General features: G+C 34.7%; 1 protein-coding gene and 2 long non-coding RNA genes across 8 annotated transcripts; all 3 read right to left on the bottom strand.

Annotated features, from left to right (window-relative positions):
* Positions 1-25,096: 25,096 nt before the first annotated feature.
* On the bottom strand, positions 25,097-38,998 carry LOC147394320 (putative glutamine amidotransferase GAT1_2.1). Of its 2 annotated transcripts, none has more exons than XM_086453704.1 (4): positions 38,589-38,998; positions 25,968-26,698; positions 25,541-25,747; positions 25,097-25,425 (listed from the first exon to the last, which is right to left on the bottom strand). In XM_086453704.1, the coding sequence occupies exons 2-4, from the start codon at positions 26,622-26,624 to the stop codon at positions 25,180-25,182; spliced, it is 1,110 nt and encodes a 369-aa protein (XP_086309830.1). In that variant the 5' UTR covers positions 26,625-26,698; positions 38,589-38,998; the 3' UTR covers positions 25,097-25,179. The 2 variants fall into 2 exon arrangements, with proteins under 2 accessions (XP_086309830.1, XP_086309829.1); XM_086453703.1 differs by lacking the exon at positions 38,589-38,998 and adding an exon at positions 29,759-31,022.
* A 9,721-nt stretch (positions 38,999-48,719) lies between these two features.
* LOC147394319 (uncharacterized) lies at positions 48,720-52,072 on the bottom strand. 5 transcript variants are annotated; one of them, XR_015181723.1, is made up of 4 exons: positions 51,576-52,072; positions 49,841-50,112; positions 49,223-49,735; positions 48,720-49,108 (listed from the first exon to the last, which is right to left on the bottom strand). It is a non-coding gene; the product is annotated as an uncharacterized LOC147394319 (long non-coding RNA). The 5 variants fall into 5 exon arrangements; XR_015181724.1 differs by having other exon boundaries at positions 51,614-52,072; XR_015181725.1 differs by having other exon boundaries at positions 49,841-50,089; positions 51,576-52,071.
* Positions 52,073-53,815: 1,743 nt separating this feature from the next.
* On the bottom strand, positions 53,816-56,293 carry LOC147394318 (uncharacterized). Its single transcript, XR_015181546.1, has 3 exons — positions 56,018-56,293; positions 55,127-55,237; positions 53,816-54,797 (listed from the first exon to the last, which is right to left on the bottom strand). It is a non-coding gene; the product is annotated as an uncharacterized LOC147394318 (long non-coding RNA).
* Positions 56,294-72,089: the final 15,796 nt, after the last annotated feature.

The raw sequence follows: 72,089 nt of genomic DNA, 5'->3' as shown, positions 1-72,089 counted from the left end.
TGTATTGTTTCATCTCACTAAGTGGAAACGGAGGTGCTAGAAGATGCTACTGATAATAAGTCCAAAGAATATTCTATTACTTCTAGTAATGGATATTAGAGATTTGAGAAAGACAATATCACATTGAAAATGAAAGATTCGCAAGTCGACTTGGATTTCTCCAATAAACTCCAAAAGGTTCAGCATGTTTCAAAGCAAAGCTTAACTGAATCAAAACAGGAAGTTCAACCCGACATATATCCACAACAAGATGGTATGTGCATGGCCACGATCACCTTTACTAATGAAGATATCTAATTGGGTTCTCGACTTCATAATAGGCCTCTTTACATTACAGGTTATGTGAGGAAAAATAAAATTTAAAGAATCCTCCTAGATTGTGGTTCTGCAATCAACATTGCCAATCAATACCATAAAACAAGTTGGCATCTCATCAGATCAACTTTCTTGTAGTAAGTTGATGATTCAAGGCTTCAACTTGGGTGGTTAGAGAGTTATCGGCATGATAAGAGTCAAGCTTTCTATCATAGATTTGGAGTCAATGACGCTTTTTCACGTGATTGATTGTAAAACTTCATATCACTTGCTTCTCGGTCGACCGTGGTTGCATGAAACTGGAATAGTATCATTCACGTTATACCAATGCTCTAAGTATTATCAAAACGGTGTGCAAAAACATGTAATAGCCAAAGAACAACCATTTGATAAGGTAAAAATGTATTTTGTCAATGCAAAATTTTATTTTGGAGGCGACGTCATTCAGGAAGCACTTCCAATTTTGGGACCTTCTTTTAGTAAGCAAAAACTTGAAAAAGGAAAGCATATTATGAATAATGCCGAGAAGATTTCTTCTAGTCCTAAGCTTCATAAATAACGAGTAAAGGAGCATGAACTAAAAACTCAACAGATCAAAGTAAATCAATCAAAGGTGGATGCATCATCCACAGTTATGTCGCTAACCCCAATGCTTCGTTACGTACTGCAATCGCGACAGAAGGTAGGACAATCACCTTTCAAAGAGATTTCTTCAAGGACCAAGCCTTTTGTCTCTAAAATCTAATTAGAGACGTTGAAAAAAGAGTTAACCCTTTCAGTTACACCTCTCCAAAAATCTTGCATCATAAGGACACTCATGAAAAGTGTTACCCCAGTTACATTAATCACGAAGGACCATAAAGAAAACATCATGAAGGTTGAGTCCAAAAATCGGTTCAAACCTAAAGTTTCAAAGTTATTCGAAATTGTCAGTTACAGGAAATGTGAACTTGTATAATTGGGTGAACTACCACAAACTGATCAAATTCATGGCTTAACCACAATGCAAGTTAAACTTGTTCGAGCTAGAAAAAGAGTTTCATTCACACGAGCAGGACTGGGATATACGCTAGAGGCTCTGATCAAAATCTCTAAGATGAAGATGGCTTCTTCATAACATACTATAGTAGAAGTCATCGATGAGTTTATAAAAGAAACACCAGTTCCACGGACATCAGTCTTTGATCAAATTGGTGGTCATATCTCGACCACATCGATATTTGATCGATTGGGGGTTTTAGATGATCATCATGATTTAGAAACTCATAAACCTCATGCATCTGCATTATCTAGACTTGGTCAGAATATTGGAGTGAAAATACAAAGAGAATCACAACGTCTACGTAAGCAAAGAAATAAACATGTTGAGCATAAAGATAGTAGTGGTTTGCATAACACTATTCCATCTAGCATGAAACAACAATCAACTTTAGAGGTCTCGATATCAGATGTATTAGTTATGAAACGACATACCATAATCCTTACAAATCAAATGAGCGACAGTCAAGTTTCAACTATGGGGATAGACAATTCTTAAGATATTATTTCTGTAAATCACATTATCATTGAGGAATTTCCTAAAGAAGATTCTGCGTCGTTACATGAAGAACTCGAAAATACTCTACCGATCTTTGAAGAAGGAGGACAAGCCATTGTCGACGACTTAAAAGAAATAAATCTTGGAAAATTGAATAGTCGGGATGCACATTCGTCAACACTCTTCTAAACCAGCATGAAGAATCTGAGTACTTCAAATTGTTACAAGAATACAAAGATGTCTTTGCTTGGACTTACAAAGAAACGCCAAGACTTGATTCAAAGATCATTGTTCATCAATTCGCAGTCAAACACGGAGTTCGCCCAATAAAACAGGCCCAACGTCGTTCTCGGTCAGAGTTGGTTCCACAGATTGAATCAAAGGTCAACAAGTTGATTGAAGCTAATTTCATCCGAAAAGTAAATTATCTAACCTGGATTTCCAACATAGTTCCAGTAAAAAAGAAGAATGGACAGATTCAAGTGTGTGTGAATTTTCGCGACTTGAATAATGCAAGTCCAAAAGATGATTTTTCGCTTCCAATCATAGAACTTATGGATGATGTGAATACAAAATATGAAACTGTCTTTCATGGATGAATCTTCTCCAAAAGATGAAGAGCTCGCGGCCTTCCGTACCCCAAAAGGTATTTATTGTTACAAAACTATGCCTTTTGGACTTAAGAATGATGGTGCTACTTACTAACGAGTTATGCAAAAAGATCTTTGATGACATGCTACATGATACGATTGAATATTACGTTAATGACCTACTAGTAAAATCTAAGAAAAGAGAAGATCACTTACAGCATCTACGTGATACCTTTGACAAATTACGACGGTACCAACTCAAGTTGAATCCATTAAAATGTATTTTTGGAGTTACCTCAGATAAACTTTTGGGATCGTAGTTCGGTATCACGGTATTGAAATCGATCAAAACAAGATTAAAGCCATCCAAAAGATGTCAGCATCAAAGAACATTCATAAACTCAAAAGTCTACAAGACCGACTTACTTATATTTATAGATTCACTTTAAACTTAGTTGGGTGTCATCATCCCTTCAGTTGATTGATGAAGAAAGATACATCATTTAAATGGGATGAAGCTTGTGAGAATGCTTTGAAAAGTATCAAAGAGTATCTTCTCAAGCCTCTTTTACTTTCTGCACCAATTCCTGAAAAGTCACTGATTTTCTATATTAGTGCGTAAGAAATGTCATTGAGAGCATTGCTGGCTTAAGAAAAGGATAAAGGAAAAGAATGTGCACTTTACTACTTGAATCGAACTCTTGTTGGAACAGAAGTAAATTACTTACCCATCGAGAAGACATGTTTAGCACTCATCTTTGCCACAAAAAAACTTTGGCATTATATGTTATCACACACAATTTAACTCACTGCGCGAACTGATCCATTCAAGTACATCATGACAAGGCTAGTCATGTCGGGAAGGCTAGCTAAATGGGACATTCTCTTATCAGAATTTAAGATTATTTACATCCCTCAAAAGGCTATAAAAAGGCAAGTATTAGTCGACTTTCTTGATGATCACACTATTTCAACTAAATAGGAATTGTCTCATAACTTTCCTGACAAAGAAGTCTTCTCAATTGATGTGCTTCTAGCTTGGAGAATGTTCTTTGATGACACAGCTAGAAGAGATGGAACGGAGGCAGGTGTAATTTTTATCACCCCACAAAATGAGGTATTGTCGTTTTCGTTTGCCTTGGCGAAACTATGTTCAAACAATATTGCAGAATACCAATCTCAAATCATTGGTTTAAAACTTAGGTTCAAAATGAAGTTACACCAACTCTATGTGTATGGGGATTCACAACTTTTCATTAACACACTCTCAACAGAGTATGACGTTCGAATGCATGAGTTGCTGCCTTATTACCACTATGTTGTACAACTTATAAGTCAGTTTGAAGATGTCATCATCAGACATATACCAAGAGCTAAAAACAAGTAGGCTGACACTTTAACTAATTTTACTGCAAGTTTGATTATGCCAAAAGGAGAGATAATAAGTATCTCAATTTGCCATAGGTCGATACTACTTCCTTTGATAGATGAAAATTGTGAATCGCACGAAGCAAACACCGTCGAAATAGCCAAAGTCAAAGATTGGAAACAATCACTTATTGACTATCTACGGTATGGGAAGCTGTCAGATGACCTAAAACACAAAATCGAAATACATCGTAGGACACCTCGATTTTTATATTTCAACTATAAGTTATATCATCGTTCTTTTGATGACATCTGAATGAAATGTCTCAGAGATGATGAAGTCCGAGATGCTTTAGAAGACGCACACTCTAGGGTATGTGGTTTGCATCAGTTAGGGCCAAAACTCCATCATAGTTTGAAGAGGATGGGATTCTACTGGCCTACAATGGTAAAAGATTCCTTAGATTATGCAAAAACAGGTAAAGCTTGTCAATTTCATGGGGATTACATTCGTCAACCACTAGAGTCATTATTGAAATTATCGGCTTTGATTGTGTCTAGTCCTAGAGGGAGGGTGAATGGGACAATTTAAAATTTCTTCTAAATGTGGACACTAGATGATGCTGGAGCTTATGTGTTCCTTCTAATTGTCAATTCACTAATACCCATTTTAAGTACTAAGTCCAATGTGCAAGATAAAGGATTATGCAAAGTCAGTTTAGAACATACACAACATGACATTCATGGAATAAGGATTTAAGCATACAAGGCTTATTCATGACATACATTCAGTTTTGCATAAATTTGCGAAAGTCACGTAGATGCACAAGACAAGCGATTTATAGTGGTTCGGTAATTGTGCCTATGTCTACTCCCAAGAAAATCAAATCGTTGGTTCTTTGGTGTTCAATAAAATAGAGGTTTATGGTTCACTTTAAACCATATATAGAATTTTCTCTAGGCTAATTCTAAAACCTTAAGATCGAGTGAAATGCATCCACTCGAAATGTTTGAGTTTTATGCTTCGAAAACTCAGCAATCTTTTACACTAAATTTGAGTTCACCACTCAACCAAGCACTTGATTTTTGAAGATAAAAAATCAAGGAAAATCTTATACACTATTTTTGAATTTAAAACAAAATAAGGACAAACTCACAACTATGGATTTGGCTATTGCATATGCAGTGTTTGTCGGTCCTTGGTTCTTCATTTCTTCCTTCGTCTTTCGCTCCTTGCTTAGTTGGATATGCATGTATGGTTGCAAGGAAGATGAAGGTAGAGAAACTTGATCAACTCGGATGAATCGGCATGATGTATGTGGTCTCGACTTCACCTAATGAGTCTCTTTCTTTTGTTGAACCTCTTGAAGTTTACTTTTGAGCTTGAGCTTTGTTAAGAAGTTGTTGATCAAGAGCAATGAAACCAAGTGCTTCTAATTTATAGAATTTTTCATTGCAACGACTTTCTATCGGTGGCACCCTCAAGTTGTCAGTGGCATTGACCAAACTCAATGGTAAAAAATATGATCGTTAAGCACTATTGATGGAACCTCTAAATGTCATCAATGGCACCGATGACCATTCTGTCGGTGGAACAAATAGAAACAAGCTTCTGCCACCGACAGACTGAATTTCAATCTGTTCTATCGGTGGCTGGCGGTGGAACCTCTACTCCTATCGACTGACTCAATTTTACTGGAAATTGAGCCATTTTGGGTTGAGCTTTGAATAACCAAATGATGTGCCAACTCTGACATGTTCTGAAGCTCCAAGTGTATGTAAAGGTGGATTCGATGATAGTCAATGTCTCTAATTGGGTTTGGCACACAAATGATTAGTCGTTGGTGTGCTTGCATGGCGATGTGCCTTCACGTGTCTTGGACGGCTACAACTCAACATTCAACAAACTCAGGATTGACAAGACAAGGTACTAACAGTCTCCCCTTTTATCAATTACGAGACAAAATCAATCTTGGACCACTAACTGAGAAACATTCCCAAACATAACCAAAGACATACACAACCCAAAATATAGAGTTTTTACAAGGGATATGTAAATACTAAAATTGTAAAACTCTTAAATGATTGCAAATACATCCCAAGACACTAAACGTGCATGAAACAAATATTTCCCCCTTACTTCTTGCATTAAACCATTGTTTCACAGGAGGGATTCTGTCTTCCCATTTTTGTCAGTATTTCACAAAGGGTGCAATCACCCCAATGCCAACATACAGATTTACCAATAAGAATGGGGGAATTAAAGACATGCAATGTGCTATTTTTACTAAATGAAGCAACTTAAGCATGGCAAAAAAAACAAACATGATGTTCAAAAATAGATATGCCAAGATAGTGTCATGTATGCAACCATAAATGTAAGAATATGAGAAAGACTAAGCTTAAAGAAAACACATATTCATTACACACATCAAGTGTCATTAAATATATACAAGTGCAAAATTAAGTCGATCAAGGCACTAGTCACCTGATTCAACTGTTAGTACAGACTCAAGATGAATACACCTATCAAAAAAAATAAAAACAACTAACAATGATTCGAATAGATAATCGATAGTGCCTAGGAGCTGCCAGAGTGACCCGATGACATGGGGTTATTTTTCAAAGTAGCACACCCTGGAATGCATGCGCGAACCAGATTCTTCAAATAACAATTCATATTCTGAATTTCAGACTCCATTCAAGTCTGTCACTATACTAGGTCGAGTTGAACTACATCCAGAGTAGTCAACCGAGACTCAAGGTCAAAAGGAGGAACAGGCTCAACAGGAGGTGGTGAAGCTGGACCTGGACGGGTTAGACATGGAGGAGCGGGGCCATCAGGGATCTCGATGTGCATTTTTGAGAGAGTGGATGCAGCAAAGGTCTCTTCATGAATGACCAGATGAGAGCCAGTCGGAAGTCCATAGAAGACGACCAACTGAGATATGAGATGCCCGTAGGGAAAATTCCTGGATGTGCAATCAGAGAGTGCAAAACCAACAATGGTGTGGAGAAGATATGTGGCAAGACACATAGCATGTCTAGTTGCAACACAATACATCGTATCGGCCATGTGCATTGCTACATCGATTTTATTGCCCATAGGAGGATATAGGTTAGAGGTAAATATTTTGTGAAGAATCCTATAACTCGAAGAAGATCTGTGCCTCTAATCGCATTGTCCTTAACATACTGGATGTCCCAACGACCGCAGAGGGTATCCATATAAGCGTTGTGGTGAGCCCCTAGGTCTATGATAGGAGCAAGATGATCGATGTGTGTAAAAGTGATCCTGAGGAGAGATGCTATGCTGGCGGCAGTGACATAAGTACTCACTTGATCAGCTGTAAAGAAAGCCACCACATCGAGGGACAGGGGACAATCACGAAAGTCAATGATGTTGGCATAGAACCAACGAACCAGATATGGAAATACTTCTTCGTCAAAATCCAGGAAAGCTTCCCAACCCATTTGATGAAGCAAATCCGAAATTCCAAAAAGGTGGACGATTGTGGATTTGACTCGACGTTCACAGACTATTTATTGATTGTAAAGGGGTAGCAGGCGTGCGATGTACATCCGTTGATCTTCATCGATTTGATATACAAGGCAGGAGGTAGAGGTTGACGAGTACCCCTGGGAAGAGAAAGATCAACATTTTCGTTGTCATCATCGTTGTCGGAGGAGGAGGAAGAAGATGAGGGGGGACGAGATGTAGATGCATTCTTGAGGCGAACATTTTGTCGAACGATGGGAGATCAAGCTTGTTTTCGGTGAGTAATCAAACCAACCATCGAAAGGACCGAAAGAATGGCAAGAACCTAAAGAAGAAGTGCGAAAATCATCATGATGGAGAGGGAAGAGGATGCAAGGCACACACTAAAGAGGAAGCAAAGGAGGAGAGGAATGGCCAAGGAGAAGAGAAATGGAACAGTGGAAGATGAAATGAGCATGGGAAAAAAAGAATGAAAAAACCCTTAAAATAGGTGAGTGTTATCAATGGGGCCGCTGGATTCTGTTGGTTCCATCGATAGAATGATCATTTTAGCAACGACAGATTTCGCAAAAAAAAAAAAATTGTTATTATTATTATTTTGTATAAGGAGGCTAGAATTCCTCAAGATTACCAATAATTTCATAGAATGATCCCTGCCAAAAGTTTTTCCAATGAAGGACCGAAATGGGAAGTAACCTTGTTCCCCGAGTACACGCAGGCACTCTGCCAATATCTTAGAATAGAGCTGCTCATAGAGAGTAGACGCCAATGGACTTCCTAAGGTGATCGAACTTACGGAATCCAATGGTTTGGTGAGAATATCAGCGATTTGACTCTCAATTGGAACATATTCTAGCCGAATAGTGTGTTCCTCAATGTCAATATGTTTCGTTTGAGAGTGTTAGACTGGATTTTTTGAGATATTGATGGCACTTGTATTATTACATAATAGGCACATTGTATCTTGCATTATCCCATTGACTGAAAGCATCTGCTTCATCCATAGAAGTTGTGCACAACAACTTCCAGTCGTAATGTATTCGACCTCAGCAGTGGAGAGAGAAATGAAACTTTGCTTCTTGTTATGCCAAACGACTAAGCAGTTCCCGATGTAAAAACATCCGCCATTAGTGGATTTTTTATCATCCATATTTCATGTCCAATTGACGTCTGAGTATCTGGCGACGATTAATGAGGAATCAAACGGATATCAGAGCCATACTCAGTAGTATCAACTATGTACCTTATGATTCTCTTAACAGCTATGAGATGCGATTCCTTAGGATCGACTTGAAAGTACAGGCTCCTATACTGTAGGAGATGTCTGGTCTTCTAACTGTGAGATAGAGAAGGCTCCCAATCATACTCCTTAGAGATGCTGATCCACACTCTTCCCAGATAGATCTTTAAAGATTTTGAAAGTGATGCTTATAGGTTTATGGTGTGTTCAGCCAGACTTTAAACCAAAACGATCTACCAATTCGTGTGCGCATTTAGTCTGGAAAATGAAAATGCTACTCTCTAGTTATTTAACTTGCAACCCCAAAAAGAAGTTGAGTTCGCCAACCATGCTTATTTCAAATTTGAATTTCATGATGAGAGAAAATTTGTTAGCCAACCCTTCATTAATGAACCTGAACACAATGTCGTCCACATAGATTTGAGCAATGAGAGTATGACCCTTAACCTGTTGAATAAACAATGTTTTATCAACACTCCCCCTAACAAATTTATGAGTGATCAGGAATAGAGTCAAGCGTTCATACCAAGCACGGGGGGCTTGTTTAAGGCCATCGAGGGCTTTTTTCAATCTAAAGACTTGGTGAGGATGTTTCGGGTCAACAAACCCTTTTGGTTGTTCAACATACACTTCCTCGTCCAATAGGCTATTTAGAAAAGCACTCTTAACGTCCATTTGAAAAAGTTTGAATTTCATGAAACAGGCAATGGACATCAAAATCCAAATTGACTCAAATCTTGCAACTGGGGCGAAGGTCTCATCAAAATCAATACCCTTAATCTGAGAATAACCTTGAGCAACTTGATGAGTTTTATTTCAGAAAATATTCTCGAATTCTTCAGATTTGTTCTTGTAAATCCATTTTGTTCTGATGAAATTTTTATCAGATGATTTTGGCACAAGATACGACACCTGACTCCGAGTAAATTGTAGATGTTCATTTTATATGGAATGAACCCAGTATTCATCCTTGAGGGCTTTATCAATATTTTTAGGCTCTATTTTGGATGTGAAGCAGAGATAACTGTTCAACGTCTCAAGTTGTCATCAGGTTTTCATACTGGTATGAGGATCTCCAAGGATTTAACTGGCGGGATGATCCTTGATAACAAGTAGTGTTTCCGAAACCTGAGAATTGGAAAGAGATACTCCATCGTCCTCAACCTTGGGGTCAGAGGGACCATTATCTTTAATGGGTTGATCATCGATCACCATATTTATGGATTCTTGGATGGATGAGGTACTCTGATTAAAGACTCGAAAAGCATGACTATTTGAAGAATATCCCAGAAAGATTGCTTGGTCTCTCTTTGAATCAAACTTTCCCAAGTATTCACGGTCTTTTAGGATATAACACTTACTACCAAAAACCCTGAAGTGTTTGACACTGGGAATTTTGCCATTTCACAATTCGTAAGTTGTTTTGTTTAAACTTGCTCGAAGATATACTTGATTGATGATGTGGCAGGTAGTACTTACAGCTTGTGCCCACAAACTTTTGGAAAGATTTTTACTATAAGGCATGACTGTGGCAATTTCCTAAAGAACGTGATTTTTTCTCTCAGCAACTCTATTTTGCTGAAGGGTCGTAGGAGCTGAGAATTCATGTCGGATTCTATTTTCATCACAGAATTGTGTAAACCAACTATCCTCAAATTCTCCACCGTGATCACTTTTTATTCTACCTACGACATATTCTTTTTCTACTTGGATCCACTTAATAATCCTTTTGAATTCATCAAAAGTATCAGATTTTTCTCTTAGGAAGGTGACCCAGGTGAATCTCGAGTAATCATCAACTATCACCAAGAAATGTCTCTTACCACCTAGACTTCATACCTTAGTGGGACCTACAAGGTCCATGTGTAAAATAGCTAGGGGTTTTGAGATTGTAAGAGTAGTCGTCTTTTTTGTGGGTAGTTCGAATTTGTTTGCCAATTTGACACATCCTACAGACGTCTCTTGCTTGTTTACCCAATTTGGGTAATCCTTTGACTAAGCCTTTTAAGATAAGTCGAAACAAGTTCTTGTAGTGAACATAACCGAGTCGTTGATGCCATAACTGGACTTTATCAACTTGCGCCACGTTGCTCACACAGGAGACGGTGCTTTCTCCTGTGTTTTCAATAACATAATAGTTATTAAAAGTGTGAAGACCTCGCATAATAATTTTACCATTGGGGGTAGAGATATCGCAGACTTCACGATTGAAGATCACCTGGTGATTTTTGCCACATATTTGGGATATGCTAAAAAGGTTATGTTTCAAACCATCAACGCACAACACATTTTTCACTGTGGGCAATCCAGGACCAATGACAGTTCCTCATCTAATAATCCTAGCGATGCTGCTACCACCAAAGGTGATTGACCCTCTGTCAAAATAGACCATGTGGCTGAATTAACTTCGATTACCCGTCATGTATCGAGAACAACCACTATCAAGATACCATCGCGAAAAGTTTCCAGCTTTGAGAGCTGTGTGAATTACTAGCCACTTGTTGTTCCCATTTTTTTATTTTCCATTGTAGAGTAGTCTAGGGGGGTTGAGGATTACATTTAAGAAGGGAATAAATTTTTCTTTTCGACTTAGTGTTCTTCTAGACCGATGAGTTCTTCTTAGGGGACCTAATTTTCTTGGGTGATCTTGAAGGTGATTTTTTCTTTGGATACCTTCTTGCACTTTGATTGTCTCCACTTAATTCAGCAAGTTCCTTCGCTTTAAGGTTCAGGCGAGCAATTTGTTTGAAAATTTCCCCAATATTATTGTTCTGTTTGGGAGGTGATGAATTCTTTACTCATTTCCCTTTAGAAGACTCCAACTTTATTATGAAGAGGAAACTTCCCAGTATCATGTTGTTTCTTTTCAATCGATAAGGATTTGCCAATAGGGGCTTGCGAGGTTGTGTGGTAAATGGTCTTGAATTCGATGCATCCAAATATCATGTGACCCGTTCCACCACAGAAGTTGCATGTGATGACTTTCTTGAAGTTTTTCTTAATGTTCGATAATTCTCCATGAACAAACACAGTGGGAGAAGAAGGTGATGTAGAAGTATATCTATCATAGCCCAAATCTCATTTATCCCCATAAGGTTTTTGAACTCCTAGAAGTTTTTGTAGCTCCAAACTTTCGTGAGTGTAATTGCGTTCAAGTCTAATCCTTTATTTTCGCAATTAATTGATGTCAAACTTAAGAACTTTGTTTTCATCGTGAAGGTTTACTAGTTCTAGGTTTTGACGGGCCATTATGGAGTCAGCCATCGAAAAAAAGATCTTGAATTGTTGAAGATTTTTGAGCTCATCCTTTTTGGTCGAGGATGTTTCAAAAACAGAAAGCATACTAGACTGTCTTTCTAAGGCTATTGAGAGTTGAATCTTAATGTCTTCTAATTGAAGTCCTAGGGAGCGTTTTTCCTGATAGACTTAATCATATTCAGCATGCCACTATTCCTTTTGGAGTTTCTTGGTCAGTTTTATATGACTGATGAACAGTTGGTCGAATGTTGATTGAAGCTTGACTTCATCGTCATCCTCATCTTCTCTTTCCTCATTAGAGGAAGAGGCATTTTGAGGGTGATTCTGATTTTCAGAATCCAGTCCCTCTTCAATTTCATCCCCATCAGGGATGCAGACTGTGGTGGATGCCATAAGGATTTGAATAGTGTTTTGGTCTTCAATATCTAAATATGTATCTAGTTCTTCCTCGCCCTCTGACTCATCTGAGTCATCCCACGCGGCCTTTGCAATCATTGTTGTGCCCTTAGTCTTGGGTTTTGTGGGACCTTTGGACTTCTGTTTAGTAGGACACACATTCGAGTAGTGACCTCGGCTACCATAGGTATAACACTCAATATCTTCCCTTGGTTTAGACAAGGATCTACCTATAGGCGCATGTCTATCTTCCGGATGATTTTGTTTACTAGTTTTACCAGGTCCTATACGTTTGAAGAATTTTTGAAACTTTGATGCTAATAAAGCCAAGTCTTCCTTATCCGATTCAATCTCCTTATTTTCCTCATTAGTGATTTTCCTATTGTCATGGGAAGAGAATTGAGACCCGAGGCGAGATGTTCTCTTCAGCGCAGACTTTGAAAAAGACGTCTTTAAGACCTGAGTCTTCCCTTTTATGGAAGGACCTTCGAGATGGAGTTCAAAGGTAGTGAGTGAACCCATAAATTCCTCAATAGTCATAGTCTTCACATCTCGGTATTCTTCAATTGAGGTAACCTTAGAGGCGAACCTCTTAGGCAGAGATCATAGGATTTTTGCACAAATCTTACCCTGAGGAACTGTCTTTCCCACTTAAAACATGGAGTTACAGATATCACTTAGGTGTGCATAGAACTCTTTGACAGTTTCACTTTCCTCCATTTTAATATTTTCAAATTGTGTGCAGAGGAGTTGAAGTTTAGACTTTTTGACTATACTTGTGCCTTCGTGTGCGGCCTCTAGAATTTTTCACGCTTACCTGGCAAACTGACACGTGTATATCCATTGATACTCATCATCAGAAATGACACTCGTAATGCCGTTAAGAGCTTTAAAGGTATTACTATTATCTGTTTTATCTTGTTCCGTCCATTTTCTTGATGGTCTAGAAACTGAGGTGGAGTCAGCCAATGGGAGGTTCCCAACCTTCTTCAATCATGTTTCACACATCCCTACTAAGGGAGTTGATGTATATCACCATTTTATTTTTTCAGAAGGCATACTTGATACCATTGAACATAGGAGGATGAGTCGAGGACCATTTATCGGCTCCAGACATGACTCAAAGTTAAGGATCAACTAAAGGTTGTTAGACCTTTCTAGAGTAACCGACTTTGATACCAATTGAAATTATCGACTTTGACTGTGTCTAGCCCTATAAGGAATTGAATGGGACAATTTAAATTTTTTTATAAATGTAGACCCTAGATAATACTGGAGCTTATGTGTTCATTTTAAGTGTCAATTCACCAATACCCATTTTAAGTGCTAAGTCCAATGTGCAAGATAGAGGATTATGCAAAGTCAGTTTACAACATACACAACATGACATTCATGGAATAAGGGTTTAAGCATACAAGGCTTATTGATGGCATACATTCAGTTTTGCATAAATTTGTGGAAGCCATGTAAATGTACGAGACAAGCGATTTATAGTGGTTCAATAATTGTGCCTACATCCACTTCTAAGAAAACTAAATCGTTGGTTCTTTGGTGTTCAATAAAACAGAGATTTATGGTTCACCTTAAATCATACATAGAATTTTCTCTAGGTTAATTATAAAACCTTACGATCGAGTGAAACACATCTACTAGAAATGTTTGAGTTTTATATTTCAGAAACTCAGCAACCTTTTACACTAAATTTGAGTCTGCGACTCAACCAAGCGCTTGATTTTTGAAGATAAAATAAAACAAAGACAAACTCACAATTATAGATTTGGCTATTAGATATGCAGAGTTTGTTGGTCCTTGGTTCTTTACTTCTTCCTTCATCTTTCACTCCTTGCTTAGTTGGATATGCATGTACAGTTGCAAAGAAGATGAAGGTTGTGAAGCTTGATCAACTCGGATGAATCGGCATGATATACATGGTCTCGACTTCACCTAATGAGTCTCCTTCCTTTGTTAAGCCTCTTGAAGTTTACTTATGAGCTTGAGCTTTGTTAAGGAGTTGTTGATCAAGAGCAATGAAGCCAAGTACTTCTAATTTATAGAATTTTTCATTGCAATGACTTTCTGTCGGTGGCACCGACCAAACTCAATGGTAAAAAATATGATCGTTGAGTACTGTCAGTGGAACCTCGAAATGTCATCGGTGACACTAATGACCATTCTGTTAGTAGAACCCACAGAAACAAGCTTCTGCCATCGAAATACTGAATTTCAATCTGTTCGTCGCATGGTTCTTCTGCATGTACAAATCTTGCGTCCCGTGATTCTTCTAGCTAGCTGACATTGTCCACTTCTAAGCACTATTGATAAACAGTTGCTTTAGAGATTGGCCAACTGGCTGGACAAATTTTTTATCGCATGGTTCTTCTACGGGTATATCTCTCATCACGCAACTTTTCTGACAAGTCAACAATGTTCATCCCAAATATGATTGACAAATATAGTCATTTAGTGGACAAGCATGGCTTCCTAATGTCTTGATTAATGCACCCTATTGTAAATCATTGTATATAAGGATAAAAGGTACTAAAAAAATTGTAAGTTTGGGAGATTATCTTTTTTGGCAATAACAAAAACTTAAGCTTTAAGTTGTCTAGAAACTCTAAGTGGCTGAGAAGCAATAATAAGGACTAAAGCTTTTAGTTGCCTCCCACGTTCTAAAATCAAAAGAGAACTTGAATCAAGCATAAAAAAAAATCGATGAGGAATCCTAAGTAAAAAAAAAATGTGTGATTTGTTACAAGTAAAAAATGGTGTGCAAACAACCACCCCTTTTGGTGTGTTACAAATAAAGGTTGGTGCGTTAATAAAAAAATGCCTTCTGTTGAAGGGTTTCCAGATTTCACTAAAAATGGATGAAAATCGTGGATAATCATAATCGACAGAAGATTATGTTGCTTGAGTTGTTGAAGCTCTTTAAAAAAAAAAAATTTCTTAAATTCTTAATCAGGTCGAGTTCTTCTTTCTCTGTCCTTGAAGAACAAAGAAGATGAGTCTTATGAGGCATGGAAGCAAAATCTGAAGAACTTGAAAAGTGAAACCAAGAGTTTGGTTCTAATTAAATGTCTGATATGATAGACACTTGAGCTACATAAATCTGAACTCCAACCAATGCATGGATACGTTGATAGCTCTACAGCCCAGGATAAAATCATCCTGGGAAGATCTAAGACACTGGTTACTTCCAATTTTTTCAGTAAACAAAAAATAGAGAAAGTAAGATCCTTTTGTATATCCTTTAAATGACAAGATTCTTTGCTTGAAATATTTATGAAAATTAAATTTCCTTGAATCCTTAGACACAGTGATTATATCTATAGTCCAAAATGTGCAGACTACTCACTTTTAATGATAAAACGATTTTTTTTGCTTAAAAAATAAGAGAGAGAGAATCTGTTAGAATGTGCAGCATATACATATACATCTGCATATCATTGGGTGTGACGTAGGTTATGTGTACATGTGTGTGTGTTATGTTGTGAATACAAGGTGCAGACTCTGTTTTGGTAAATAAATAAAAAATTAGAAAAGAAGAAGGAGGAGGAGAAGAGGTACCTCCCAGCATATGTCACTCCAAGATATTTGTTGAAAGGTTGGAGAAGTTCCCAACGATGGTTGCTAAGAATGACTCTATTCAAAGATCGAACAAAGAAAAAGATTTGAGAAAGGAGATAAGCCTTCACCATGTCGACAAACCCATCCAGTCTCTGTGGTTTATTTATAGAATATTAGAGTCCAACTCCTCTTTGAATTTGTTGTGGAGTTCGTATGCAACTAAAACTCTAGTTTGAGGAGAAGAAGTATTCAATAAGTTCGATTGAAAAACAAAAAGAAGATACCGAAGGTGAACCTGCTGCAGCCATCTTGCATCGATTATAAAGGAAAGATACGTGGAGTTCTGCAACTCTACGTTGGTATTTGAGAAGAATTGAAAGAGTTCCATAAAAAATAAAAGAGTTTCATTGTTTCAATCAGACTGACCATCTACAACAGTTGCGTGCTCTGTTTGTAGAAAAAGAATCATTCTTAAAGTTGTTTGTTGGTGTTTGAAATGATGTGGAAAAGCTTCATCGAATATAGAAAAACAAATTAATTAATAAAATTTTCTTATTTCAATCAAAATACAACAGCCGCGTGTAGAAGAAGAGTCATTCTTTAACCGTCTGTTGGTGTTTGAGTATAATCAAAAGAAGAGAGACACATACATGTACTTGTCTACGTTGCGAGTAGTTGTTGATGAAAGAGTGGAGAAAAGAAAATAAATAGATAAAAAAATAGAGAAGTAGAGTTGGAAGAGGAGTGGGAGTCTAAGTGGCTAAGCGTAGAAGAGACGTGAGGAAGAAGAAGAATAGTAACGAAAAAAAATTGGGTAAATAAAAGCAATTACCAATGAAAAAGTAGAGAAAAGAAAATAAATAGATTAAAAAAAATAGCGAAGTAGAGTTGGAAGAGGAATGGGAGTTTAAGTGGCGAAGCGCAACAGAGACGTGGGGAAGAAGAAGAATAGAAACGAAAAAAAATTGGGTAAATAAAAGCAATTGCCAATGAAAGAGTGGAGAAAAGAAAATAAATAGATAAAAAAATAGAGAAGTAGAGTTGGAAGAGGAGTGGGAGTCTAAGTGGCTAAGCGCAGCAGAGACGTGAAGAAGAAGAATAATAGAAGTGAAAAAAAAAATTGGGTAAATGAAAGCAAAACTAAACTTAATAACTTAATAAGATTCCAATCTTATTAAGGGACATTTGTTTAATTTTGAAGGTTGAGCCCAAGCCCAAACAAAAACATAAACTCCATAATAGATGAGAGAGATGAGATCTTGAAAACATTAAAGATTCCAAAATTCCATCATAGGTCTTGCTCAACTTCAGCTGCTACATCTTGAAAAGAGTAAACTATTTCTTCACCCAAATTCCATCATCTTTAAACACATGGTTGACTTCGGCTAGAATTGCTTTAAAGAAAAATAAAGAGAGGACTTGAACTCTTTATCCACAAATCCATTTTTTCTTTTAAAAGCTCTACAACCATGTTAACTTTCAATCCACTCTTCAACTTGGGATAAAATATCTAAGAGAAGATCCTCTCCTACCAAATAGTCCATGGTCTTCTTTTACCCCCAAGAATCTGTCAAGTTTGCAAAATATCAAAAGAGATGAATCTCAAGGTTGAAAATGACAAGTTATTCAGCAAAATTTGAGTACACAATTAGATTCATATTGAAAAATTATCCAGAATGGACTATAAGTTTAAATTAGAGTCTCGAGCTTTAAGTTATTAACAAAAGAAAATAACTACATAAATTACTATTATATCATTGGTATCTTATAAATACCAAACTTAAGAGAGAGAAAATAGATTTTCTCTTTCTTCTCCAACGTAAGTCACACAAATCCTAGACCTTCAAGTGATGATCCAACCACCAAAAAGTGAAATTCAAGAGTTCGCGAAGAAGAGGAAAAATTTTCACCTTGTTGAGAATCGATCTTGATAAAAACAAGCCATAGAAGATGCAAAACAAGTAGGAAATCTTTCGCTCTATCGTTTAATTGTTATTTTTTAAGAAACATAGATTTAACAAATATATTTGGTTGAGGTTTCTTATTTAAGGTTAGTTTACTTTAAAAATTATGTACACTTAGGTGTTTGACTCCATAGTTTTATTTTTATTTATGTTAAATGAGATGTTTTTATATTTATTTACATGTTTTTAGGAAGAAAATATGATTAAAAAAAAGTTTTATCAGAGCTTTTGGGAAAATCTAAGAAGAAATCTTGAAGGATGCATATTTCACCCCTCAGACTGCTACTATAGTGATTGAAAATCACTATAATGGTTTAATCGCTATAATAACAAATTCAAAATCATCATACTTAAAATTTGTTATTTTCAAAATTGTTATTTTTAAATTCTCTGTGTCAAAATTTCTATTTCTAAAATCGTTATTTCCAAAATAGCTATTTTTTAGCATAGTTTTAGATACATTGGAGCACAATATCATACACATTGAACAACTTACAAGTAAATTCCATATTTATTTGAGTTTGTCATTTAATTTAAGTTATTAATGAAAATAAGGGAATACCCCCCATTTGAAAACAATGGAAACGATTTAAAAATTAAAATCTTAAAAGATCAAATCTAATTTTTAGATTCAAGAACAAAATTTGAATTTTAACATTTTTGCTAAACTTTCAATTCCCATTTTCTCTAACTTCCCTTCGAATTAAACGCCAAAAATTATATGATAACACATATAATTTATTAAGTCTTTCATGTTTGAAAATCCATTTTGCGTTTGAAGAACTTTAAAAAATCATATTTTTAATACTTAGCAAAACCTTTACAACTTTCTATAATTTTAACTAAAATCATCTACTCAATGAAAATCATCTTCTGAAATTGATTGATATCTTTGAATGAAAAATATTTTCTAGAAAAATATATACTTTTATAGATAGGAAGATGGATGATTGATCAATTAATTAATAGATGGATAGTGAGAACTTATGTTCTCCCCTGATTGAATAGGACAGTGACTCCAGAGATAGGGTTAGATGGATGAATGTATAGATGGATATCTCATGTTCCCATGACCACGTGAAGATATGATGGATGGATTGATAGATAAATGGATGTATTGACCGAAGTGACTGAAGGGCACTACCATTACTTATATTTTTTGATAAAAATAAATTGTATATATGTTATAAAGTAAAATAATTTTATTTACTAGTACATAATAGTAAAAAACATTATAAAAAAAAAAGTAATATTTTTCTATATTTCCGAAAATGACGGGTCAATCTAAAATAACACTTGATGTTATATGTTTTTTGGTAATATAGGAAACCCTAAAGTGTAATATAGTTTGTGAGATTCGGGAATTTCATATTTTTTTCTAATAAACATTTGTGTTTAAAGATGGTCTTTGTAGAAGATAGAGATAATTAAGATTCACATGTATTACCTTTTAATAGGCTTATATGCGAGGAGTTTATTCTTGGACTAGTTAGTGATCACTTTTACTCTGTAGTCATCAAACGAATGACCAAACTAATTGGTCCAAGTTTTTGGATCTTGATTAATGGCCAATTCAGCGCCCTAAACATTAACACAAATCCTCATATTAAATCTCGAGGTATTAGATGGCACCTCGAGACTTCAACATGGTTTTCTCTGTTTATGTTAGCATTTCAAGGCACTCAAATACATGCTAAACAAAAAAACACACAAAATCTTACATATGAATATATAGAAATAACTAAGCAACGAAAGACTATACACATCTAACAACGTAAAGTAAAACAGAATGCAAAATGAGTAAAAATATACAGGATTACAAAAATGTCCTCTCACTAACATAGTCCTAACACTCGACCTAAAATTTATGTACAACTTATACGGATTAACGCCGCTAAGTATATCCCTAATGCTTACCAGGTAATGAACTTTGGTCATCTATGTGACCTGTTAAATGATCCTTACTCGTCGGTTATATGCCTGTCTTGGCAACTATAACTCTAAAACTAAAAAATTGGAAAGGAAAAGGTGAGTAACAATGGTTACTGAGTAGGTAAACAAAGAATTTCTACTAATAATCTCTCCTAGCATGAACGAGTAAGCATTCTCAATCATTTCAATTCATGCAAAGTTTTACAAGATAAACTATAATTAATAGGTATATATAGCCAGGGATGAGTAACTAAATAGTTAAAATTCACATTACATCAATCAGCATTACTAATATTATAGCCTTTTCTTTTCATACAATTCTAATTGATAAAATTGTAACAGTAAATATATTTTTTATTTTATAATTTAAAATAAAGCAGCATATACATAATACATAATGGTGAAGTAGTAGAATTAAAGAATTGAGATTTTATGACTAGATCACTCCTAGTCGGGACATAATATTCTAATACTTTACTGGTTATTAGTTCCTAATTTTATAGTCAGTTGATGCATTACTACAGTTGATTGACCATTTATTCGACTTAGACTGACCATTTGATGTAACCGTAAATAATAGGTCTCTTTTTGACGTGTCAAGTTGTTTGACTACTATAAACTATTACAAGTTCATTGAAAAAGATAGAAAGGAATAAACCTAAATTTCAATTGTGATTCTACTTTCATACGCGTCTCATACAACATATAAGCTTGGTTGTCATCTACCGTACATCCTAGGATAGTATATCACTCCGAATGATATGATAGCCTATCCCTTCAAGTATTCACAGGCTCTTTAACAATTCACAAAATAGTTATATATATACTATTTAAAAAAATTAACATTACAGATTTCATAATAGATATTCAGTTTCCTAACATGCAATTGTGGCCACCCGACCAAAATTAAATAATAGTGTAGAAATTAAACCAGCATCTTGCGCTAATAGAAAGTAAATAAATATATAATCGAAAGTAAATTACCCCTAGATAGACGTTCATCAATCCACAGATAGCACAACAATTTAAAATGCAGAAATCACCCCTTGGGTGTGATTCTAACATTTTACTGTTCCATCCATTTTTTCCCTTTTTTTCAATATTGGCACTTTTCAAACACAAATTCCTTTTCTGATATTTAGTAATTTAATATAACTTCATTGAACATTAAATTATTTTTTTACTTTCAAATTCATTTTGATCATTTAAATTGAAAGATTATAAAATTGGGATTAAAATGGGGTCCGAGCCGATGTAAGGAATCAAACTAACCAGGTTTGGCGGTGGCACCGTCAGAATGGCTTGCTGCAAGTGGTAGTGACACCGCCAGTGTTATGGACAATATTGAATAGTTTGCGCGAAAATTGAATTTTTTTCCAATTCTTCAAGTTCTTCATTAGTTCTTCAATACACTATCCCACCCACGTATTAATTGTTAAAAAATCCAATTAAAACATCAAACATGTAGGACTCACATTAATTTGAAATAAGAGAAGAAAATTATACGTTTCAAGACACATCACAAATTTGATGAACATCCTAAACACAAATTTTGAAAATTACAATTACAAATAAGAATTTTAAGTCCCCTATCAAATTCGTGGTTGTTGGAAATAAAGAACTAGCACGAAAATCAATGTGAATCAACACGGAGATCAAGGTTAGATGTGGCTGATGTGCAAAAAGGTCGAGTGGTTTGTGAAGATCTCAATGATGGTGTTATCTTTCCCTTCTACGATGGAAAACGAATCTGGCCCTAACTCGATGAAATCTCAAGTGGACCACGTTGAAACCCACTCACTGATTTTTGATGGAAAATAAAAAAGAGAAAAGGGAAATAAGGATCAAAGACCGTGAAGTTGTAGAGCTCGTCAATATCGACAACTTTCTTTTCTTTGTCGATGATACGAGGTTTCGTTCGCAACAGATCTTGAATCAAAGAGGGTTAAAACCCTTGAGTCCCAAATCATCTAATCAACTAGTTTGTTTCTCTTGAGAAAATAATGAGTTTAAAGAATTTATAAATTTTTTATATAAAGAGTTTGTGGGACAAACTTGGCATTTCCTAACTTATTTCTATTTTTTTACAGTTCAACTTTCCGAGCTTGAAAAATAATGAATGACTACTTCATTATTTATAATTTTTCATTGTGATCCTAATAGTGTGATCGGATTCTACCAATTCTCATTCTAACAAAAATTCACCTTTTTAGGTCCCATCTGACATGAAAATCAAGGACTTCGTAACTTTTCTATTCGAATTCGAATTTAAGAGTGTTTGTAGGTTAAAGTAAGTTTTTAACTATTTTGAATCCAATGGTGAAGTCAAATTTCATTGAAAATGATGAGAACAAAATCTAAAAATTTTACCCTAAGTCCCATTTTCAGATTTTTCTCAAATTCCACTATTTAAAATTTCTCGAGATACGAATTAAAAACTCAAGATATTATAGATAAATGGTCAACCAAGCGTGGTAGCAATAACCGATCATAAAATCATAGGCAAACGATGGGATTACACATCATGAGGAGTTTGGAATATAGATTAGCCATGTCGAAGTTGTCGTATCAACGTTTTCCTAAATACTCTTATCGATTATACCTTTGTGTTAATATTATGTATTTCTCTTTATTGTGTGATGATAAATAGATATTTTTAAGTTTCTAAATGTATAATAAATTATTTTCATGCTAGAAATGATAAACTAATGAATATTACAAATGTTTCCTAATTTTTCATATAGTCATTATTCGAATGCTATATTATGATAAAACCTGCATGATTTAAATGTTTAGCATGATTATACGTTGTATGTTATGATTAGTTATTAGAATGGTATATTTTCTGTTGAGTAACTCCTTGATACTCACCCTACCATTCATCATTTCAAATTACACGGCTATTGAGGAACCAAATTTGTGTGGAATCATACAAAAAGGTTCCTGAGGAGACTTATATTAATGAATTGCAATCTCTATGTACTTGAGGATTGTCATAAGATTTAGCAGTTGTCCATGTTTTACGTTTTGAGAGACTTGTATCTATTTGAAGAGAATATGTATTTTGAGGTTTAAATATGAATTAAGATAAGGACCAAAGCCAACTAAGTTGTTAATGATGTGAAAATGTTTCCACCCGATGGTTCATTTATTGGCAGATTTCACTCTATCAAGATCTTTATTGTGGCTTTCACTTTGGTACCTTGGTCACCCCATTGATGTCATGATTTTCAAGTGATCTTTCCTCTTGGATAAAGAAAATTGTTCAAAATTGAAATATGAAAATGTCAAAAAGATAATTCATTTTATGAGAATTATTTCCGCAATCAAATGTTTGATGAATTACAGTTTGCGTATAAAACTATTTTTCTCACGAATTTTCTCGATAAACGATAAAAAACATTAGGATGTGTTTAATTGCACGTAGAAAACGGGTGGAAAAATCAATTTTCATGGAAAAACTCATTTTTAATACGCCTAATTGGTTTTCTTTATGAAAATAAATTTTCACCCTCATCCAGAAGTCCAACTCAATTTGGCTTTTATTTTCTTACCTATTCCATAGGAAATGAAATCCATCCAACATTAAAATCTTAATCTATTCTTCTTCCCCTTCACAACAATCACCATTGCTGACCTACCGTCATCGTTTTTGTCATCGACCACCCTCCTCCCCTTTCTCTTCCTACTCATCTCTCTCTCTCTCTCTCTCTCTTTCTCTCTCTCTCTCTCTCTCTTCCCTTTTCAGATTTTATCAAACACAAAAAATTAGCTTTCTCACCCTGCTCATTTTTCTCATTCTTTTTCCCATGTATTTCATTTTCAATGGAAAATTGTAAATTCATTTAATGAAACACATCCTTGATGAATTCTTTCAGCATATAGGCCAAACTCTAGTTTTAAAACTTGAAATCCTTCAAGTCTAGTCAAGTCACGAATCCCAAGTTTTTAAGCTTTGCTAGGCAAATGAGATTAGTGGTCACTAATTAGTGGATGAAGCCAGGTTTTGAACCCAAGTAGTGATTTCAACAATTTAGAGACTTTTACCAATTGATAAAACAGGTACCTTCTTCGATTACAACTTGCAGATGGCTTGGACAAGTCAAATAAATGTAGAGAGCTATTATTGGCACCCCAATTAAAGATTAAAAAACACACTCTATCTTCTATTGTACCATCAAATGATTTTTATTCCTTTCAAAACCTATCATGCAGTTCTAAAAAACGATGATGTCCCATGTAACAATGTTTTTTTTATCTATTCAAATATTGACTATATGTATCCTTATTGCAAACAGGACATGCAAGTTTCCATTTTGTACTCCAACATGATAGCATAACACAACCAAGAAAGTCACTAATGGTCCATATCAAAGTTGCACATACTGAAAAGTTTCATTTTTTATGTATCATACGCCGTTATTCTACATTTTCACAATTCTTCCACCAGAAGCCTCATGTAAACATCTATACTATTTCCAGGATTAATAGGACTGGGAATCAATAGGGATAAGATCATGTTTGATTGTTTCATATACATCTACAAGGGTAAATTATATGGAATAAAAATCATAGGGCATGTGCTATAAGAAATGCTCAAAGTCTTGAAAGGGTTGAAATCATTGTTAGCCAATCTAAGCCTTATATTACTACCGTCTGAAACAAATGACGGATTCTGATTATCAAAATGTTTCCATGCTAATGAGTCTGTCGAGTGCCTTAACAAGCCATCCTTCGTACGACCTTCGTTATGCCATCTCATGTCAAAAGCAGTTTTGGTTGACATAAATAGTTTTTGTAGCCTTGGATTTAAAGGGAAATATCATAATATCTTAGTTGACTCAAATTATAATCTCCAAATTACAAAACTTCAGACAATTTCAATAGTTGTTTACAGATATGATTACGCTCATGAAAAATCTAAAAACCCAAAAAATAGAAATCAAGCAAAAGAACAAAAACCACAGAACTTCTATTGGTACACCACTTTCACTTATCTTAATCATTCACTTATTTTCTTTATTTTTAATTAGGGTGTAATAAGCAAAAATGGGTGTGCCAATAGCAGTTCTCTCAAAATATATGAACATTTAAAATAATTTTTGACATTTTTAAATAAATAATAATATTTATATTTTAATTCTCTAGAAAATATTAAATATAGCCACATTAAATGGGTCACTTTTTTTACTTGATTGGTGATTTGCCAAGGGAATATGCAAGATAGCTCCATCCTGTTGGGCCGATACAATGAGTTCAAAAACTATGAATCAAACTTGAATAATATCCCAAAAAAGATATAAACCATGATCACACTTCTTTTTTTTTTATCGGTACCTAGACTGTTTTTAAAGAGTCTAGTAGCTCAGTGTTGTCGGGATTTGAATCCAAGTACCGGGTATCATCATCCAGAGACTTTGCCAATTAAGCTAACTGGAACCAGATGCCATGATATCATACATTGATTTCATTTTACACAGGAAAAAAAAAGATATACAAGAGCAAGTCAAGTACTATATTTCATTCACTAGGTCTTGAAGCTTTCTCTCTAACACCTCTGAGCTTATCTGCTCCATCATGTGGTAGAAAGAAATCAAATCAGACAATTGTTCTATTGACATCTTCCCCATTACATTCCTTGCTACCCTCTCCTTCTCTTCATTCATCTTCAACCTCTGTATGAAGGAAGAAGCATTCCTAACTGTTGCACCCATCTGCTTCAATCTCTTCTCCTGTTGTGTACTCAAAGCTGTATTCGACTATACAAACATTCCCATAACAAACAAACAACACAAATAAATCAATCCAAAAAAAATAGAAAAAGAAAGGCCTAGTTATCCAGCAATATAAATGTTCTAATAATTTATGTGGTACCTCCAGGAATTCAGCTCCAGCTTCAAGATCGGTTGCCTTTGATTGGGGCATCTCACGTCCTGTGGTGTACATATTTCGAGCAATCGAAAAACTACGAATGATCATCTTTCTCTTATTTTCCATTTCTTGATTTAGCTTTAGACCCCTTGGCACACATTCTGAGCTATTCAATTTCTTCTGGTACGATATCACTGCCTTCACAAATTCCTTCACAATTACCAAAAACAATGCAAATCAAATTTATTTTCCTCCCTTGTATTAGTTCTCTGTCTAGAAACTTCTACCGAAGTTTTTAGCAGAGAAGCTTAATTTTGGTTTTATAGTACATTCCAATAGAGGATGACCATACTTGTTCATTTACTCCTTCACATCAAGTTTATAATAAAACATAGTTAGAGAAGATATGAATCATGAGATCATATGGTACCTGATAAGCAGATGGACAACCAGGATAATCAAATTTGTCTGAATCGGGATGCCTCATTCGCTCTGGATGGAATTGTAGGCCCATTATAAACTTACCCTCTTCGGGATTATACACGTCAGGATCATAGAACCCTTCTATCAAACCATCGGGAGCAAAAGCCATGGGAACGAAGCGTTGGGCTAATCCCTTTACACCTTGATGATGATAACTATTCACTCTTATCTCCATTTTTCCTTCCTCCAAGGAATCCTTGAACCAGTAATGCAAAGGGGTATTTTCGACAACCTTCACCAAATGTCGATGCCCATCATAGTTATCATAATCCATGTGAACAACATTATGACCTTCTTGGCTTGTTTTCGATAGTTCTTTCTCTATGTCTTGATAAAGGGTACCCCCACATGCAACATTAAGAACTTGTGACCCTCTACATATCCCCAAGTAGGGTATGTTCCTTTCAAGGCAAAGCTTTGCGAGCCTTAGTTCAATCGAATCCTTCTCTCGATCAATTGTGGTATCACTAATGTGTACTCTCCTAATCTCTTCTAGCTCTTCTGCAGAAAGGCCCGATACTTCGGCATTGTAGAGAGATGGATCAATGTCTTCACCTTCACAAAGGAGAACACCATGGATTGGCTCAAAGCTGTCTAAAAGCATGTGGACTCCAGTGACTCGGGGTACAATCACAGGTACGGCTCCATAACCTACTATGAGATCAAGATGATATTCACCTAAGAAGGAGAAAAATAGGTTTCCAAGTTAGAAGACAACTTGCATTTTCAATTATATTGATTTTTTGAACATCTTTCCTTTTCTTGATATATATCCACAGTTGGGCTTCGAAGGGTAATTAAAATAAAGAAGAAAACCGAGATTTGCTTGAGTTTAGTGACAAATATAGACATGGGTAGTGAAAACAGAGACAATTCATGTAGAAGAAAGCTTATATATTCATGTATGAGAAGAGAGGAAAAAGTGCTTATTATCTTAGAAAAAAGTTAAAAAGGAATTTTTTTTATATCAGTTTTTCTTTTGTGATGAAATCTAACAAAGACGCAGACTGGTTTCTTTGGCTAGAGAGAAATCTGAAATATTGGTTTTATTCATGTAAGAGAAGTGCTAATTATATTATAAAAAAAGTTAAAAAGGAGTTTTTTATACAATGATGCTGAAGTAACATTAAAATGTACATGGTGGGGGACATTTCTGACTGGATGTGTATCAGAACCATACATGCTTTTCATCTAAAAATCCACTACTCCCCAACATGAATCTTAATCAAACATTTCATTTCGCTCATGCTAGGGCATTCCCCTGCACTACAATTACTGTTAAAAAATTGAGTGTGGCAGAAACGAGGATATTGAGATAAGTGAAAATATTAGGAAAGATAAACTTTAAACACCTTGGAAAATGTAGGAATAACTCCAATAGACGATAAACTAAACGAAAGTCGACTGAGATGGTTTAGCCATGTTCAATGAAGGCTAATTACAAGCTTGATAAGAAGAAACATTCAAGTGACAGTTTCAAAAAGAGTGAGGAAAATCCAAACATGGATGTAGATGGTAAAAGCATATATATACTTTCTAAAGACTTGGCTTTGGATAGAGTGGATTGAAGTAAGTGGATTGAAGTAACAGGACTTGTTTAAACAACCCCAATATTTTAGGATAAGGCTTCTTGTTGTGAGAAATCTAAAGAAAAATAATATATAGATTTGTTTGTCTGTATCTTGCCTAGATTAGTAGTAGGAAGTATAATGATATAATATGTATGCTACATAGTAGTAGATTAGTTGATAAGATGCATAGTGGAAAAAAATTTAAAAAAAATTGTTGATAAGATTATGTTTTGGATAGGAATAAGATATTAGATTTCGATTGCAATTACTTCATATTTGAATTTAAATAAAACTAGGCTTAGTTGACTCTATGGATTTTATCTATAAATATTTCTTGTATTATGATTTGTAAATCAATGAGAAATCTTAATCAAATCCTTTTGGATTTAGGAGACTAGCTATCATTAATTGGTGTAAAAGGTTCGATCTGCCTCGAATCAGATCAATCTCTCATCTTTTTATTATTTCTTGGTAGTTTGATCATCAAGCTACAATTCAAGATCTAATAGATAGAAATACCTAGAACCAACTAATCCTAATCTTATTCCAACTAATTGCAATCCAAATCTAAATCTAACATCTTATTCCTATCCAGGCCTTAATCTTATCAACTAAATCTACTACCATGCATCATAACCTATTATATTATTATTCTCCCTACTACTAATATAGGTAGGCAACATTGATCATCAGCTACAAAAATAAAACATGGGTATCAATGAGGAAAGCAAAAACAAAGTTTTATGTCCATCTAAGAGAAACTAGATCTAATATATTAGGAAAAACAGAAATTTTATTTAAATTTTGCTTTTGTGGGAAATCGAATAAAGAAAAAAACTGAGATTTTTTTGATTTTAATGGGGAAAAAATGATTTTCCACCCTCCTCCAAAAATCCCACAAATCTTGGATTTCATTTTCTATCTATATTGGTGGGAAAATGAAATTCACCCATATTTTCCATCCCAAATGAAAATCCTAACTCTATTTGTTTTTCTTCTGCGTCTCTACCACCTCCATAGCCACCATTACATCAATCCTCTCCATCATCATTGTTGTTGTACCATCACCATCGTCGTCATCCCCGTCACCATTCACCCCTCTCTCTCTCTCTCTCTCCCTGCCCCCCCCCCCTCCCTTTTTCTTCCTCCTCCTCCTCCTCCTCCTCATCTTCTCCGCCCCAAACCTCTTCCTCTCCTCTCATCTTCTTTATCCCCCTCATCTTCTTCTTCTTCTTCATCTTCCTCAGATTTTTTTTCCAATGATTTTATTAAAGTGAAATCAAATAATGAAATTTGATTTTCCAACCTTACCCATTTTCCACCACTATTTTTTTATTGATTTCAAATTCCATGGAAAGTCGTTTTCCATGCAATAATACATATCCTTAGTGGAAAAACTAAAACATGAATATTGATGGGCAAAACAAATAAAGAGAATTAATGTGTTGGAAGGATTAATTATGTCCATGAATGAGAAAGTAGACCTAATATATTAGGAAAATAATATTTTATTATAGTTTTTTCTTTTGATAGAAATCTAATGATGAAGAAAAATGAAATTTGTTTGGTATGGATTTTGAAAGGCAGATCAAATAAAGAAGGAAACTAAATTGTTTGGCTTTAATGAGAAATTGCTAATTAAGACTCAAACCCATGCTTCAGAATACGTAGGTGTTAATAGAGCGGAAAGAGACTTCTAACATACCCCACTCTTCAAGGCTGCTCTATTGGCCCACATTATACTGTTAGCCATATAAAATACTCGCAAAAAAACTAAATAAATAAATAAAGGAAAGTAACAATTTCAGACTAATTACGGTGGCTTACTATGGCGGACCCTTCCATATTCTATCCATAATTGCCTCCCCATGATTCGAACATTAGGCATGAGGTTGGGTCTGATACCAAATGTTGAGACACAAAATCGATACTCCAAAAATACCTAAGCGTTAATGGAGTAGAAAATTTGAGTCTTAACCCAATGATCCTAAAAGAAATCTAAAACAACAAATAAAGAGAATTCTTGTAGAATAAGACATGTTTTACATTCATCTTAGAGAAAACTTATATCTTAGAAATAGGAAAAAAAATAAAATAAAAGAAATTTTATGAAAGAAAGACAGACGTACCCACAAAAGAGAGAGAGAGAGAGAGAGAGAGAACGTACCCACAAAATCTACAAACTTGTTCTTACGAACTGTTCTTCTGGAGACGATGAGAACCCGAGGGAGGATCATGGAGAGATCAGAAGCCATGGCAAATGATTTGATAATAATATTATTAAAAGGATTTTTAATACAAAGGAGATGAATATTAGAAACTGAGAAAGATGGTTCACAGGCTTATCTGTTGATATCAAATGTTGTTCAATATTTATAGACGAAAAAATAGGATTTGAGTTTCCTTTTATAAACTCTTCTCTTCACCGTGACCAGTTCTTCCCTAAAGAGAGGGACTGCGTGCGTGTCCAGGTGCATCTGCATGTATACCCTAGGCGCCGCGTATCACCTCGTTCCGAATCCCTAGATATATACCCCTCACGTGATGGATAGGAGAGTTTTGAGTTTTAAGTTAACTGGCTTGGAAAGAAAAATCCAAGGGTTTCTAGTTATAGATTGGAAAACAAAGGGCATTTAAGTCGTTTTATAGTAATTTATAATTAAGATTGAAGTCAAGAGTGTATTTGATTAATTTGAAAATACAGGGATATTCGTAATATTCCACAAACGTGGATGGATTATATCAAAATCACTCATTTTTTTAAGCCTCAGCACACGGTTCAGGCTCAGGCTTAGGATAAGATTAAACAAAAAAACACAGAATTTATTACTTACTTTCTAAAGAGGTTTTCTAGGGATTGAGTACTCTTGAGATTCCCTAGCATATCAAACGTCAGTTTATGGAGCCTCAAACGTGGGTTGAGACTTCAATGTTTTTTGTTTTTTTTTTTCCGAAGGTTCGAGACTAGTGTTTGCTATGTTTACACCGAACCGACACGTGTCAATTCATTAGATTACCAATATCTTGGGCAGCTCATATGGTCAAAATTTGACTAGATGCCCTCGTGGAAACTGCTGATGCATGTAAAGGATAGACATGTTTAGTTGGACGATAATAAATGAGTCCAGATCCTATGTATGAGTCCAGGGTTCACCTGAGGAGGGAGGATTGAAATCCTCCTCCCTCGTGCCACATAAGCCACAAACCTAGGGATTGATGCCTAAAAATGCCATTTTTTATCCCTAAAACACCTGCCCCATGAGTAGGGATGTGCATTTGGATAGAATCCAATCCAATCGAATTTTCGGATTTGGCCCGAGTAGGGTTGAAATCGAATAAAAAAATTTGGGTTCGAATTTTGTTACAAAGGTTAGACCCAAAATCAAATTGAACCGGAAATTTCAGGTTCAATTTCAGTTCCGAGTTCGGCTTGGATTCCAATGAACCGATTTTTGTAAATTTTACAATTTTTTAATAAAATAATATATACATGATTCATAATAACTTATATAATTTGCTTTATATATTTTAAAATATATGTCAATTGCATAATATATAAAATATAAAGATATAAATATTTTTTTTATTATTCTATTGCCTATTGTATATATTATATAGATAGAACATTTTGTATTCTATTTGGTAACTATTTCTTATAATAAAATATTTACTTTATTTTTAATTGTACAAATCATATATATATATATATATATATATTATATATATATATATATATATATAAAGAAAAATGATTATTCTGTTGTTTTCTATTATATAAAATATAATGCGTAAAGATAGAAACAAATTTTTTGATTGGTAAAATGAAGATAAAACTTTTTTTTTCCATTTGGTAAGTATTTATTACATAAAATAGTTACTTTATTATCTATTGTACAAATTCTATATAAAAAGAAATTTTCTTTTGATTGATAAATATTTACTACTATAAAATAGATACTTTGTTGTCAATTGTATAACTACAAAGATAGAAGGTAGGGTGGGGGAAAATATTTTTTAATTTTTTTGGGTTTTAATCGGTTCAATTCTAATTCTCGAATCTAAGTTTGGTTTGTTCTGATTTCTAAGAGTGGAAATCGAACCCGGACCAAAATAGTTTAGTTCGACCCAAGGGATCTCGATTTGGATTCGATTTGATTTTAGTTCGATTTTCGATTAATGGGTAATTTGTACATCGCTATTCATGAGTCACAATAAGGGATTGATGCCTAAAATATGTCCTTTGTATGTCCAAAACACATGCCACATAAGACAAAAACCAAGAAATTGAAGCCTAAGATATGTCCTTTTTATGCCTAACACACCCAGTCCCATAGGCTACAATTATGGGTGTTAATGGGTCAACTCCGATTCAATTTCAGTTCTTGTCGGTTTCGAGTGTTATTCCAAAATAAATATAATCAAAATCGAAACCGTAAAAAATCATGAGTACCCATCAGTTCCAATTCTAAAGAATCGAATGAGAAAAAAAAATAGTTCAAATCATTATAAATAAATAAAATTCTTTCCAAAAAATTAACATAGAGTATCTACAAAATTATTAACTTAGTTATAATTTATAATATTAAAAATATAAATTAATGATTTTATTAAAAATAAAAATTTAACTTAATTAAAAGTAATAAATTTTTAGAAGAGTAATTCATTTTAAGATCCAATCGATAATTTAAATGAAAAATTGAAGAATTTTATATAACATTTATTTTAAAATGAAAAAAAAAAAAACTTAAATCATTTATAATATGAAAAGAAAAGACAATTAAATGGGTACCCATTGAGCCTTACTCATAATGCCTAAAACATGTCCTTTTTTTCGTGCCTGCGAACATAGGATCGGGACTCAAATGAAAATTACCTTAACAAGTCCCATGCATCTTTGTTCTCATGAAAAAACAGATGCGAACAAGACAGAAAACCAACACATGTCCCCACAAAAGCCAGTACGATACATTTTGAAGAGGCAAAAAAAAATTATAAAAAAGAAATAAACCCAAAAATAATAATTAAATATTAGAGGAATCACCCACCCATCCGATACAGAAAAGATCGAAAATTCCGAAAGGTGTAGACCATTCATTCTAATTCCGAAAATAAATTCCATAAATTCATTTTAATTCCTAAAACAGTAAATTACAATTTTGGGGATTACAACATTTTATGCAAGTGGAAAATAGCTACAATTTTATAAAGAAGAACTTTTGAACTATTTATTAAAAATTAAAGTGAAAAAATTATTTACTTTGTACCAAACAGTAAATTTTTCTGTAGTTAGCAAAAATATTTTAATTTTGGAAAGTGTAATGATTTACTAACTCCCCCTCATCTGACGCACGCTTCCCTACACTCCCATCAAAAAATTGTAAATCATTTGCCTCAGGATACACATAATCATAAATCTTTTTCTTGTGTATCCCAAGTCAAATGATCTATGGTTCTACTATCTATGATGGGGGGGGGGGCATTAATTAACTATTCTCATAATTAAAATGAATAATATCTACGAAATTTTTTTAATTTTTAACGCATGTTTTGATAAAACAAATTATAAACTAGTACAAAAAAGGACTTTAGACATCAATTTTTAACTAATGTCTGTAATGGATATCAATTTTTAATTGATGTCTGAAGAGGTGCTAGCCACAATCGATTAGAAAGTGACGCTAAACCAAAAGATTTTAAACGTCGATTTTTCAAAATCGATGTCTAAAGTTCAAAACTATAGACAATTTTGTTTTACACTTGAGACATCGATTTTGCTAAAACTAATGTTAAAAGTTTAATTCTCTTTTATAATTTTACTATTTTTTTATTCCAAGGACTAGGTCAAACTCGGATTTTACACCTTCACGTGTGACCTACAATAAAAGTTATACAATTATAAATATAATTTTAATTTCAAAATATTTAACATAAATTAAAATTTGAAATATTTAATAATGGCTTTAACCAGCCTTTCCTCTCCATGGGACTGCTCTTTTCCCTTTAATAAAAGTTTTTATTGTAGTAAATGCTTTAACAATCAATGCCAACATAATAAATGCATTTATTAATGGCATAATAAATATACTTGTTGTTTAAAAAACCGGAATACCCTTATTTTTTCACTAAAAGACAAAACAAGAAAGGGTATTATTAAAAAAAGTGTTGAACGATGTTAAATGTCTACATATTACAAACATCAAAATCCGATCAAGCTACTAAAAACCCTTATCTCTTCTCTCTCACTCTGCAAGTCCATTCAAATCAACATAATCGCCTGTTCTCTCGGGTCTCTCTCATTGAAACCCTCATACTCTCATGTCTCTCAACTTCCTCTCTCAAAATTGAACTTGAGCTCAAACTTTCTTGGCTTTGCGATCAAACCACTCACCTATGAGTAAGAATCTCTCGGCTTGGAAACCTTTGATTACGTTGGCCATTGTACTAGAAGGAAGCCTAACTTGAACTCTCAAATTTTGAAGTTTAAAGTTCAGATCTTCAATTTTAGGTATGTTAGAGGGCAATACTTCAGCAGGTATCCCTGAATAACAATCTGAGTTTTCTCTAATCAAATTATTGAAAAAAATTTACTCATGGAAATATTAAAAACCCTTCTCTCTTCTCTCTCATCATATAAGTGGTTTTCTGCTCTTGCATTTGGATCATGTGGATAAAATTTTCAGTGTTTCGGCTATTGTTCTAGATAGTGTAGATGTATTACATTTGAAATGTGCTGCTAGCATCATTTGTTATATCATATTATGGTCATATTTTATGGTTTTCTTATATTATCCGGTGTTTTAACACTTGTTATCTTGGTTTTCTTGGTATTAGCTAGTTTATTCTGCTTCTAGGTATTGGGTTTTCAAACACATCCGTAACATATCCCATAGTTGGTTAGTAAGGGTTTACATTTTATCTAGCAAGCCATGGAAGATGTACAATTATTTTTGCACAACCTTTCTCAAATTGATCTAATGATGGGCAGAGTAGTCAAAATACTAAGTGATATCAGACCCAATAAGAATTGAGTTAAGATTGCAGCTATTTCTTTAAATGGTGAATATCAGCAAGTAAATTGGACAAAATAGATGAACATTTTTTTTCTTTAAGTTGGAATTCAATATAGTATCCCTTATAAACAATGGGAAATAGTATATGTTTTTTTTTTTCTTCAATTTCTATGATTTGAGAATTCTTCTCATATAAGAAAATGTAGAATGGCTGAACTACCATCAAAATGATGGGACTTAGTAGAGTAATTAAGATTGAGATACCAAATTTCAAAAAAGGGTAAGTATGACTTTTCACTTTACACTGTACGACTTGAGAACCTAAGTTGGCTTTAAAGCAAAAGAATTGGCGAGACAAGAGGAATGATATGGAGACTTTAATTAGGGTCCATACTATAAGTATAGATTAAGGAACGATGAGATGGAGGAGTTGGAGAAAGGGGAAGGCCAAATTCTTAGAATTTGTAAGGATTTTAAGCCCATTTTTATGATAAAGCAACGATTTTCAATAACATGTATTACTGATAATGTTATGGGTTCTCAAATTCGGACCATTTAGTTCCACAAATAAATATATGAACATGTATATATATACATTAAAGAGTATTATTTTGTAAACTTTATCAATCAAATTATTTTCTATTGTTTATAACTTGATTTATGGGAACTCCACATTAATCTTTGATGAGTTAGTTACCAAGCATCTTGTCTTCAAATCTCCACATTAAACTGGTTTAGTTGGTGGCTTTTAGCACCTGAGATATAAGTTGAGGGAAGGTGTATAAAATTCAAATATTGAATGCTTTATTTGGAAACTTCTATTGATGCACTTGGTATATCAAGACATTTTAACAGAATGATATATGATTCTAATTTTAGGGGATGTTTTGTACTGAAATTTTATTGTTTACATCATAGTTCGTGTTTGTGATTTATGTTGACAGATGAGAAGAAAGATTATGGAAGATCGACAAAGTCATTGAAAACTTTCTGAAAGTAGTAGTTGTTTTCAACCGAAATAGATTCTTTTTTTTTCGTAATGTGTGCAAGATGTGGTTGTGGGTGATTTAGTTGATGCTGACATTGGTTTGCAGGATCACGGAGCAGATTTCGAGGGTCTTCATATGCTCCAAGAGTGTAAAATCCCAGCCAGAAGTATCTATTTGATGAGATTCTGATTTGGAATCGATTTATTGAGACCTTTAAATGGTGTTTTTTTTTTTTTTTGAAGAAACCTATTGTAGTTGATGTATATATAACATAGGTTGGTGACTCTTCTATTACGTTCTCTATTTTGTTGACTTTTCGTCTTTTTTTTTTTATTTTATGGATAAGGTTTTATGGTAGCCCTCAAAATTGGCTTTTCACCTTTGTCTGTATAGGATGCAGCGGTTGCAAGGGACCTGACGTGGTTCATAATCAATTTGGCTTGGGTTGTATATGTTTACTATAATCCATGTAAGGGTTGTTGCCTCTTGGTCTTTATATAATTGTCGAGCTTTGTTTATCTCTCATTCAAATGTAATGTTATGGTCTGTAGTCTGTAATCACCACATAGATCTTCCCTGATTTATACTGTTTTTATTCTGGTCATGGATGTGTGCTTTGGTTCTTATTTAATGATAATATCTTAATTCAAAATATAATTCTCCATGTTAAAAAAAAAAAAAATTGTTTTATAAAATGATTAATTTTCTCATTATAAAAACATATCATTTTCCTTCCCTTATTATTAATTTTTTTTTTGGGCAAGACAATCTGGACTTGAAAGGAATTTGCAGAAAATGAATTTGGAAAAGTTTAAAATAACAAAAACAGATAAATAATACAGTATTTGGACTACCTAACATCACAAAGATTTCATACAAAACAATCTTTACAATATAAATTTTTGCAATGATGAGAATTCAAAGTGGACCAATATTTGTAGGGCTGCATGTAGTGATCATGACTTTTCTTTAGAGTAAAAAAAGTAAAAAGTACTTCAATTCTTAGGTAATCAAACTGAACATTAGCTTCTAAAATCTTCTTTAAGTAGGTTTTTGATAAGGTTTCCTTTTGATAAGTAATCCACACTTGTGTGAGCATTGGGTGAATTGTTATCCCAAAGTCCAAAGGAAGAGTAATGATTGTGTTAAGTTTCCAGTTAGATAAGTCAATTACTTCTTGAAAAAATAGCTAATTTATCTGCACTAATAAATATTTATTTTATAAGGAAAATCAAAGAAGATTGATCAGAATTATGTATTCCAACATTTCAACATGCCTTGGATGGCATTGAGGACTGAACAATGTTTAACATAGGAATTTCTTGAGACTATGATCATGAGCCAAGGGACTATTCCATAATCTAGATATTTTATCACTGGCTTTTGTTATATAATCAGATCTAATGCATCCCAAACTTCAAATACAATTGGAGAAACTAGCCAAGTCTTCATTTTCTTTTAGAAATATATCATAAAATCTAAGAAAACTAAGGAAAACACATAGACACAGAAACACACACTCAAATTCATAAGGTGAAACCAGAAAGAAGAGATACATAATAAATTCATAGATAACTTCTCCCTAAGAAAGCAAAATGAGGCAATTTACAATAAGAGATATATAACACATAAGTAGTTTACGGCCCAATAAGCAGTCAGGTTAAACAAAACACATAATTAGAAATAACGAGAAGAAAAAAACTACACAAAAAACTAGCAAGTAGGCCAGTAGCCTCTTGCTTCCATTCGTTTTGTTTGTTAAACCTACAGCTTTCACGTCAAGGAGGCAGCCTTCAACTGCATAACACACGTGCAAGCACTAGTATTTCAATAAAATGCCTTTCAGCTTCCTAATATGATCCAAACACTTTATGACATGCCCCTCTTTATCCATTCAATTATTCTATCAAAAAATTCCTTGTGACATTCCTCTCATTTTGTATATATCCCTGTATGTCGGTCAACGAAAGCAACGTAGAATTTCAACATTACAAAAGAACACTTAAAAGATACATATATTATCAGTCCCAAGGAAAAAATATGGGTTTCACAAATGTAGCCTTTTATGTATTATTAGTGGATAAGTTACATGGCACCTTTAAAGACTATTATTTCATCAACCTGCCCATACAACTATTTTATCATATGTCATTCTTAATGACAAAACTTGTCTCAGCTCATTTTTTATTCTAAGCCTAACAAGATTTATCTATAGGAACCTGGCATTCTAGATTTCATTCCTTGTAAGGGTGAATCATTTCTGGGTAATTTACTACCATGTTTCCAGTTAGATCGGCCATAAACTTGTTGGCATATAAATATTAACAGCCCATAGGAAAATAAAAGTGAAAATTCTACTACATGTGAGAAACTAAAGAGTGTTGAATAACCTTTCAAACTAACAAAATGCTTGAAAAAATCTTACTCTGCAGAATCAGTTTTAAGCCTTCCAAGTTTAAATGCGTGGAGCTAATTCTACTAAAACAAAGTTAATGAAACTTGTACTCCTCAAAATCAAACCTAAACAAAATGATATTTCGGGGTTGGACCTTCTTATTGTTGTTTCTGCCATTAATACTCTCAAATCACTTGATTTCATTCATTGATTCAAACACCTATATCTCTAGAATATAAATAAGTAATCTTTGAGCATCAATCTTGAAACCCATTAATGATTTGTGGCTTTAGCCTTCTTGCTGCTATTACTACCATTAATGATCTCTAAACCTACACCCAACTTTCTAAAACCTACCATTAACAAACCAATTTTTTTATATCCAACAACACTGCCACATAGTAATCAACCATGAAAAAATCACCACAGGTTTTCAAACAATTAAGTGTTATTTTAGGAAATCGAAACAAATAGATATAATCAATTTTAAGGGCAAATATGAACCAACGAACCTGTTATCGAATTAGGGTTGATAAGTAACAGTTAGGTTTCTTTTTTCCCACTAACTCAGATTTAATAGAGAAAGAGAAAGGGAGATAGAACCTGTAATGAAGTATTTTCTTCGAGAGACGAGAGAGGAGAGAGGGAGGGTTGCTTTGAGAGAGGAGATCTATGATCTTAGATCTGAAGTTCGGGCTTGCACAAAGAGAGAGGGAGATATGCCGAGAGAGAGATTGACTCGAGAGAGAGGGAAACCGTGCTGGTTTCAAAGCAGTTGCAGAGTGAGAGAGAAGAGAGAAGGGCTTTTAATAGCTCGATCGGGTTTTGATGTTGGTGAGGGAGGCGTTTGCAAGTTTTGAAAATTTATGGTAAAAGATCTTTTGCTCATATGGTTTTGAAACTCGGTTTCTTCTCGTCCATTCCAGATACCGAGCCGTGTCGAATGATTTTTCCAATACAATTGAGACGTCTCGTCCAAAATTTTGAAAAATGAGCGTGGGGGTATTAAATCTTGTTTTAAAATGGACTTGTGCATCCATCTCATTCATGCCTGATACCAAGGTGATTGGTACAATACATCATGGTGTCAGACGAGTTTTGAAACCACGCTTGCACATGTTTATTTTAGTTGAGATGCGATTACCATCATTGGATTTTCATTGATCTGACGGCCACCATTGCAAGGCCAAAATTGTGGCCATTTTGAAACCATTGCACATGTGTATTTTGAAACCATATATATATGGGAAATGTTCACCAACAAACATTTTGGCAAAACATTTTTCAAAATATAGGGAAATGTTCAGCACCCTAAGTTTTACCACACACTTTAACAAACGTTTTTTGTCCTACATGGGTTAGAAGTTTTGGAATGGGCTGATTTTTGGTGAGGATGATCTCTATGATTCGAAGATCATCCTCCCCAAAAATCAGCCCATTCCGAAAGTTTAGCCCCATGTTTACATGTGTTGAAAAGTCGTGGACCGTCCATTTTTGTAAATCATTTTTTATGGGTTAGAAGTTTGGAATGAGCTGTTTTGGTGAGGATGATCTCCTCACCATAGAGATATCCTCACCAAAAATCAGCCCATTCCAAAACTTCTAACCCATGTAAGACAAAACACGTTTGTTAAAATGTGTGGTAAAGCTTAGGGTGCTGAACGGGACACATATATATATGGGTAGCGTTCAATGGCAAACTTTTTAGCAAACTTTTTGGCAAAACATTTTTCAAAACTTAAGTTAGAAGTTTTGAAATGGGCTGATTTTTGGTGAGGATGATCTTTACGGTGAGGAGATCATCATCACCAAAAATCAGTCTATTCCAAAACTTCTAACCCCATCAAAAACAGTTTACAAAAAATGGACGGTCCACGATTTTTCAACTTGTAAACATGGGTTAGAAGTTTTGGAATGGGCTGAGTTTTGGTGAGGATGATCTCCTCACCGTAGAGATCATCCTCACCAAAAATCAGCCCATTCCAAAACCTCTAACTCATGTTTTGAAAAATGTTTTGCCAAAAAGTTGGCCATTGAACGCCCCCCCATATATATATGGTCAGGTTCAAGGGCCATATGAGAAAACATATGTAAAAACTTTCATTTTTAATAAAATTTTAAAATATGGGTTAGAAATTTTGGATTGAGCTGATTTTTTGTGAGGATGATCTCTATGATGGGAAGATCATCCAAAAAAAAATCAACCCAATCTGAAACTTCTAACCCCATTAAAAGTGATTTAGAATGTGGACCGTCGATTTTTTACCAATTTTTATCACTAATTTATAAATCATTTTTGATGGATTTAGAAGTTTCTGATTGAGCTGATTTTTTGTGATGATGATCTTTTCATCATAGCGACCATCCTTGCAAATAATCAGCTCAATCCAAAACCTCTAACTCTTATTTTGAAAAATGAAAGTTTTTTCAAATGTTTTCTCATATGGCCCTTGAATCGCCCCCATATATATATATATATAGGGAAATGTTCAGCACCCTAAGTTTTACCACACACTTTAACAAATGTTTTTTGTCCTACATGGGTTAAAAGTTTTGGAATGAGCTGATTTTTGGTGAGGATGATCTCTATGATTAGAAGATCATCCTCCCCAAAAATCAGCCATTCCGAAATGTTTAGCCCCATGTTTACACGTTGAAAAATCGTGGGCCGTCCATTTTTTGTAAATCATTTTTGATGGGGTTAGAAGTTTTGGAATGAGCTGATTTTTGGTGAGGATGATCTCCTCACCATAGAGATCATCCTCACCAAAAATCAGCTCATTCTGAAACTTCTAACCCATGTAAGACAAAACGCGTTTGTTAATGTTCTTGTGTGTGTGGTAAAAACTTAGGGTGCCGAACGGGACCATTGGTCTGTTTGGAAAAGCTTTCTCACGGCTAAAATCATGCCGAACTCCGTCCATTTTTGAAACTTTAGTGTTTGGGATGGATTAGAAGTCTTTTTAATTGCCGATTGCTTCGTCAAAATCTGCTGATTCACTCGACTACTAATAGTTCATCGAGCATCCGCAAAATCACATGGAACCGCAAAAAAATTGAGTGAAAAATTAGCGCCAATCTCTCTCTCTCTCTCTCTCTCTCTCTCTCTCTCTTACAATCAAGAACTTCCATCCTCTGCAACTCTATCAGGTAAGCAAATTTTCCTCTTTTTTTTTTTTTTTTTTTTTTTCAACGTTAATCATCGAAAAATTCAGGAGATAAAGGGGAAAAAAAAAAAAAGAGAAAAGAGAAAGAAGAATACCTCCGTTCACCCATCGATTTCAATCCTCATTCACTCACAAATCTTCAATCTTGACACCATTGTCATCTTCTCCAACAACTCAATCGAACCTAAACTCACCCTCATTCTCTTCGTCCCAACACCTCCATTAATGGCTAACTCTCTCAACACCCTCTCTCACCCACAACTCACCCCAAAACATGAGAGAGTGGTGTGAATCAGTTATGGTCTCTTCTACTGGTTCATGTTCTTCTCCGAATCTGAATCGAGTTTGAGATGAAAAGAGAAACAACGATGGAGAGTTCCATTCTACACAGCCACAGAATGTTTCTGTGGTCAGAAATTTGAGTAAAAAATAGAAATAATATTGCCACACCAAATTTTGTTAATGCAACACCAACTATATCAACTCTTTGGAAAATAAATCATTAACTATTCTCTTATTATTCATGCCACCTTAACAATGAGAATGATCATCACCATCTGCCCATTTTGTTTTCTAATTATTTTTATTTTTATTAATTGAAATAGGGGGTGGTTCAAGGGCCATATGTAAAAATATATGAAAAAACAATGATTTTTTAAAATATGGGTTAGAGATTTTGGATTGAGCTGATTTTTTGCAAGGATGGTCACTATGATGAGAAGATCATCCTCACAAAAAATCAGCTCAATCAGAAACTTTTAAATCTATCAAAAGGGATTTACAAATTATTGATAAAATTGGCCAAAAATCGACGGTCCACATTCTAAATCACTTTTAATGGGGTTAGAAGTTTCATATTTGACTGATTTTTTTTCTGGATGATCTTCCCATCATAGAGATCATCCTCACAAAAAATCAGCACAATCCGAAATTTCTAACCCATCAAAACGGATTTACAAATTATTGATAAAATTGGCTAAAAATCGACGGTCCACATTCTAAATCACTTTTAATGGGGTTAGAAGTTTCATATTTGACTGATTTTTTTTTTTTGGATGATCTTCCCATCATAGAGATCATCCTCACAAAAAATCAGCACAATCCGAAATTTCTAACCCATCAAAACGGATTTACAAATTATTGATAAAATTGGCCAAAAATCGACGGTCCACATTCTAAATCACTTTTAATGGGGTTAGAAGTTTCAGATTTGACTGATTTTTTTTTCGGATGATCTTCCCATCATAGAGATCATCCTCACAAAAAATCAGCTCAATCCGAAATTTCTAACCCATATTTTGAAAATTTATAAATATTACATTGTTTTTACATATGTTTTCTCATATGTCCCTTGAACATGACCCTTTGAAATAATCATTAACTATTTTTATTATTCATGCCACCTTCAACCTAGATTTTGATGGAAAAAAAAAAAAAAACATTATACACTACTTTGAGTGTATTTTTAGCTTTCAATTGGGGATGGCATGAAGGTGATATTTCAACCGTTGGATTGAGAACGATCTTATATGACGAATATTTATCGGATTAGATTGGGCATCGGAAAAATATTCAATTCATTGGCAGGCCCCGGATCTCTATTAAAGGGTGGTTGAGATAAATGAAGAGGTTAAAATTTTCCAAAGATGAATTCTTATTTTTTAGGAATTATTTTAGATTTACAATTTTCTAAAACTCCTTGGGACTATTCACCCATCTCAACCGTTTGTGTAATGGACATTATTAAATCACCTTTAAGACTAATAATAATGTTATTTTTAAAAAGACTCTACTGTTTGAATGATTACTATAATATTTTATTCTGTTGAGATTCTAATTAGAGGCAAACCTTAATAATAAATAAATAAAATAGGTGAATGGTTGAGAATAAGTAAAACTTGGGGTGCTAATAGAAATTCTCATTTTTTTTTCTTCGATTATTTTGTTTTAGATTTAAGATTTTATGTGGATTTATTTATTACTTTCTTTTTCTTAATTTTTTTTTTAATTTAAATTTTATTTTTGTAGTTTTCATCAAGATAATGTCTAGTCAACCATCAGTAAAAGCATATTGGGATTCAACAATACATAAAATTTGGGTGGAATGTTATGTTGAAGTAGTTCAAAAGTATGGTAAAGGAGGAGGGGGTCTAACATCAAAAGGACATGATTATTTTATAACTATCTTTGAAGAAAAGTCAAAAAAATCTTACACCAAAGTTCAATACAAGCATCGTTGGGATTACGTGAAAGATAGATGGAAGCATGGAAGAATCTTAGGATGAAATCTGGATTAGGATGGGATGTAAATACAGGATCCTTTGAAGCAACTGATGAACAATGGAAGTCATATGTTTTGGTAATTTTTTTATATGATAATTGAAGTTAAATGAGTTAGTTAAATTTTTTTTTTCTGATTATGTTTTATATCTTTTATCAGTTAAATAAACATTCCAATCAATTTCGATATAAGGCACTAGAGTACGAAGATGAACTAGACCAAATATTTGGTGGGACCGTTGCAACTGGAAAATATTGTATGACTCCAAACGAGACGTCTTCTTCAATCATGCAAGATAGTCGTATTTCTCTCGATGATTTGGATGCAGATATTGATGATGTGAATGAAGGGTCAGTACCAAATACTTCAATTGATCCAGTTGAAAAATCTGTTGAAGAGATGCCTAGAAGACGTCATAAGAGATCCAGTGAGTTTGACCCCTCTTCTACCACAAGTGTGAATGCGAAAAGGAATGCAAAAATAGGCGATATTGAAGTCCATAGAATGCTTTCTGTGATGGCTGATAGTATAGAGGCGGAGGATTTAAAAAAACAAGAAATGACGCAGAACGCAAAGAAAGACACTTCTATTATCTCATGCATCAACTTGTTGAGTACTTTCAATGACATGGATCGATGTGGACCAGTATGGATGTTTTTAGTGGACAAATTATTCAAAGAGTCTTCTAATAGAGAGATTTTTGTTGGATTGATGGATATTGACCGAATGTCTGCATCAGAGTGGATTAAAATGAAGTTTGAAGAGGCTCATGGGATCTCGTAATGGACAATCTTATAAGGATAGAGTAGATTTATGATTACAATTTATATTAAATACTATAATAGAATAGTGATATATTTTTTTATTATCATAGTTGTTAGAAGACATTATTTTAGTTTATTGAATTCTTAAATTCATTTTTTACTTAATAGTTTTATGTTATGGTTGGTAGAAATATTTGTGTTTAATTTTTTTTCATTTAAACTCTATATGATTGGATAATTTTGAATTATTATCTATTTATAATTATGTGATTTGCATATATGTAATATCAGATGGATGATAGCACAAAGAAGAGAATTTTCTTTTTTATTTTACTGTGACATTACTACCGTACAAGGAATCGACACATGAAACAACCATGTCGAACTTCACTACTTTCTGGCGATTCATATGTCAGAGAAATACTTGATTCATACAATCCAGTGCCTTGTTACGACAATTTTCGTATGGATAAGTATGTCTTCAATAGATTATGTTATTTTATGAGAGATAGAGGATTACTTCAAGATAGTAGAGCAGTGAGAGTTGAAGAACAAATTGCAATTTTTTTATATACAGTTGGACATAATGTTAGGAATAGAAATAATCAGGATAGATTCCAACATTCTGGTGAAACGATAAGTCGATATTTTCATCACGTATTACAAGCATTATACAGTTTTGCCCATGACTTAATAAAAGCACCTGACTTGAGCGTCACACCACCAAAAATATTAGCAGATCGACGATATTTTCCATGGTTTAAGGTAATTGATTATTTAATATTTGAATTAATATAATCAATAACATAATAGTTGTTTAATGTTTACTTTTAAATGAAATAGGATTGCGTGGGTGCAATTGACGGGACTCATATACCTGCAGTTATACCATTTGACAAACAAATACCATTTCGATCAGGAAAGAAAGACCGAATGCACACAAAATGTCTTGGCTATTTGTTCATTTGACATGCAATTTACTTTTGTTTTGGCTGGATGGGAAGGTTCAGCACACGATTGGCGAGTCTTTCAATCTGCGCTTAGCGATCCGAGTTTGAATTTCCCACATCCTCCTGTTGGTAATGAAATGTTATTTTATTTTATTTTTGATATTTTTTATATCCATTAAGGTAATTTAAATTTACTGAAAAAATATCTTAATTGTCTTAGGAAAATATTACATGGTTGATGCGGGTTATCAAAATATGCGAGGATATCTTGCACCATATCGTAATACACGGTATCACATTCATGATTTTCGTAGAGGAAATGGACCAAGAACGAAGGAAGAATGGTTCAATTATTATCACTCTTCGTGCAGAAACGTTATTGAGCGCTGTTTCGGTTGTACTGAAAAAAACGATTCCCAATTTTGAAACGGATGGCTTCATACTCTTTTGTGACTCAGATACGTATTGTATGTGTGTGCATGGCCTTACATAATTTCATTCGACAACAATCAGTTACTGATAGTTGGTTTACACAATATGAGGATGAAAATATTGACATTGATAGAGGAGGCGCATCTAATACGACACCAAATGAAGTTGATGATGAATTGGTTGCTAATATGAATATTGTACGAGATGAGATTGCTCAACAAATTTATAATGCCATATATACATGATGTAAATTTTTTCTAATTATTTATTTGATAGACATTAAATATGTTAGTATAGAAAAAATGAAATTGAATTTTATTTTTATTTTTTAATATTAAATCCTATGTTTATACTTATTGTTAACATATTATTACTTATATCAGATAAATAATCTTTTTTTTTTAAATATTGTTTTTAATTTCATTCAGCAATTTTTAGACAGCAGGTTACCAATAGTTCAACATCTTAACAGCACAGTTAGACAGCATGTTACCAAACAATATACTCAATTCAGCAAGTTGCTTCAGCAACAGCAACAGCAACTTTCTCTCAGCTTCAGCAACTTAATTCAGCATCAGCAATTTTACATACAGCTTTTCCAAACAAAGCACATATATATATATATATATATATATGGGAAATGTTCAGCACCCTAAGTTTTACCACACACTTTAACAAACGTTTTTTGTCCTACATGGGTTAGAAGTTTTGGAATGAGTTGATTTTTGGTGAGGATGATCTCTATGATTAGAAGATATCCTCCCCAAAAATCAGCCCATTCCGAAATGTTTAGCCCCATGTTTACACGTTGAAAAATCGTGGACCGTCCATTTTTTGTAAATCAATTTTGATGGGGTTAGAAGTTTTGGAATGAGCTGATTTTGGTGAGGATGATCTCCTCACCATAGAGATCATCCTCACCAAAAATCAGCTCATTCCGAAACTTCTAACCCATGTAAGACAAAACGCGTTTGTTAAAGTGTGTGGTAAAACTAAGGGTGGCGAACGGGACCCTATATATATATATAGGGAGCGGTTCAGCGGCCCTAAAGTTTAACAAGTTTCGTGCCAAGTTTTTACAGCCGTTCGATCGAGGCGCATCCGACGGTTCAGCGGGATTTTTACGGTTTTAAAATAAAATACAACGTAATTTGTTACGGCCCCCTCTGTAAAAATTGTTTATTTTATTTTAAATCCCTCTCTACACTTTTCTCTCACTCTCCCTCTCTTTCTCTCACTCTCAAGTTATAGAAAGGAGATCACGTTCGAACGACCCCTCGTCTTCTTTACGCATTCTCGCCGTCGCCGTCGCCGTCGCCATCGCCATCGCCGTCTCTCTCTTTCAGTTGGAACGAACCCTCCCATCTCTCTCTCTCTCTCAAGTTACATTTCGAACGATCGAACGATGTCGCCGTCTTCGAACGACCGAATGATTCTCGCCATCGCTGCCTTCAGACACTCTCGAAACCATTTTGTCTCCACCCTGATCTTACCGTTCAATGAAGCAGTAAACGAACGGTTATAGATTACAATCCTCGTCATAAATGAAGTTTTAGGTTATTTTTAGGGTTTGTTCTGTTTTTTTGTTCTTCAATGTAGATTGGGATGGTGGATGAAATAGAATGATTTCTGTGAATCAGAAAAAATTTGAATTTGGGGTTTTTTTGTTTTTATCATTTGTTGTTGCAAATTGTTCATTCGCATTTACTTTATAATTTGTTTGATTTAAGTTTGAATTTGGGAATCTCAACAAAGGAGACTTTTGGTTTGGATTTTGTTGAATCTGGTTTTTGCCCATACTCTGATTTTATAATTTTTAGTTTGTATTACAGATAATACACGCAATTCTCTAAAATTGGTTTAAAGTAGAATGAGGTTTGAGCTGAAACAGTGATGCTTGGAAATATGTTACTGTTTTAGTAGGATTTTTTATTCTATCGAATCAGAATAGAAACAAAATGAGTTTGTGAGGTCGATTCTAGAAATTGTTTGGCCAAATGTGAATTTAGATTTTGGAGATTAGCTTTGATAATTAGCTTCATCAATTTAAAATCAAAGTTTGGAGTAAGTATCTACCAGGCCAAAGTTCATCCAAATTAATTGAAAAAACCAAACCTGTATTTTAGAGCAACTCCAATGCACTTGGGCTTTGCTTCCTCTTTCAATTTCTACTTTGCAGCATATTAGTGGGGGCATCTTTGTTAGGCATTTTATTGTGGAGTTCCTTTTTGCCTATTTAAGAGATCTTCACTTCAACTTATTAGCAAGACCATTTCACAAATTCAATTACAGTAAGATGTGTTACAATTGCCATCATTTTTTATTGTTAACAAGTAGAGAGAAATATATTCTCTTCTTTTGCCTCTCACGCTCTCTCTAGAAAATTTTGAAGTAAAGAGTCAGGGCTCGAGTATGTTGTTGAAGTGTTTTTGGAGGGTTTTGATGTGGTGTAACAGTTGTTGGGAGAGAATATAAAGCGAGAACTCCAGTGCGTTGCAGTTGCACTTAGTATGACCATTTATGTTGGAGTCACTCTTAGTATTAGTTGTTATGCAAGCTAGACTTTGTGGCACTTGAAAGTGATGATTTGTAAGTTTGAAAAAAAAATCTAGATGCAGCGCAAGTAACACATGAGAGGTAAAATAATTTGGTCAAATATCTTATAAAATATAATTTTTATTGAAATATTGAATATTTGAATGAGGTTGATAATAACTTCTTTCAAAATTGATTATTTTAACTTGTTAGGGGTGGTGAATACGGCCTGAGTAATAAATTCCTAAGTATACTGTGGTTCTAATTTCAAATTGATCTCCATGCCTCATCTGCTCATATTGCTCTAGAAAAAATATTTATGGTTAAAAATATAAATACTTGACCAATGACACGATAGCTCCAACAATCTAATTGTTGCATTATTTGAATTTCAAAAACAATAGAACCCCTTTACCTAGACTTTTGGATTCATATTTTTGAAAGATTATTTGGCTAATGGCTACATATACCATATAGCCCAGGAAAAATTGTAGGAATTCCACATATATAATCCTAGATATTGAGAAACTTGGAGCTTTAGAACATGTCTAATTGTTACCCCAAAGATTGGGAAGCATACATGTTTGAGACTTTTGAGCTCGTACTACCAAAAAAACAACAGGGCCATGCATCTAAATGCACATCGAAAATCTACAACAGATGAGAAAATGAGTGCAAAATGGCAGACACGATGCTAAAAGAATTTGAACCCAAAAACACAAGAACAAGAAGAGAATGAAATACATGTTATCCAGTAAGTAACTACATGCACAAAGAAAGTCTACAACGAGTCTTAGGAGGAATTAGCCATCTCTGCTTCCTTTGTCTCTTTGGTCATTCTCTTCCAGTTCTCACTGCTGTCAATTATTTCCCCAATTTTCATTAGGTAACGTACCCGACTTCCATCTTCAAGGATTTTATGACCCACTCGGCTTGCTACTTCCTTTTCTTTTGAGTAGAGCATCACATTCGAGCTGTGAATCGGTGCTTCAACCTATAAAGCCGAATTGAAAAAAAGTTTAGATATATCATTACGAAAATTCGTTAAATAAAGAATATGTAATGAATTATGTGCATACTATGACGAAAAAAAAAACAAAAAACTAACCTTGACAATCTGCTCTTCATGTGCTTCGTCTTTAAGCTCATTTCTTTCACAATTTCTTTGCTGTTGTGCTTGAAAATCCTGATGATTTCTCCAATTTCACCCTTTTCGTGACCAGAGATAATTTTCACTGTATCACCTACCTTCACATGCATTTTTTGTGGCCCGGGAAGGCTGTTTGGTTTACATTCCTTCCACTCCTCCTCCAATCACACCCTCCCACCCGAACTCCTCCTTTCCACACTTAGCCCTGATCACACAATTCGACAAACTTTCCCGTTCAATCCAAACCTCTACAGCCATTTCCCTAGCAATCCAATGTTCATATTCCTAATTATGTGAACACCTAACCCTCCCCATCATTCTACAAGACGACTTGTAATTTCTAAATGGTGGAACCCCACTGCCAACATCATTACTTGGTTGACTACAAGAACTGATCCCACTCGTTGTCGTTTGTTGTAGAAGCTGGACTAGGGAAAGAAATATATACATTCTGGTTATATCCATGTTTGCCTGTATCATAAGTAAAATTAGTTTTCTGATTAAGAAACAAAGATACACAACAACAAGTCGTCGTCATAAATTCAGCATTCTTTAGGGGTTTCCCTTGATTCTTACCTCAACGATAAAATGAGCCCATATCTTATCCCGTCGAATTTCCATAGTCTCAAAAGTTTGAATTTTGTGAGGATGATCTCCATTAAAAGTCTCATCCCTAGACTCATCTTGATATGGGCTCCACAGACCCATGGACATAACTACCAACAAAAAAGACAGAAATTTGCCTAGATACCAAGCAAGATAGGCAGCCCACTAACAAAAGAAGTAAACACAACAGGAACTTTTGCAACTGCACTTTGAGAGTCCCTGCATTTAGGTGATACTCAAATCTTTCACCCATAAAAAACAGGACCTTAGTAGAAGCAATAATCCATGAATGTTATATGCTTTGGACAGGAAACCTCAAAGTTCTAATGATCATTCATACTTCAAAGATTCAAATTTTCTATCAAACTCAGAGCATGTCAAATAAATTAGTGGGTTATGTTATTTTCTGAAATCTACTTAATAGGTTAGAAATTTTGATTTGGTAGACTATAAAATCCAGAAAATTAATGTTAATCATACTCAACCAAATTTCATAAGCTCCATTGAAATTTGTTAATTATATAGTTTCATCTATATAACAGAAAACAAACACCTATGCAATCCATATATTATTCTATATTATTTAACCTCCCATGGTTTAAAAAAAATCTAATAGAACCACTGAAACAACCCCACACAAAGAAAGAAAGAAGAAGAAACTAAAAGAAAAAAAACCCATCCACAATTACTCAATATATCTAACATCCAAAATCAAGTATAATCACTTTTAGCATCTCACGTATTCGTATTTAGAGTATTAAATTCATATTGTGGCAAACCAGACGAAGGATCTACACTAGCCTCACTAGAAAGAAGATGGTCTCAATATGATACCTGCAAATGCATTCCCATTGCCATCTAAACCATTCGAGTAATTACTATAACTAAGAATCATGAATCTTACACTGAAGAAGGTAAATTGTGAATTCTGTTATGTGGGCTTCAAATAAAATTCAAGAAATCCTAGGCAACAATTCCCTTTGAAACCAAGTAATGTTCCATAGCAGTATTTTCTTTCTTTTTCAATCCACTAATGTGTACAAGTTGTTATTCCCTCTTTTCCACTCTTCAAAAGCTCTAGAGATTCTCAAAACAGAATCAGTTTGAACCACTCAAGATTGATTACTAGAATTTGTTATAATATCGAATTCCTAATTATTTTGCTAAGAATCGAGCACTCAATACCTAATACTTGTACTCAATACCACAAGTCAAAGCACTCAATACCTATCTTCAGATCAACAGGAAAAAAAAAAAAAAAAAAAAAACAGAAAAATAATAAACCAATCCACATTATCTTTCAAGTTCTACAATCAACAAACAAAAAACAAAACAAAACAAAACAAAAAAATCAATTTCCTTCAATGTGCATATATAATATCAACAGGTTAATGGTGGTGAAAGTGGTTGCTTCAATACAAGTTGATAAGAATTTCAAGTTCTACAATCAACAAACAAACATAAATAAATAAAAAAACCCAATTAATTTTCGTAAGACTTGATTTGGGATTAAACATCATCTTCAAAACCCATCATATTTAACCTTCTTAAAAAACCCTATCTTGTTCTTGAGATCAACAGAAAAAAAAAAAAAAAAAAACGATAACAAGAGGGATTCTGTAACAACTCGTTTAAGTTTAAAAAAAAAAAAAAAAAAACCCAAATCGTTTAAGTTTCAAGTTCAACAACTACAAAAAAAAAATACCAATCGATTTTTGTAAGACTCGAGAGTGAAAGAATTACTCTTTCGATCGAACTTGAGAGAGATTGATGGCGACGGCAACGGCAACGGCGAGAGAGGGTTGAGAGAGATTGATGGCAACGGTGAGAGAACCGTTCGGTCGTTCTCTCTGACGAAGGTTCCGAAATTTTTGAATAAACGGTCGTTCGAACCAGATCTTGAGAGAGAGAGAGAGAGAGAGAGAGGGAAGGAGAGATGGGAGTGGTCTTTCGAGTTGTAACGAGAGAGAGAGAGAGAGAGAGAGAGAGAGAGAGTGTCTGTTTAGGTTACAGGGAGAGGAGAGACCTTCGAAGAAGAGAGGGCTTTGTTTTACAAAGAGGGATTTAAAACAAAAACTTAAAACTTTACAGGGAGCCGGTTGTAATTAAATACTCTTTTCTTTTAAAACCGTAAAAATCCTGCTGAACCGTCGGATGCGTTTTGATCGAACGGCCGTAAAAACTTGGCACAAAACTTGTTAAACTTTAGGGCCGCTGAACCGCTCCCATATATATATATGGGAGCGGTTCAGCGGCCCTAAAGTCTAACAACTTTGTTGCCAAGTTTTTTTGGGCGTTAGATCGAGTGGCATCCGACGGTTCGGATGGAAAACACGGTTTTAAAATTAAAAATCACGTTTTTACAAATTGCCCCCTATAAAAATATTTTATTCTATTTTAAGTCCCTAAGCCTTCTCTCATTCTCTTCTTCGAATGTCTCTCCCTCACAAACCCAACTGAAACCCATCTCTCTCTCTCTCTCGCTCGAAAACCCATCTCTCTCTCAAGTTTCACTTTGGCGCCATCTCTCTCTCCTCTCTCTCTCTCTCTCTCTCTCGCTCACTCGCTCTCTCTCTCTCAAAAGTTTCAGTTCGAACGACCCGAAGCCATCGCCGACGAATGTGACTCGATCTCTCTAGTTTCAGTTCAAACTTACTTGAGATCTCATCGTCTTCGGAGCTCTCTCAACCCTCTCTCGCCGTCGCCATCGCCATCGCCGTCAATCTCTTTTTATTTCGATCGAACGGGTATTTATTTAACTCTTTATTTTTTAGGAAAATCGATTGGGTATTTAATTTTTTTTTATTGTAGTTCTTGAATTTGAAAGATAATGTGGATGGGTTTTTTTTTTTTTTTTTTACTTAGACATTTTAAAGAAATCAGTTTTTTTTTTTTTTGGGTTGTAATTGTTACCCTTGTAAATTTTGTAGTTTTTACCATATGAAGAAGAGGGTTCTTCTCGCTTTTTCTTCCTGTTTTTTTTTTATCTTAAGAACAAGATATGATTTTTAAGAAGGTTAAATATGATGGGTTTTTGAAGATGATGTTTTATCCCAAAAAAAAAAAATTATGAAGTCTGATTTCGACTAATCTGAACTGAAACCCTACCAAATAATGGTCGAACCCGAACTTGTTTACCATTGTTCACTAAGAAATCTTTTAAAAGTAGGAAAAATTTTAAAAGACATGTGCACTTCTAATGCTAATTTTTCATAATTTACAAGTGCCTATATCGAGATCATTTCCCACGACAGCAATGAAGAATCTAGTGTACAGATATGTTCAAAAGCTCTTATTATAGTGCTGTTAGATTCAGCTTTGCTCTCATAAAACTTACACAGGTCCTTTAACTTTTCTTTGCTAATTATAGTTCTCACCTAGTACTGTAAACACCATGTTTTCATAAACCAAAACACTTGTGAATGCCACACAAATCTTGAGGACCATCTAACCATTTTTTTCCACATGTTGGGAGTTTGTTGATTGTGATATTCTTTTTTTCTAATCTTTAGGTTCATGTCTTCATTACCTGGGCTTTGTTGTTGTCATCATCACCAACAAGGCAGAGACTGATTCAATGTATACAAGACTTTGCCAATTCAAGAATATTAGATTGTCTCTTCCAGCATATTCCATTGAAGCTTGGTACAACAAATAGCTTGAAGAAGAAAGACGTTGAGCTTCCAACATGAGTGTCTCAGGCTGCTAGTGCAGCAACACCTGCAATCACAACAGGCTCTTTATTGTTTTCTATCAAAGGTCTTTGGCATGTTGGGACCGAGGGAATGGCATCACTTGCTGGTGCAATCAATGTCCTCAAAGGCAACAATGATTGGAGTACACCAAAAATGATGGTTTCACCTTCGGGAGGCACCCATCAGAGAGAAGGTTGCATCAAATGATGTTTGCGGACAGAGATTATGAAAGGGTCGAAGAGATGGGCTTGGGAGAGTGGAGGACATGAGTTCAAGACCACATGTTGGAAATACAGAAAAACTTCGGTAATTATTTGGGAATATACCCTTTTCAAAATGTATTCATAAAAAAGTCACAGTATTACACCAACAGCTGATGAGGTTTCCAAAGTTGCTATCTCAAAGAGAATCATAGACTCCAAATAAAGATCCATTGTTGAATTTTTTTTGTTGCTTAGAGCTAGATTCATTTTCATCTAATAAGTTCATAGCTTTAAGAGTTGGTGACACAAAATTCACAACTTCAAGGACAGATGACTCTGTTGTGTCATCTTAGCTCTGTTATTCTTACCTTTCGGTCAGCTTAGTTCAAAAATAAAAAATAAAAAAAATTGAAGAATAAAACTGATAAATTTAGACCAATGATGGTTGCTGTAACAAATCTTTGAGATGATTATAGATCTACCCAAGCAAAGCAATGGCGCCAATCTTTTAGATAGTTTACTTTGAATAAAGGGTAATATACCCCTCAATGTGTGAAGGTCATTGTCAAACAGAATACAAAAAGAAGAGTAATAACGGGTCTGGCATTAGCCATCAGCATCCCCACTTGGTAATTCTATTGACATTCCAGCTGCAATAATAACTTTCTTATTAAAATTTCAAAACTAAAAAAATCAATAATAGCAGATTAAAGCTGTGGACTATTTTAATTAGAGCTTCTATTAGCAACCCAACTTTTATACCCCAATTTCTTTAAAAAAAATTTTAATCACATCCCAATTAAAGATTATTACACTCTTCAAGCATTACAAAGGTTTGGCTCATATTATAATCTCAACATTACAAAGCATTATAACAAACACACTCGTACAATCAATTCCAATTGTTGTTTACAATTATGATTAGGGTCTGGCATTAGCCATCAGCATCCCCACTTGGAAACATCGAAGTTTCAACTATTTATGTTTTGCTGGTACCCGAGTTGCTACCAAGTCCTCGTATAAACTCATCTGCACAAATCATTCAAAAGTTATAAGCTTGAACACTGAATATGCAGATTAAGTTATAAGCAAGTGACCACCATGTTCAAAATTTATAAGCTCCCCACATTGCAGAAACTTCAAAAGAGAAGGGTTGATGCAGGTACTGATTGCATAAAATCAGGATGGGTTTTAACCTGATTGAATGTAACTAAAGTTTTAATTTCGCAGCAATTCATTTATTAAGTTAGGGGATTGCTATTTGATATGATTTGGGAAGAAAGGATTGGTGTTATAAGTAAAAAAAATTGGTGTTATAAGACATGGACTGATGGACAACACAATAGCACATAACATACCTTCTGTACGCAACAGGTACAACTCCCAACTCTGTATTGAGCAATGTATTGGAAGACAGGTTGAGAGAGATCAAAATGTTGCTGAGGAGAGTTACACCAGCCCCCCCGCACCTGCATTGTTTGGGAGAACATTGTTTGGTGGGAAAAAATTAGTGACTGACCAAAATGGAGCCAAGCAAGCACCACCTTGTATGTACACAAGAATACATATGTGAATTTTTTAGAACAGTAATACATGGAAACATGGTGTTTACAGTACTAGGTGAGAACTATAATTAGCAAAGAAAAGTTAAAGGACCTGTGTAAGTTTTATGAGAGCAAAGCTGAATCTAACAGCACTATAATAAGAGCTTTTTGAACATATCTGTACACTAGATTCTTCATTGCTGTCGTGGGAAATGATCTCGATATAGGCACTTGTAAATTATGAAAAATTAGCATTAGAAGTGCACATGTCTTTTAAAATTTTTCCTACTTTTAAAAGATTTCTTAGTGAACAATGGTAAACAAGTTCGGGTTCGACCATTATTTGGTAGGGTTTCAGTTCAGATTAGTCGAAATCATACTTCATAATTTTTTTTTTTGGGATAAAACATCATCTTCAAAACCCATCATATTTAACCTTCTTAAAAATCATATCTTGTTCTTAAGATAAAAAAAAAACAGGAAGAAAAAGCGAGAAGAACCCTCTTCTTCATATGGTAAAAACTACAAAATTTACAAGGGTAACAATTACAACCCAAAAAAAAAAAAAACTGATTTCTTTAAAATTGTCTAAGTAAAAAAAAAAAAAAAAACCCATCCACATTATCTTTCAAATTCAAGAACTACAATAAAAAAAAATTAAATACCCAATCGATTTTCCTAAAAAATAAAGAGTTAAATAAATACCCGTTCGATCGAAATAAAAAGAGATTGACGGCGATGGCGATGGCGACGGCGAGAGAGGGTTGAGAGAGCTCCGAAGACGATGAGATCTCAAGTAAGTTTGAACTGAAACTAGAGAGATCGAGTCACATTCGTCGGCGATGGCTTCGGGTCGTTCGAACTGAAACTTTTGAGAGAGAGAGAACGAGTGAGCGAGAGAAAGAGAGAGAGAGAGAGATGGCGCCAAAGTGAAACTTGAGAGAGAGATGGGTTTTCGAGCGAGAGAGAGAGATGGGTTTCAGTTGGGTTTTGTGAGAGAGAGACATTCGAAGAAGAGAATGAGAGAAGGCTTAGGGACTTAAAATAGAATAAAATATTTTTATAGGGGGCAATTTGTAAAAACGTGATTTTTAATTTTAAAACCGTGTTTTCCATCCGAACCGTCGGATGCCACTCGATCTAACGCCCAAAAAAACTTGGCAACAAAGTTGTTAGACTTTAGGGCCGCCGAACCGCTCCCTATATATATATATAGAGTAGCGTTCAATGGCCAACAGTTTGGCAAACAGTTTGGCAAACACATTTTTCAAAACATGGGTTAGAGATCTTGGAATGGGCTGATTTTTGGTGAGGATGATCTCTATGGTGAGGAGATCATCATCACCAAAAATCAGCCCATTCCAAAACTTCTAACCTCATCAAAAATGGTTTACAAAAAATGGACGGTTCACGATTTTTCAACTTGTAAAATGGGGCTAGAAGTTTTGGAATGAGCTGATTTTTGGTGAGGATGATCTCCTCACCGTAGAGATCATCCTCACCAAAAATCAACCCATTCCAAGACCTCTAACCCATGTTTTGAAAAAGTGTTTGCCAAAATGTTTGCCAAACTGTTGGCCACGGATAGGGACCCATATATATATATATATATGGGTCCCGTTCGGCACCCTAAGTTTTACCACACACTTTAACAAACGCGTTTTGTCTTACATGGGTCAGAAGTTTCGGAATGAGCTGATTTTTGGTGAGGATGATCTCTATGGTGAGGAGATCATCCTCACCAAAAATCAGCTCATTCCAAAACTTCTAACCCCATCAAAATTGATTTACAAAAAATGGACGGTCCACGATTTTTCAACGTGTAAACATGGGGCTAAACATTTCGGAATGGGCTGATTTTTGGGGAGGATGATCTTCTAATCATAGAGATCATCCTCACCAAAAATCAGCTCATTCCAAAACTTCTAACCCATGTAGGACAAAAAACGTTTGTTAAAGTGTGTGGTAAAACTTAGGGTGCTGAACATTTCCCTATATTATATATATATATATATATATATATAGGGAAATGTTCAGCACCCTAAGTTTTACCACACACTTTAACAAACGTTTTTTGTCCTACATGGGTTAGAAGTTTTGGAATGAGCTGATTTTTGGTGAGGATGATCTCTATGATTAGAAGATCATCCTCCCCAAAAATCAGCCCATTCCGAAATGTTTAGCCCCATGTTTACACGTTGAAAAATCGTGGACCGTCCATTTTTTGTAAATCAATTTTGATGGGGTTAGAAGTTTTGGAATGAGCTGATTTTTGGTGAGGATGATCTCCTCACCATAGAGATCATCCTCACCAAAAATCAGCTCATTCCGAAACTTCTAACCCATGTAAGACAAAACGCGTTTGTTAAAGTGTGTGGTAAAACTAAGGGTGGCGAACGGGACCCTATATATATATATAGGGTCAGCGTCAAAGGACAACCATTTCTACACACATATAGACAACGTGTTTTGTCTTATATGGGCAAAAATGTTTGGAATGGACTGATTTTGTGAGGATGATCTCTGTGATGAGGAGATCATCCTTGCCAAAAATCAGCTCATTATGAAACTTCTAGACCGTCCAATTTTTGTTGAAAAATTATAGACCGTCCAATTTTTGTAAATCAATTTTGATGGGGTTACAAGTTTTGGAATGAGATGATTTTTTGCCAGGATGATCCCCTCATCACAGAGATCATCCTCACAAAAAATCAGTCCATTCCAAACATTTTTGCCCATATAAGACAAAACACGTTGTCTATATGTGTGTAGAAATGGTATATATATATGGGTCCCGTTCAGCACCCTAAGTTTTACCACACACTTTAACAAACGTGTTTTGTCTTACATGGGTTAGAAGTTTTGGAATAGGCTGATTTTTGGTGAGGATGATCTCTATGGTGAGGAGATCATCTCACCAAAAATCAGCTCATTCCAAAACTTCTAACCCCATCAAAAATGGACGGTCCACGATTTTTCAACGTGTAAACATGGGGCTAAACATTTCGGAATGGGCTGATTTTTGGGGAGGATGATCTTCTAATCATAGAGATCATCCTCACCAAAAATCAGCCCATTCCAAAACTTCTAACCCATGTAGGACAAAAAACGTTTGTTAAAGTGTGTGGTAAAACTTAGGGTGCTGAACATTTCCCTATATATGGGTCAGGTTCAAAGGACAACCATTTCAACACACATATAGACAACGTGTTTTGTCTTATATGGGCAAAAATGTTTGGAATGGGCTGATTTTTTGTGAGGATGATCTCTGTGGTGAGGAGATCATCCTTGCCAAAAATCAGCCCATTCCAAAACTTCTAGACCATCCAATTTTTGTTGAAAAATTATAGACCGTCCAATTTTTGTAAATCAATTTTGATGGGGTTACAAGTTTTGGAATGAGATGATTTTTTGCCAGGATGATCCCCTCATCACAGAGATCATCCTCACAAACAATCAGCCCATTCCAAACATTTTTGCCCATATAAGACAAAACACGTTGTCTATATGTGTGTAGAAATGGTATATATATATGGGTCCCGTTCAGCACCCTAAGTTTTACCACACACTTTAACAAACGTGTTTTGTCTTACATGGGTTAGAAGTTTTGGAATAGGCTGATTTTTGGTGAGGATGATCTCTATGGTGAGGAGATCATCTCACCAAAAATCAGCTCATTCCAAAACTTCTAACCCCATCAAAAATGGACGGTCCACGATTTTTCAACGTGTAAACATGGGGCTAAACATTTCGGAATGGGCTGATTTTTGGGGAGGATGATCTTCTAATCATAGAGATCATCCTCACCAAAAATCAGCCCATTCCAAAACTTCTAACCCATGTAGGACAAAAAACGTTTGTTAAAGTGTGTGGTAAAACTTAGGGTGCTGAACATTTCCCTATATATATGGGTCAGGTTCAAAGGACAACCATTTCAACACACATATAGACAACGTGTTTTGTCTTATATGGGCAAAAATGTTTGGAATGGGCTGATTTTTTGTGAGGATGATCTCTGTGGTGAGGAGATCATCCTTGCCAAAAATCAGCCCATTCCAAAACTTCTAGACCATCCAATTTTTGTTGAAAAATTATAGACCGTCCAATTTTTGTAAATCAATTTTGATGGGGTTACAAGTTTTGGAATGAGATGATTTTTTGCCAGGATGATCCCCTCATCACAGAGATCATCCTCACAAACAATCAGCCCATTCCAAACATTTTTGCCCATATAAGACAAATACGTTGTCTATATGTGTGCTGAAATAATTGTCGCAGGAACCCGACCCTATATATATATATATATATATATATATATATATATGGGAAATGTTCAGCAACAAACATTTTGGCAAAACATTTTTCAAAACATGGGTTAGAGGTTTTGGAATGAGCTGATTTTTGGTGAGGATGATCCCTACGGTGAAGAGATCATCATCACCAAAAATCAGCCCATTCCAAAACTTCTAACCCCATCAAAAATGGTTTACAAAAAATGGACGGTCCACGATTTTTCAACTTGTAAACTGGGGCTAAAAGTTTTGGAATTGGCTGATTTTTGGTGAGGATGATCTCCTCACCGTAGAGATCATTCACCAAAAATCAGCCCATTCCAAAACCTCTAACCCATGTTTTGAAAAATGTTTTGCCAAAATGTTTGTCAAAATGTTTGTTGCTGAACGGGACCCTATATATATATAGGGTCCCGTTCAATGGCAAACTTTTTGGCAAAACATTTTTCAAAACATGAGTTAGAAGTTTTGGAATGGGCTGATTTCTGGTGAGGATGATCTCTACAGTGAGGAGATCATCATTACCAAAAATCAGCCCATACCAAAACTTCTAACCCCATCAAAAATAGTTTACAAAAAATGGACGGTCCACGATTTTTCAACTTGTAAACATGGGTTAGAAGTTTTGGAATGGGCTGATTTTTGGTGAGGATGATCTCCTCACTGTAGAGATCATCCTCACCAAAAATCTGCCCATTCCAAAACTTCTAACTCATGTTTTAAAAAATGTTTTGCCAAAAAGTTAGCCATTGAATGCTACCCATATATATATATATATATATTTGGGAGGCATTCAGCAACCAACCTTAGGGAACCAGCAAACGCCCTATTCATCTTGACCATTAGATCTCGTTTGATCTAACAGTCGTAATCTTAAAACTCATTTTAGTGAATAGATTTCATTTTATTACTCTGATACTCTTCATCTTTAATCAATTTAGTTCTACCTCCGTCAACAACTTAAAATTCAAAACGCAAACAAATCTTTCTTCTCTCTCTCTCTCTCTTTGGCTCAAAGAACCCTAACCTAATCTCAAACTTCACACCTATTGGCCTCTCTCAATCTCTCTTCATCTTTAAAACTCACTCGATTGATATCAGAATAAGTTCCTAACTCATTGGTTTCTCAAGACAAAGCTCTATTTCAATCTTAGACAAAGCTCTATTTCAATCTTAGACAAAGCTCATTGATCTCTCAAGTTAAGTTAAATTTTTTGGATCCTCTTCCTTCTCATCTTCAATTTCAAGATGGAAATCAACTAGCAAACCATCAAGCTTCTGATTTCAAACCCTCACCAGCTTCGAGTTTTGTTGATTTTTCTCTTGTGAGTAAATCGAAGATGGTTCTCTATAAAACTTAGAGATCAGAAGGAGTACTGGTAGTGATCTCTGGTTCTCAAACCCTAACCATCTTAGAAGCAATGATAATACTTTAAAAGAAAAAAAATTATTTAAAAAAAGAGCAAAAAGAATTACTCATTTTCGGTTGATTTATTTCTTTAACTCATTTTAATTATTTGGTATGGAGGTAGAAGATTCTACTTCTCATTTTGCCCCAATTTAGATCTAAATTTTGAATTTGATTTCTTGCATTTCTTGATCGATTCTGATAATATATCTACCATAGCATAGAGATATTGAATTGGGATTTAGGTTTTCTACTTCTTTTTTAGATTAAATAAAATTAGTAGTTGGTGTATATAAAATAAGAAAATAATGTAGTTTTAATTTTAAAGAATCGATCGCCACTCAAGTAAAAAAAGATTGGATTTCAAGGTCAACCCTTTCATGTATTAATGCATTATGTTGTTCGTTAATGAGAAATGGAAATTTATCACGATTAAAATAAATATTTTCCATATTACTAGTTTCGTTTAGTTGGGAATTTGTATTTTATTGGGTATTTAGATCTTTGTTTCATCACCATTGATTCTATGATTCCGCATTCATCCAACAATAGAAATCTTATATAATAAGTAGGTATATTAAATTTTAGATATATCAGATTAGATTGATTTTACCCATACAATTGGTACATCTAATATAACCACACCAAGAAATTTTATGTATGAACTAGTGTTGGTGCTAGTACCATATATTGAAGAAATTAGATGGCATTTAGGGGATAAAAACTTTTTCAATCTAAATTTCAGAAGTTCTTGAAGTTGTTCTTTGGTAATACTTTTGGGTTTTTGAAAGTAACATTTTTACGCATTGGGTTTGAATGTAATTGTAATTGAATCAATTTGTTTTATAACATATAATGTCATGTAATCTATCAAATGAAGTTGTTCTTAAAGATGAAAAGATAACTGCAAAGGGCTAATCTAAACTGTTTCAATCTAAATTCTTGAAGTTGTTCTTTGGTATTAATTTCAGAGTTTTTGAAGATAACCATTTTTATACATTGGGTTTAAATGTTATTGAATCAATTGTTTACACATTGTTTCAATCTAAATATGTTTTTGATTCCTAGCACATCAATCTGTAACACTATTATTGTTGCAGTGCACATATGTTTTGCAACACTACACATGTTACTTGTGAAACAAAATAATGTTGAACTTATATACTTGTTGTGTCACGCCCCAAAAACTCAACCCGAATCTCCATGATTCCCAAGTTGAATTCAAATGCATGATATATTACTCATATTACGATAGTCAATATATAAGTATAAACGACAAATAAATAACTATATGTCATACCTAATCATTGCCCAATAAAACATATATGTATCCTTAAACATTAACACACTTGACCATATTTACATAAAATAGTAATAACATAATATTGTGTTCATACTTACATAAGAAAATGATAACGAAAAACTTAAACCTAACTTTAATTTAAGACTTATTAGAAATATTCATACTCCTCTCTTGAAAGTTTGGACTGGCCATCTATGAAGTCCTAGTATTGAATCTCCTTAGAAGAATCACCTAAATCAAGTGCACCTGAAATTTGTGATGTCGTAGGGGTAAGTAACATGGGAGTTTCATTGTAGGGAATCTTATAATTCTAAATAATAGCATTCTAAATGCAATTTAAACATTTTAAGAATTCGTAAATCATATATGTTTGATATTCAATACATAATTGAATACCAATGTCATAAAACCTATTAAGAAATTGAAACACAATTAAAAATTTTAAAAACACTTATTCATAATATAACATCAAATAATAAAGTACTATAATAGAGAATTGAAGGTCACGACTGATGTGAATATCTCAGTCAAGATACAATTATTTCAATACTTCACTAGTGTGGAACCCCTCGTTAGTTCTTGATTTTATAGTCAGCCTCTACCATAATTTGGGTAACTTTTTTCTAGCCCAAGATGGTTGTTGAATAAGACCTTAAGAAATGGGTTAAATCAAGTAGGTCATTCTTTCTTGACTATTCTAAACTACTAATGATCATTAACTAGCCATCTTCATCTATGCCAATCTAACGTGCATATGATCCTCCATAATCTCTATCAATAATTTAATTGTCTACATCTTGTTCTCTATTAAAGATAAAAAAAATTTCAGATTTTTGTTGTGATGTTATGTTCTTATGCACCACATAATACATAAAAACTCAAACAATGTAACTATTATCCTAAAATAACATATCGTTTTAGAAATGTCACAATCTCTTTAATAAATCACTAAAATACTATATATTGGTATTTATTTTCTTTTTTAAATGTATTAAAAGTAAAATATATACGAGTCTTAAATACCCAATCCCCTCTTAAATGTACAATCTCATCTCTTTTTTCTTTTTCTTTCTTTCATGTCTTACACGACCATTAATCGAAGTATCTCTTTCTTTTGTATCTTACATGAAAATTAACTAAAACATCTTTCGTTTGTGTCTTACTCGACATAAGTTGAAGCATTTCTCTCATTCATGTCTTATACATTCTATAACTGAAACATCACCTCTTCTTTTTTCTCTTTTGTGTCTTATATGTCATACGTCGAAGCATCCCACTGTAGACACCCCATTTTCGCACTTGCCTGATTAATCAACTCGTTAACCCGATCGTAACGGTTCCCAATGATGGATGATTATTCCAATGCTATATTTTGTTGCTAGATATGTTTCAGAAATTCGGATGAGGTATCTCAAATTAACAAGACCTTAGAAACCATGCTACGCTAGGAAAATATAACCACAAAAACATTGAAATCATCATTTTTCAAATAAAAATAAATTTTACGATAAAAATCATTAAAAAATGACTAAATACCCCTAACCTCAAAATAACGCTAGAGCCTACTTTCACTTAGGAAAATCCATTCAAACACATAAAACAACAAATCGAAATCAAATAAATTATTTTGCCAATTTTAACAAAATTTGATAAAATTACGAAAATGCCCCTCATAAAGTCTTCTACCATTTCGCACAAAAAATTTCATAAATGACACAAACCAATATTTTCATTGAATTCTTTATGAAAAATCAATTCTAAAATATCCTAGAACATCAAAAACCGACTTGAAACACAAAAAGTTCTCTCCGAGGGCAAAACGGTAATTTTACAATTTTTATAATTAAAATTTTTGAAATTAATATATAAAATATAAAATAATTAAAGTGAAACATTAATAAATTTAATTTAAAATTTTGAATCAAAAAAATCGATCAATCAGGTTCTCAGGCAAAATTGTTGATGATTTGTAAAGATATTTATTCAAGGACCCCTCCATTTGGGGGTCCAAAGAATTAAAGATATAATAGAGGGGGGTTCTCCAAGAAATTAAATTCAATTAAGTGAGACTAAAGTCAAGATATTAATAGTCAATCAAGTAAGACTAAAGTCAAAATCTTAAAGTCAATCAAATAAGACCAAAAGTCAAAATCCTAATAGAGTTCTAATTAAATAATAATTCTATTTAATAGAATTTTAACTAAAATATAAATCTACCTAAAATAATTCTAATTAAAATATAACTCTAACTAAAAGAATTATAATTAAACACTAATTTTATCTAAACAAATACTTAAAGAATCTATAAATAGAGGTCCTCACAACCTATTTTCTTATCAAATAATAAATCCTAAGAGAAGTAGGTCAAAAAGCTTCCCTAGCCTCCCATAAACCCTAATTTTGAAGCTCCAACTCCTTATCCAATACCCATACTTCGATTTTAGCTCGAAAAATACCTAGAAATCTTTCAAAAATACCCAAAAATCTATAAAAAAATATGAAGAATTCAAATCTAAGAAAGAGATAGCTCGCCTAGGAGATCAGAAATCAGATCTGGAGATAGAACGAAGCGAGGAGTACTGTACAAGGAATTACTCTATCAGATCTGAGGGAACGAGAGCGTTGTCTTCGGAAATGTATAAATTTTTTTAATTTTTCTTTATTACTTAGGTCTTTTAGCAATGTAGTTTATTTGGGAATTAGTAGAGACCGGCGTTTGCCTGGCAGGATTGGTGCCTAACACCTTCCAACCCCATAACTTGATCCTCGGACTCAGTATTTTTTAGTAGATTAGTCGTTTTTATCCGTTTTGAGTTTATATTCGATTCTTAGATCGTAATAACTAGGTGGCAACTCCCAAACCTCAAAGGTCAAAGGTGGATCCGCGCACCCTGCGGATCGAGGGAGCTTTCAGTGGCGACTCCACTGGGGACTATTAAGGATCAGACTTGAAAAATTCCAAGTATGGGAGCATTGTCAGGATGACCTAGTTTTTTTTTATTATTTAATTCAATTTTATTTATTTATTTATTTTTGTGGCTTGATTGTGGATGATTTTGGGTATTGCATTTTTGTTCAATTAAGGATCACTTTTTGATGACCCCTAAAAAATGAAAGATTCAAATTGACATATGAAAATGATGGAATGATGAAGGTTGGGACAACAATGTTAAAATATTTTTTTAGAACATTCTAGTGAGAATTAAGTCAGGACACCTGTTAATAAAATGTAGATCTCATCGAGTAGATTAATTTAGAATCTGAATTTACTCAATTTCATTATCGGGAGCCTTGGATATAATCGATGCAAGTTCGATCTATAAATCTAAAATTGTTGCTGAAAGAAGGTTGAGACAGCAATGTTAAAACGTTTTTACAGAACATTCTAATCAGAATTAGGTCCGGACACCTATTAATAAAATGTAGATCTCATCGAGTAGATTAATTTAAAACCTAAATTTACTCGATTTCGTTAATGGGAGCCTTAAATATCATCGATGCAAGTTCGGATTGTATTTTCCTAATTCACAGAATATCCGAATTTATCTAGTGTTAGCACAATTAATGTTCCTAAGAGCGAGCTCATCTCAACAATTATCATCCTACATCAGTGTAACATCTATTGGAATCTCGATTTATTTTAGATCACCCAAACGTGACCATTGATTGGACGTTAAAAATTATAAAAATTATGCCTATTGCACTGTGTAGACATGAGAATGTTCAACTTTGAACCTCAATACTACGTTGTTTGGAGTTGCCACCATTCTTTTTTGGAAATGGGTGTGAATGGGCACCCGAATCAATTCTTTTGAAAATCATTTTTTTATGACATTTGTAGTGACTCTCAATTATGGAAAATGTATGGTCTACCTAAGATATAGGTAAGGGGATTTGGTTAGAGAATGGGGAAGGTATTAAGCACCCCATTTTCTCCACCTATGGTGGTTACCTTTAGATTTGGCCATTTTTGAAAAGATTAACATAACAAACAAAATGCATGAGATGCATGAAGTGGATGGGTGCACATAGTGTGTATGTACCCCTTTGAAAGATGATTTAATGTTTGTGTAGACATGAGGAATATCTTATAGGAGAGGATATCTCATAAAGTCATCATATTTTTACATGAATTGGGATGTTGGTTTAGGATGTTAGAGAAGTTTCATGAATGGAGTTCCCTTTAGATCCACAACCTTAATGCATACATGCTTAATTAGAAACTTAGTGTTTTAGCCCCATCAACAGAGCTACACAATTCTTCATCATTGCCAAGCATGTGTGGTGTGTGTGAATGGTGTACATTATGATGCATGAGATAAAAGTGGGTAAAGAAGGGCTTCAACCTCCATCCTTTCGACCAAACCGCCTCAAGCATTCCATGCCTAAGATTGATGTTCAATCTACTTGAAATGAAGGATGGTTTTCCATCACATCCTAAAGGTTTCTAAAAAAAAAGAGAGGGATAGAAGAAGAAGATGCAAGTTAAAAAAATAAATAACAACTATTATACCCACCTTGTCCCCTTGGAAGTCTTGAATGAACTTGAGCTTAAGAGATGAATTTGAGAGTTGAAGGATGTAGTTAAGGATTGAGAGAGTTGAAGGTTGAGAGATGAGAGATGAGTAGAGATTTTGGTAGAGATTTTGGTAGAGTTTTAGGTTGAGAAAAGGGAATTTGAGAGCATGAGTTGTTCATAGAAAATGAGAGTATTTATAGAGTTTTTGGAGAACTTTTGGGGATAAAGTGGTCCAACCTTAAAAATAAAGAAAATGGACATGAGGTTTAGGTTATTTCTTTTTAGATTTTTCATTTGTATGAGGGTAAAGATGATATTTGTGAAGAAATCCTAAAAACATTCTTTGATCTTTGATTTTTTGGTAAATAGAGATGAGAGAACAAAAGTAATTTTGGGAGGGTGAATAAGGGAGTGACATGTGTAAAGGTGGAGTGGTAGGTAAAAAGTAGATCTTGGTTCATTTGTAAATAACACATAAAGTAAGGGTGGAAGTATATATTTAAAATGCATCAATGGGAGAACAAAAGTACTTTTGGGAGGGTGAGTAGATAATGACATGTGTAAAGGTGAAGTGGTAGGTGAAAAGTAGACCTTGGTTCATTTGTAAATAACATATAAAGCAAGGGTGGAAGTATAATTTTGAAATGGACTAATGGGAGAACTCCATGTATGTACTTGAAGATTCCTACCTTTTGAGGGTATGATTGGAAGTTCTCTCAACTTTATGGATTATTACTAAAGACCAAATAACCTTTTTGATTTGACTACACTTTTTGAGAAGGGTATTCTTGAATTTTCACAAGGGGGAGTTGACTCTCCAATTAGATGATGCATTGGGTATTGGGAGCTTATGAGATATCAACATGTGTCATATTTTGAGGGAGTGTGAGAGAATGGACTTAGAATGGACTTGGTATTGGGCTTAGAGAATGGACTTCATCTTGAGTTTAGGTTGGGTTAGAAAATTGATTTAGGTTATGGGTTTAGAATGGCATTGGGTTTTGGGCTTAGGTTGTGCTAGGTAATGGATTTGGGTTATTGATTTTAGAATGTCATTGGGTTTAGGACTTAGAGAATGTGCTTGAATTTAGGTTAAAAGATGGACTTTATTTTTGGCTTAGATTTGGTTAGGGAGTAGACTATGGTGAGGGTATGGGTGATGGATCGGTAAATGGAGAATGAATACGAATGTGGAGTGGGTTAGGGACAAGGTTGAGCATGCAAACTATATGACATGATACATGTATACATGTATGCATGGGAATAATGCCACGTGGCAATGTGAACCCGTGATAGGTTTGAGCCCTTAGTTGGAATTAATTCGATAAAATTTAGATCTTTCCAATGGGTTCGTGCAAATTGGGGTTTCTACAGCTGCCCCTCTTTGTAGGAGTTGCTTGCAAAGAATAAATTAGGCCTCTTATTTGCATGAATCCGAAGTAATTTATTGCATGATGATTAAAATCGTCGGATGGATTGAAGATGTTTGTAAGATGTGGTTACCCAAGCACGGGGTCTGACAGGGTTAGCCTTTTTGAAACCCTTGACTTCGTGGCACGGAGCTCGTTTGAAGTCTTGGATTGATTTTTGATGAGTTTTGAAAAATGATTCATGTTGTAAACCATGCAATTTTGAAATGTTCCTCTTATTGATTCCCAATTTTGAACCTCCCTATTTATTATTATTATTATTATTATTATTATTATTATTATTATTTATTATTATTTATTATTATATATATATATATATATATATATATATATATATATATATTATTTTATTATTATTATTATTATTTTTTTGATTTTTTGATTTTTAATATATGATTTTTTGATTCTCTGATCCGTTTTCTAGAAACGGATATACCGAAATTTATATTATCCGTTTTGATAAAACGGATTTTATGACTTTAATTCTTATCCATTTTATAAAAACGGATGACGCAAATTTATTTCTATCCGTTTCATAAAAACGGACCAGTACTCATTTCAAAACCGCCAAGACCCGCGCGACCTCTCATTTCGTCTTCTCCACTTGGCTTTCTGGTTTCTTCTCTCTCTCTTCCTTCCTCCTTTGATTTTCTCGCCATCTTTATTATCTCTAGAGATTGGGTGTTCTTTGCTGAAGTATTCAAGCGTGGATTGAGATCGTTTTCTCGCTATCGTGATTGGATGGAGATTTGTTGGACGGGCCAAAGTTGAGGTTTGATTTTTGTTTGCTCTTGCATTGCGATTGATTCAAGGTTAGCTTCCTTGAACACCACTCTTTTACTTTTCATTTACTTTGATAATCTCACTTCCCAATGGTACACAAATAATTTTTTGAACTTGAATTCATCATGTGAATTATGAACTAGGAGATTATTCCATTTGATTTCACCTGTTGCACTCTTAGATCCCATTTACCCTGTGTGCATCATGAATTAGAAAAAGGATTTATTGAATTTTGAATTCATCCGATCCATTCTTTGAACATAATTTTAATTCGCCCAGTCCCTCTTATTATTATTATTTTTTTATTATTTATTTATTTATTATTATTTTTTTATTATTTGCCACGTGTGAATTATGAATTAAGAGATGGATTGAACTGCATGATTTGATTTTCTCCCGATCATTTTTTCATTCCTTGCATTCAATATGTCACGTGTGGACTATGACTTTGGTTTGTTCGCGGGATTACTTCGGCGTTGCCTACGGAGTGTTGGGGTATGATGGGGGTGTTGATATTGGTGAGAGAGGTTAGATTGCGTTTGAGAATTGGTAGCGGGATGATTGGCTTGGGACGTTGGTTTGGATGAGTTGTATGATAGGCCTGTGGTCATGATTGGTTGGGGTAGGCTAGGCCGGCATTGAGTCATGGGTCTAGGTTGGAGAGGCATTGGCTAGGTCCATTGGGTTCTCGAGGTCGGGGTCAAGCTTGGAATTAAGGTTAGGGATTTTGGTCGGTAAACCCAGACTAGAAGGGTTTAGGTTGGTCAAGGGATCAGGTAAAGGATAGATGTGGCTATTTGATTTTTTGGCATTTGCTCGATTTCGCCCGTCGTGATCATTAGGTGCCTTATGCTTCTGTAGATAGGGAGACCACGGAAGATCAGAGTTGTTGCCCTTTCTTCGGACGAGGAGAAGGGTGTCAGGCCGTCTCCTAGGTCCCGATTAGCTTTGGGTTCTAGTCTAGCACCGGCTAAGAGGTCATCTTATCTTCGGTAGATGCCTGATCCTTCATCTAGTGATGCTGCTGATTCTTCGTCGAGTAGTCGTATTGCTACTGAGGAGGGTACGGATGTGAGTACTTTGGAGCCGAGGTCTGCTGGTCGAGGCAAGGGTGCCCGTGGTAGGGCTGGCGATAGAGGTAGAGGTGGCCTTCGTACTGAGATCCCTACGAAGGCCAATGATCAGTGCATGATACATCACTTCTACATGGATTGGGTCGTCACTTGTCCATGTACGTACATATGGACGTTCCTACCCTTTACCCAGGGGCTAGCTTCAGGGGCCGTTGGCACGCATTTTTTGACACTACTGCTAATTTCTCTGATGATATTCGGACATAGTTCGCCACTGTAGGGTTTGATCACTTCTTTTGTATTCCTCCTTTTCGAGCTGATCGTCCTCTTTTCCTGGCGATGATGGAGGATTGGTTTCCATCGACACATACTTTCCATATGTCGGAGGTTGAGATCGGCATTCGTCCGTCTGATTTTGTCGCTATTACCGGTATTGCCATGGAGGGTGACCCTATTATATTGGAAGCCTAGTCTATTGACGATATGAGGGCCCTGCTTGGCCTTAGGACAGTCCCTGCCTAGATGGTAGGGAAACAGGGTCGTATCAGCACGGAGATCCTCATGGGACTGCTTCTTGTTGAGGGGGACGGGCGGCGTCCACCCCTGCATCGGGAGAGTGTTGCTCGCTTCGGCGACCGAGACTTTGATGTCATCTTCCGTATTTGTTTTCTTCTCCTGTTGGGGAGTTGTTTTTTTCTAGAGGATGATTCCACCATTTCTACTATCTTCCTGTCCACTATGAGTGATATTGACCGTATTGGAGACCTTGACTGGGGCAGTCTCATCTACGGGACCATTATCAGAGGCATCGATCGAGTTGTCGAGGGCATCACGGCTCATCGAGGTGGCGGGATCTCTACTCGATTTTTTTGGCATTTCATTGAGGTATGCTAGCTTCTTGTTGTTCGTTCATTGCTCTATATTTCTCCTTAGCATGCTAACCTTCTTGTTTCGAATTTTCGTTTCGGTTATTTCTGCATGTGCACTTCCCCTTTTATCTTCCTACTCAGCGCCATCCTGATGATGGCTATCCCCTTGGTGCCTTTTGGGCGACTAGGGATGCACGGGCCATTCGGAGCAGCCCTCGTAGTGCTCGGGCCCACATTGATCGTAGTCATCTTGAGGAAGTAAGTCTACGTTACCTTAGTATCTCCATATTCTTTTGGTACCTATGATCTGATGTTTTCCTTCCACAGGTGTTCTCTGTGACCCCTCAGGGATTTGCCTCGTACTGTTAGCAGGCAGCGAGAGGTACGGAACACTTATAGGCGTGATCTATCGAGGCAGTTTTATCCTTGTTTCATTGGGGACCTTCGTTATACTTACTACCTTGGGGAGCACCTGTATTTTCAACATGATCGTACCCTATGTATCCCAGTTGCTCCACCTTCGCTGATGTCATTGATCATGGCCTTTGAAGAGTATACTGCTCAGGCGGGGGGCATGGATATTGCTGGCCTAGTGATTGATAGTGATTATCGTGCCTGGTTCCGAGAGATTTCGATTGGCTGTCTGATACCTGCTGTGTCTGTACGTGCTGGAGTGACAGAGATTGGAGGTGTCTTGATCCGAGAGCATGCTGATACGGTACTCGTCTTGTTGTTCCTTGTACATTCATTGTTTATCGAGAATTACCTTCCGATCGTGTTCTTATGGCATGTTTTTGTTTCAGGCTGATGATTTGTGTCAACTATGTGTAGGTTATGACATTATTGAGGCCCAGGCGGGTCGGGCCGTTGAGATGGAGAATCGATAGCGGGCTGCGCAATCAGAGGTAGAGTCTCAGGCTGCTCTTGTCCGAGAGTAGGCCATCCGTATCCAAGAGCAGGCCGATCGTATACATGAGCTGGAGTTGGAGGCCGATATGAGGGAGTCACGGATGCAAGTTGAGATGGTATAACTCCTTTCATGTTACTCGTTGCTTTACTAGTACTTTTCATATCCTGTCCTTAACATGGTTCATTTCTTG

This window comes from Akebia trifoliata, chromosome 9 (assembly GCF_017979445.1).
Source record: "Akebia trifoliata isolate Shusen 1 chromosome 9, ASM1797944v1, whole genome shotgun sequence".
Taxonomy (NCBI): Eukaryota; Viridiplantae; Streptophyta; class Magnoliopsida; order Ranunculales; family Lardizabalaceae; genus Akebia; species Akebia trifoliata.
This window is presented reverse-complemented; position numbering and strand designations above follow the sequence as displayed.

Bases quoted from the DNA above. Each gene is read 5' to 3' on its own strand.
- LOC147394320 (XM_086453703.1), bottom strand. From the start codon at position 29,846: ATGGCTTCTGATCTCTCCATGATCCTCCCTCGGGTTCTCATCGTCTCC. The intron at 26,699-29,758 runs GTACGTTCTCTC...TCTCCTTCTTAG, and splicing joins CAAGTTTGTAGATTTTGTGG to GTGAATATCATCTTGATCTC. The intron at 25,426-25,540 runs GTACCACATAAA...ATGTTTGTATAG, and splicing joins CTGGAGCTGAATTCCTGGAG to TCGAATACAGCTTTGAGTAC.